Here is a 72,089-nt window from a genome sequence, read left to right as displayed (position 1 = left end):
TTGGGGGATTAAGAGAGCTGACCGTAGAAGAGAGAATTTTAACCATAAAAGTGGTGATTTTACCCTTGCTTTTACTAATCAGTTCTGTTTTCATCCCAGCAAGTAAGTTGCTTTTAGAATTGGACCGAGCCATTTTTTACTTCACCTGGAAATCCAAGTCAGAGGGACTGAAGAGGGACACCATGAAGAAAAAGAAAAAAAAACAGAGGAGAAGGAGTCCCGAACTTAAAACTCTTCCTCGGAAGCAGATATGTTGCCCTGCACCTGCGAAGCGCGCTCGTTACACCAAATGCATCGAAAAGCCAAGCAATGACACGATTCTGGATGGGCTCATACTGTCACGGTCGGGTGGTGGAGCATGGAGCAGGACGACCAAGTGCAGCTCGGACCAGGGTTTATTGAAGCAACTCAAAATACAGACTCGGTAAACTGACATGACTTAAACAATAACTTGACTGACTGACCGGGACGTGGAACAAGAAGACAGCAGGACATGACGGCACCAAGACAGGACGACACACCGAACGACAGGAACCAAAACCAATGACCAAAACCAATGATCCGACAGGGAGAGAGGGGCAGACAGGACTTTTATACACGACAGGTAACGAGAGGCAGGTGGGACCAATCACACTGATCATGGGCACACAGGAGGGGAGGGGCGAGCACACAGACAGAAACCAAGACAGACACATAGTGGAGCAGGGCGAGACGTGACACATACCTCCGGAAACTAAAGCTAATACCCATCGACCAATGAATTCCTGTGTCTTTTAACGCGCCACCTTCTTATTTCTTCACCAAAAAGTTTTTGAAGAACTTTAAATTAGAGCAAGAAAATAGTGACATTTTAACAAGTCACAGATCTATGATCTCTGTCGTACAGCGGGAAGTGGTTTGTCCAGTGCTCGGACCCGCATTCGGCGAGCCCACAACAGTTTGGCACAACGTCAACCACCCCGCCCTCTCGAAACAAACTTGTTGGGACCTGTCGTGGATGGTGGCCCATGATGGCCTCCCAGTCAGGTCCGTTATGCACTCCCGGGGCATATCAGCGCTCTCAACGTGCCCCCGACCTGGCTGTGGCGCCCAGGAGTCAGTGTGGCACCTGCTCAGGTAGTTCATGGCTGCCGTATACCTGTGGGCGACCTGCAGTTCCCGGCAAGGGAAGTGTTGAATGCAGACATCAACATCTCAACAGACCCTTCGCACCCAGGTTGCAGCCTGTTTGAACTACTCCCCTCCGGACGCCGTTATAGAGCTCTGTACACTAAAACCAGCAGACACAGAGACAGCTTCTTCCCCCAGGCTGTCGCTCTGATGAACTCACACCACTCTTAGAGTCTCAGAGTCATTACTGTGCAATAACATCCCGCTTTCCACACCTTTTTTGTTTACACTGTTTGTACTATGTGTCCTCTCTGCATCCATTGCAGCCTGGTCATCCTCGAAGAGGGACCCTCCCATCTGTGGTCTCTTCTCAAGGTTTCTCATTTCCCCTAGCTGGAGTTATGAGTTTTTCCTTGCCCTCTTGGGAGTTTAAGATCAGTTTAAGATCAGGGGATGTTTGAGAATATCTTTCATTTTTCACATGTTGTTGTTAGTCACCTAAATGTTGAACAGAGGCTGTGATTTACCGAAGTCAAATTCCTTGTTTGGCACGCTCAAACATGGCGAATAAAAAACTCTTGAATCTTGAATCTTGAACCTTGTACTCTATGGGGTGAGCCCGTTGAAAATCAAGCAAGAAGACTTTACAAAGCAGTGGCTCACTTTTGCTGCCATCAAAGACGCCATGTGGACTTCCAGAAATTTGCTGGTAAGGAGGCACAGACAGACAAGGAAATGATGGAATTGGGCTAAAATGGTGCACGAAAACAGTGTGTATTCACCTTTATATTTTGCTTCATGTAGCCTTATCAAAATGAATAAAACTTCTCTCTGTATGTGCATTCACGTGTAACATTGAAGGAGGTAGATATTTTGTTTCAATATTTAAATAAATACCATCATTGTCTATTAAGACACTAAAAGTTGATGGAACATTTTTTGTAGGGCTGCTGTGTTTTAACAAGGAAAGACTCATGTGCTTATGGATGAAGACGACTTGTACTTGTGATTGTGCTTGTGAACAGTAAAGAGGAGTGCTTGTGCAATTGACAGGGTTGGTTATTGTTTTTTATTTAAAAACAATATTTTTTGCCAAATTACAATAGACTGGCATGTGCCAATTCAAATGGGTCCCACCAGAAGTTAAACTGCATTGATAAACGAAGCCCCTTCGTTAGTCATCACTTTACCGTGGAGGAGGGGTTTGCACGCCCCAATGATCCTAGCAGCCATCTTGTCTGGGGCTTCATGCCCCTGGTAGGGTCATCCATGGCAAACGGATCCTAGGTGAAGGGCCAGACAAAGCACGGCTCTCACAAGCCCCTTATGAAGAAAAACATAAATGGATTTTGTTTTCCCTCGCCCGGACGCGGGTCACCGGGCCCCACATCTGGAGCCAGGCGTGGAGGTGGGGCTCGAAGGCGAGCGTCTGGTGGCCAGGCCTTCGCCCACGGGGCCCGGCTGGGCACAGCCCGAAAAGGAAACATGGGTCCCCCTTCCCATGGGCTCACCACCTGCCGGAGGGGCCAAAGGGGTCGGGTGCAGTGCAAAATGGGCGGCGGAAAAAGGCAGGGACCTTGGCGGACCGATCCCTGGCTGCAGAAGCTGACTCTTGGGACATGGAATATCGCCTCTCTGACTGAAAAGGAGCCCGAGCTGGGCGTGGGAGGAGTTTGGCGAGGCCATGGAGAATGACTTCCGGATGGCTTCGAGGAAATTCTGGTCCACCATCCGGCGTCTCAGGAGGGGGAACCAGTGCACCGTCAACACTGTTTACACTGGAGATGACGTGCTGCTGACCTCGACACGGGACGTCGTGAGTCGGTGGGGAGAGTACTTTGAAGACCTCCTCAATTCCACCGACACGCCTTCCATTGTGGAAACAGGGCCTGGAGACTCTGAGGTGGACTCTCCAATCTCTGGGGTCGAACTCACTGAGGTAATCAAAAAAGTCCTCTGGGGCATGGCCCCGGGGGTGGATGAGATCCGCCCAGAGTTTTTAAAGGCTCTGGATGTTGTGGGACTATCATGGCTGACACGCCTCTACAGCATTGCGTGGACATCGGGGACGGTGCCTCTGGATTGGCAGACTGGGGTGGTGGTTCCCCTCTTTAAGACGGGAGACCGGAGGTTGTGTTCCAACTATAGGGGAATCACACTCCTCAGCCTCCCTGGTAAGGTCTATTCAGGGGTGCTGGAGATGATGGTCTGTCGGGAGGTCGAACCTCGGATTAAGGAGGAGCAGTGTGGCTTTTGTCCTGGCCATGGAACAGTGGACCAGCTCTACACCCTGGGCAGGATCCTCGAGGGGGCATGGGAGTTCGCCCAACCTGTCCACATGTGTTTTGTGGACTTGGAGAAGGGGTTCAATCGTGTCCTTCGGGAAGTTTTGTGGAGGGTGCTTCGGGAGTACGGGGTGCTGAGCCAACTGATAAGGGCGGTTTGGTCCCTGTATCACCAATACCAGAGTTTGGTCCGCATTTCTGGCAGTAAGTCAGATTCTTTCCCAGTGAGGGCTGGACTCTGCCAAGGCTGCCCTTTGTCACCGATTCTGTTCATAATGGTTATGGACAGAATTTCTACACGCAGCCAAGGCGTTGAGGGGGTCCAGTTCTGGGACCTCAGCATTGCGTCTCTGCTTTTTGCAGATGACGTGGTGCTGTTGGCTTCTTCAAGCCGTGATCTCCAGCTCTCACTGGGGTGGTTCGCAGCCGAGTGTGAAGTGGTCGGGATGAGGGTCAGCACCTCCAAATCCGAGGCCATGGTCCTCGGTCGGAAAAGGGTGGGATGCCCTCTCCGGATCGGGGATGAGATCCTGCCCCAAGTGGAGGAGTTCAAGTATCTTTGGGTCTTGTTCACGAGTGAGAGCAGGATGGAGCGCGAGATCGACAGGCGGTTTGGTGCAGCGTCGGCAGTAATGCGAACTCTGTACTAATCCGTCGTGGTGAAGAGAGAGCTGAGACAAAAGGCAAAGCTCTCAATTTACCGGTCGATCTACGCTCCTACCCTCAACTATGGTCACGAGCTTTGGGTCGTGACCGAAAGAACGAGATCCAGAATACAAGCGGCCGAAATGAGTTTCCTCTGCAGGGTGTCCGGGCTCTCCCTTGAGAAGCTTGGTCATCCGGGAGGGACTCGGAGTAGAGCCGCTGCTCTTCTACGGTGAGAGGAGCCAGATGAGGTGGCTCAGGCATCTCATCAGGATGCCTCCTGGACGCCTCCCTTTGGAAGTGTTCCGGACATGTCCCACCAGTAGGAGACCTCGCGGGCGATCCAGGACGTGCTGGAAAGACTATGTCTCTCGGCTGGCCTGGGAACGCCTTGGGATTCCCCGGGTTGAGTTGGATGAAGTGGCTGGGGAGAGGGAAGCCTGGGAGTCCCTCCTAAAGCTGTCTCCCCCTCGACCCAACCCGGATAAGCGGAATAGGATGGATAAATGGATGGATGATAAACGAGGTTTTAAACGTGATTGTCTGTCTGCACTCGGCATAATTTCTCTGTTTATGTGAACATGTTCACACGTGCCGGTATAAATTATGTGAACGTATGATTGTTGCACGGAGTATGATATAGGCGGCTATCCGTTGCAATATTGATATTCTTTCGCAGAGCATCAACAAATTGAGATATACTCTTATTGTTCCTCTCCACGGAAATGGTATACTCTTTATTGTTCCTCTCCACAGAAATCTTTAGTAAAAGGCGAAAGATTTATTCGATCTGAAGAGAAACGAGTGATCTGAAAATCTGAGTCAAAACGGGCCACCCCACTGCTGGTCTCACTAAATTCACAGGCGGTCTCACACTCAAATTGCAGCAACCATTCCTTCTAATACAAACAATAGAAGTTGATGGATTTACTATACTTACAAGGACTCAAGCAAACTAGAATGTTTAAACGAGTATTTTGTGTTCATTAATGTCTCACTTACTTTAAACATTGTTGGCGCACAGGATTGTAGGTATCTGATCGAACACTGATGGCGCTCGTTCTTTCAATTATATTGGGCGTCTATTTTGATTATTGATGGTAAAAACAGTTGTATGTCTTGGTACGTGTACTTTTGGTCTGAGAGAACGGGAAATGATCCCATCCCTGTGTTTTATTTGAAAATTTGTAATTTCATAACTTTATTCAACACAAATCGGGAAACAAAATACGATTGTAATTTCTCAAATGATTTTTCAAACTTCGGAAATGCTCTATGTCTCCCTTGTGTCGCAAATAATTGAGGCTTTTGACGTTGCTGGCATGGTTTGGAGTGTAATTCACCTCCACTGCGTTGGTGGCGTTTGATATTTGACATTAGAAAATATTTCTGTCATTTTACTTTAGAAAGTAAAAGTTGTTTTCTAGAAATCCATACTTGTGATGTATGAGGAACAACAATCGGGCGCATTCTTAAAAAGACAGACCTACAGCCGACAAAAAGGTTTTGATACGTTCATATCATATGACGAGTCAGGAACGTGGTAATTACATATTGAAATGAAAAGAGACTACCGTTCAAGATGGCGGCGCGTGCACACGCAGCGGCCACTCTCTGTCCCGTTCGGTGTTTTGTGAGTGTTTACTGAGTGTTTGTCTGGCAGTTTTGTGTGTATTCGTCTCGTGTGATACGTCGTGCTACTAGTGCGGCGGGCATGTTCTGCTCAACATCGGCGGACGTGGGTTTTATGGCGTTCTGGACTTTGGTGCGGAGAGATTTGCTGCTGGTGTTAGCGCTCGGACTGCTTCGTCATGGAGCGATGCCGGACTGGCCTGCTCTTCCTCCCCCGGTTGGACTGCGTCCTGAGCTCGGACTGCTCCGTCCTGGAGCATTGTTGGGATGCGTCGGCAGCGGGTCTGCGAGGCAGCGGAAGAGGGGCCAGCGCGGAGACGTCGGGCCAGGCTTGCGGCCAACCCAGCTCGCCCATCCGTGCCTTCCATTCTCCTGGCGTACGTTCGTTCGCGGGACGACAAGATGGGTTGCGTTCGCCTGATAGGATCCACGAACCGGACAGTGCGTGCCTGCTGTGTGCTCGTGTTCACAGTGGCCTGGTTGACTGTCATCTTACCGGACTCTGCTGTGCATCGGGAGCGGCTAGCGTGCTATCACGCTTATTGTTCATTGATGTTGACTTCTTATGTTATTTTTCCTGTGTTGTTTACTTGTATGTGCGTTGTGAACTCTGTCTTGTCACCCTGGGATAGTGAGAAACGTAATTTCGATCTCTTTGTGTGTCTTGACATGCGGAGGAATTGACAATAAAGGAGACTTTGACTTTGACTTTGAATTTTGCATTTGCTAATTTGGTGAATACAGTTTAACGAGCAAATGCACAGTGTTAGAGATTCGCTCAGTCCAACTTGTTTTGCAAGAACCACACGGGAGACGAGTAAGTCCCTTTAGACACCTGCAGGTGGAGAGTCCATTCGTCGCTGTGCGTACAGCGATGTTCGAATGGAGGTCTGACTCTCGCCTCCTGCAAGAGCATTTTTATTAAGAGAAACAGGGTGGGGGTAAGAGTGGACTGAATAGAGAAAGCCCTTGACCTCTAGTCAAAACATAGCAAGGGGTGTTTTACGACTTTGTGTAGGATGGGACACGCTAGGTGATTTATCACAGGTTGCATTCCAACATAAGCATAAAACTAATCTAGCTAGGTTATTTATTACAGGCTGCATTCCAACATAATCATACGATAAGAATAATCTGGAGAACCCTAATACACAGTTCCAGAGTACAGTTAATTACATAATCAAAAGCGTTCAGTGTGTCACAGCATCGCAGACTTAAACTCCATGTGCATACTACTGCGCTTAATTTTTGTTTTCATCAGAAAGACCAGAGGAGAGCGCGAACACAGTCCCCCACTACCAGAAATAATGCAGTCAAGATTCACACAGTAGGGGAATTTGCAGAGGTCAGCACAACCGTAGTGCAATGGCTGAGCCTCACATGGGGTGAACCACCTTCTTGATCATGGGCCGACGTCTTTACCGCACACGCCATTTTCAGTCACGGGCTTAATTGCTAAAAACGTGTGGCACACATACACACTCAGTGGGTGAAACAGGATTCGTAGAACTGTTTAAGTCAAAGTCAAAGTCAAAGTCAGCTTTATTGTCAATTTGTCCACATGCCGAAGACATACAAAGAAACCGAAATTTCGTTCCCCCCTATCCCATGGTGACAAGACATGGCCCACAACAGACAAACAAGTAAACAAGTATAACAAAAGCGTGCTGAATAAATAATGAATAAATAACACAACAAATAAATAAATAAGAGGAGCAAAAAAAGGAGCAAGTGTGCGTACAGCAGACATTCCAGAAAATAGCGCAACAGTGCCGCACGCTACGCAGAAGGGGGTAGCGAGTTCAGGGCCCTAACAGCCTGGAGAAAGAAGCTGTTGGCGAGTCTGGTGGTGCGGGAGCGCAGGCTCCTATACCTCTTCCCAGAGGGCAGAAGGTCAAACAAAGAGTGAGCCGGGTGACTCACATCTCTGGCAATCGAGGTTGCCTTGCGGGCGAGATGGGAGGTGTAAATGTCCTTCAGGGAGGGGAGCGAAGCACCAATAATCTTACCAGCCGTATTCACTATGCGCTGCAGGGCCTTCAAGTTCTGTTCAGTGCAGTTACCACCCCAGACAGCGATGCAACTGGTGAGGACGCTCTCAATGGTGCCACGGTAGAATGTAGACAGGACTGCCTGAGGAGCACATGCACGCCTGAGCTTCCGCAGGAAGTACAGGCGGCGCTGAGCTTTCTTTGCCAGTGACGAGGTGTTTGCGGACCAGGAGAGGTCCTCACTGATGTGCACCCCCAGGAACTTGGTGCAGCTCACCCACTCCACCACAGCACCGTCGATGATCAGCGGCAGGTGTGTTGTGTGACCCTTCCGGAAGTCAACAACGATTTCCTTGGTCTTATTGACGTTCAGCAGGAGGTTGTTGTCCCTGCACCACATGGTCAGAAGGTCAACTTCCGACCTGTACCGAGTCTCGTCGCCCTTCGTGATGAGACCCACCAGAGTCGTGTCGTCAGCAAACTTCACTATGCGGTTGTCGCTGTAGGTCGCAGTGCAGTCATGCGTCAGCAGGGTGAAGAGCAATGGACTAAGCACGCAGCCCTGGGGGCCCCCGTGCATGCATTGCCTTTTTTAACCTGAGAACCCTAAAACTGTATGAATTTGTATTTATTGAAAACGTCCAACATTACCACTGAATAATATTTTTTTTCCTGAACAAGTTTTGAAAATGACAAATATATCAAATAACAATAACATAAACAGTTCACCGCCACACAGCCCCAAGCACCGGCATCGACTTCCAGGCGTGTGGCAGCGTGGACTTCCATCCCTGGAGGTGGCACTTCCAGCCACAGAGGTCGAAGAGAGCTCCATAGAATAGGACCGGGTGTGCGTGAAACATATAATAGTTTTTCAAACCTTCTGTGTCACTCCAAATCATTAAATCCTTCAAACTAGTGGTAGAGTGTCCGCCCTGAGACTGGAAGGTTGTGGGTTCAAACCCCGGCCGGGTCATACCTATAAAAATGGGACCAATTGCCTCCCTGCTTGGCACTCAACATTAAGGGGTGGAATTGGGTGTTAGATCACCAAATGATTCCCGAGCGCGGCACCGCTGCTGCTCACTGCTCCCCTCTCCCCCAGGGGATGGATCAAAATCACACGGGGATGGGTTGAATGCAGAGGACAAATCTCACCACACCCAGATGTGTGTGTGATGATCATTGGGAAAAAAAAAACTCTCCGTCCTCTGTGTCACTTACAAGCAAAGCCACTAAAGATGCCGGTAGTACATGGGGCCCTTCGTCATCTTCGTCATCCCGTGATCGAATCCTTTGTCCTTTAAGTAAACAACCGCCGCGCCGCTGATGTCACTTGCAGTTCAAACTACAGTAATCCCTTGCTACATCACGGTTCGTTTATCCATTTTTCGTTTTTTTTTTTTATTTTGAAAATTTGTGACAAAAAATCACGTATAAGTTGCTCCTCAGTATAAGTCGCCCCCCCACCCAAACTATGAAAAGAAACGTGACTTATAGTCCAGAAAATACGGTAATGACAACACACAATACAACAAAACACAACACAACAATACTTACCGTAATTTCTGGACTATAAGCCGCACCGGACTATAAGCCGCACCAGCTAAAATTCAGGGATATTTTAGTTTTTTTCTTACATAAGCCGCACCGGACTATAAGCCGCACGTGCACATGAGTTTTTTTTACAAAGAAAGACAGTACACAGAAAGCCGTAAAAATCCATAAATACGCCTCGCCGCCATTTAAGCCTCAGGGTTCAAAGTAACCTTCTGAATAAAATGCATTAAAAGTTCACATTCATTACAACTTGTTTTTGGTGAGCAAAATGTCAGAAGAATTGAATTTAAATGCTAATTGATTGGGTTTTAATACAATGCAGATGGTCCAAACAGCGCCACTGCTTTGTGTAATCTCTAAGAGAAAGGGTTTGGAGCCCTTTGACGCAGGTCACCTAGCGTGCATTCCTACTAAAGCTCATAATAGTCACAAGCAACACAGCCAGAATAAGCAGCAGCCATAGTAGTGTTTCAAAATAGTATTTTTGTTGTTGTTTTTTTTTTTTTTTCAAGATACCGCACAACAGTGGTCCACAGCGTTTTTACGAGTGCATAAAAGTGATCAAGTCATCACAAAAATCACGAAAAAAATCTTATATAAGCCGCACCTGACTATAAGCCGCAGGGTTCAAAATTTTGGAAAAAGTCGCGGCTTATAGTCCAGAAATTACGGTACCTTTCCTTTAAAATCTTTTTCTCTACCTAACACAGACAGATAATGGGAGAATGTGTCACAATGTGAAGGAGATGTATTGGGTAATGCAGAAACAAAATAAAAACGATTATTTAATGTTAGACACATTATCCACTAGGCTACTTTCCTCTTGACATTCATTAAATTGACAACGAAGGGACTTGAACCCCTTAATCTTCTGATCCAGTCAGTTAACTCCACTTGAATCTAGGCTGTAGATTTACTGTATATGCTCAAAAATCATTGCACTGCTATCACTTGTCAGAATTTCCTGTATGGCTATCTGGCCTAATGGATAAGATTTCAAATCTAAACAGGTATTCATGTCTAGTGTATCATCAAATTGAAAGAGGAAAATATGTCACGGTCGGGTGTGGAGCATGGAGCAGGACGACCAAGTGCAGCCCGGACCAGGGTCCACCGAAGCAACTCAAAATACAGACTCGGTAAACTGACATGACCTAAACAATAACTTGACTGACCAGGACGTGAAACAAGAAGACAGCAGGACACGACGGCACCAAGACAGCACGCCAACACCGAACGACAGCAACCAAAACCAAAACCAATGATCCGACAGGGAGAGAGGGGCAGACAGGACTTTTATACACGACAGGTAACGAGAGGCAGGTGGGAACAATCACACTGATCATGGGCACACAGGAGGGGAGGGGCGAGCACACAGACAGAAACCAAGACAGACACATAGTGGAGCAGTTGGGGGCGAGACGTGACAGAACCCCCCCCACAAGGGACGTCTCCCGACGTCCCAAAAAAAAAAAAAACTAGGGGAACCGAACCGCGCCGCACTCGGGCGGCGACTTGGGGAACCGAACCGCGCCGCACTCGGGCGGCGACTTGGGGAACCGAACCGCGCCGCACTCGGGCGGCGACTTGGGGAACCGAACCGCGCCCCACTCGGGCGGCGACTTGGGGAACCGAACCGCACCGCACTCGGGCGGCGACTTGGGGAACCGAACCGCACCGCACTCGGGCGGCGACTTGGGGAACCGAACCGCACCGCACTCGGGCGGCGACTTGGGGAACCGAACCGCACCGCACTCGGGCGGCGACTTGGGGAACCGAACCGCACTCGGGCGGTGACTTGGGGGAACCGAACCGCACTCTGGCGGCGACTTCGGGGAACAGATCCGCACTCTGGCGGCGACTGCGGGGACAGATCCGCACTCTGGCGGCAACTGCGGGGACAGATCCGCACTCTGGCGGCGACTGCGGGGACAGATCCGCACTCTGGCGGCGACTGCGGGGACAGATCCGCACTCTGGCGGCGACTGCGGGGACAGATCCGCACTCTGGCGGCGACTGCGGGGACAGATCCGCACTCTGGCGGCGACTGCGGGGACAGAACCGCACTCGGGCGGTGACTGCGGGGACAGATCCGCACTCGGGCGGTGACTGCGGGGACAGATCCGCACTCTGGCGGTGACCTAGGGGACAGAGCCGCACTCTGGCGGTGACCTAGGGGACAGAGCCGCACTCTGGCGGTGACTTCGGGAACAGAACCGCGCTCGGGCGGCGACTTGGGGAACACAACAGCACACGGGCGGCGACTTGGGGAAACAGAACCGCACTCCGCGGAAACTCGGGGAAACACAACCGCACTGGGGCGGCGCCTTGGGAAGTCTGTACCGCGATCGGCGGCCACTCACAAAGTCCGTACAGTGATCGGCGACATTCGGAAGGCGGGGCTGTGCGCGGCGGCAAGAGCCATCACGCGCCGCAGCAGAGGGAGCGGAGCCAGGGACGATCGCGGGTCCGACGCAGCTGGCTTGGATGTCTGGCGATGTTCGCGGGTCCTGCGACGCTGGGGTGGAGCCCGATGGCGGCCGTGAGTCTGATGACGCCGGGGGGGCACTCCGATAGCGGCCGCGGGTCCGGCGTCGCGGCAGCGAAGTCCGACAACGGTCGCAGAGCTGATGGCGCCGGGGGGGAATTCCGATGGCGGCCGTGAGCCCGGCGTCGCTGGAGCAAGATCCGATGGCGGCTGCAAGCCCATGGCGCTGGAACATGCTCGGATGTGGATCGGGCGTCGCAGCGGGAGCTGGTGGTGAAGGGTGGTCCAAGCGCTGGCCGCTGTGATGGTCGGATCATTCTGTCACGGTCGGGTGTGGAGCATGGAGCAGGACGACCAAGTGCAGCCCGGACCAGGGTCCACCGAAGCAACTCAAAATACAGACTCGGTAAACTGACATGACCTAAACAATAACTTGACTGACCGGGACGTGAAACAAGAAGACAGCAGGACACGACGGCACCAAGACAGCACGCCAACACCGAACGACAGCAACCAAAACCAAAACCAATGATCCGACAGGGAGAGAGGGGCAGACAGGACTTTTATACACGACAGGTAACGAGAGGCAGGTGGGAACAATCACACTGATCATGGGCACACAGGAGGGGAGGGGCGAGCACACAGACAGAAACCAAGACAGACACATAGTGGAGCAGTTGGGGGCGAGACGTGACAAAATATAGGTAAACTGTTTTTGTGCTGTTTTGATCTTTGTTGTGGTGACCCCAAATGTCAGTGACAAAAGCCAAAAGAAAGAGGCACATTTTTCATCTGATGTACAATTTTTAATTTGTTTCTCTTGACTCCAGTTGAGCAACCTGTGCTTGCTGATATTCACAATCCCTGCTTACTTTGCTGCCCTACCCCTTAAAAGAAGAAAAAGTTATTTTAGTCTGAGCAACCTGCTCCCTACTGAAAATAGGGTTTTCAACTAAGGTTTCCAACTAGGACTAGGGTTTCCAACTAGGGCTAGAGTTAGGGTTAGGGCTAGTTTGGACTAGGTATATAAAAGGTCTGCCCCACCTGAGGACCGAACTCTTGACCTTTAGATTGTGAGACTGGCATGCTAGCACCTGCATTAATGAGGCTGTGCATTTACAGTTTTACAATTCTTTTTTACTGTAAAATTGATCCAACCACCGGCCATTTCAATCAAACTGAACTTCACAGAAAGATAAAGTGACTTTTAGTCTGAGCATTCTGAAACTAGGGTTTCCAACTCGGGTTAGGGAAGCCAACTAAGGTTTCAAATTGTGGCCAGGGTTTCCAACTGGGGCTTCCAACGAGGATGAGGGTTTCCAATTCGGGCTAGAGTTAGGACTATATAAAAGTGTGCCCTGTGTGAGGGTCGAATTTACGACCTCCAGATTATGAGACTGACACACTACCACTTCCGCAAACGAGGCTATGCATTTGCAATTTGTGCAATTGTTTTTTACTGTAAAATTGATTCAACCACCGCCCATTTTGATCAAACTTAACTAGGCTAGGGCTAGGATTTCCAACTAGGACTAGGGTTTACAGGTAGGGCTAGATTTAGGGTTGGAATATATATAAATCATGCACCGTGTGAGGATCAAACTCTCGACTTTCAGATTACGACACTGACGCGCTACCGCCTGCGCCAACGAGAATTTGTGGCACCTGTCTTAAAATTCTATTTTACTGTAAAATTGATTCAACCACCGGCCATTTCCATCAAACTGAACTTCATCAAAAGAAAAAGGTACTTCTGTCTGACCATTCTCAAAGTTGGGTTTCCAACTGGGGCTAGGGTTTCCAACAAGGGCTCGAGTTAGGGTTAGGACTAAATAAGACATAGCCCCGTGTGAGGGTTGAACTCACGACTTTCAGTTTACTAGACTGACGCGCTACCGCCTGCGCTACCGAGGCCATGAATAGTTGGTTTTACAGAGCTATTTTACTGTAAAATTGATTCAACTACTGGCCATTTCAATTAAACTCAACTTCACAGACAGTAAACCTTATTCTATGTATTATTTATTATTCTTTTCTATACTGTCAGAAAGGTTTTGGTTTCTGATTTCTTTTTTGTTGTGCTGACTCCCCCCCAATCTCCATTTTCAGTGCAACAAAGTGACAAAAACCAAAAGAAAAAATGCTTTCTCTATTGCACACTAGAGCCAGCATTTCCAACTAGGGCTAGGGTTTCCAACTAGGGTTCCAACTCCGGGTAGGGTTTCAAACTAGGAATTCCAACTGGGGCAAGGGTTTCCAATTAGGGTTTCCAACTCGGGCTGGGGTTTCCAACTAGAGACAACATTGGACAGCTGCCACTTGTTGGGAACCTTTAAATGTTTAGTCTTATCAACGAATGTGTTTCAGAGGCCAGATTTAAAACGTGGCTTCTGGTTTTCGTGAACCAAACCCATTAAAAAAAGTGAAAGAATGAAACAGTTCTTAATAGGAGAAGCCTGGTTAGCTCAGGTGGTAGAGCATGCAAGTCTTAATCTCAGGGTTGTGGGTTCTATCCCCATATTGGGCAGCCCACACTTGTCGGGAACCTTTGATTCTTTAGTCTTATCAATAGATGTGTTTCAGAGGCCACACTTAAAACATTTCTCTATTTCCCCTAACCCATTCAAAAAAAATGAAAAAATGAAACAATTCCAAGGTCGAAAAGCCTGGTTAGCTCAGTGGGGAGAACATGCGACTCTTAAACTCAGGGCCGTGGGTTCGGTTCCCACATTGGGCATCCTTGCTTGTTGGGAACCGTTAAACAGTCTTATCAAGGCCACACTGAAAACATGGAGTATTTCACATGGCGATGTGGCCTAATGGATAAGGCACCTGACTTCGGATCAGACGATCCCTTTCATAGTCAATTTAACGTGTCATGCTTTGAAATCAAAAACTTGACTTCAGTCTGAACCAACTCTTGACTGATTGATTGAACTTTATTCATCCCACAGCAGGGAAATTCACTTGTCACAGCAGCGCATATCAGTGCAATAATAATACGAGTGCAAGAATAAAACAAGTGCCAGAATTACAAAAAAGGGTAAATAACAGACAAGGATAAACACAAGTGCTGCTAGTAGAGACGAAACACATTCATTTTATCAGGCGGCATGCATGTTGTAAAGTCTGACAGCAGAGGGAATGAAGGACCTGAGGAACCGTTCCTTCCTACACCGAGGGTGCAAAAGTCTGCCGCTAAAGGAGCTGCTCAGGAACCGCACACTCTCATGGAGGTGGTGAGAGGTGTTGTCCATGATGGATTTAAGCTTAATCAACGTCCTCCTCTCACCCACAACCTCAATGGAGTCCAGGGGACAGCCCAGAACAGAGCTCGCTCTTCTGAGCATCTTATTCAGTCCCCCCCTGTCCCGGTCACTACTGCCCCCACCCCAGCAGACCACAGCGTAGATGATGGCCGAGGCCACCATAGAGTCATAGCAGGTCCGGAGGAGAGCCCTGCACACACCGAAGGACCTCAGTCTCCTCAGCAGATGGAGGCGACTCTGGCCCTTTTTGTACAGGATATGGGTGTGATCAGTCCAGTCCAGTCCAGTTTGTTGTTAAGGCGAACACCCAGGAATTTGTAGTTCTCCACTACCTCACTGTCCGATCCCTGGATGTTCATTGGAGTGAAGATGGGTGCTGTCCTCCCGAAGCTCACAATCAACCCCTTCGTCTTGCTGGTGTTGTTCACCTGATGCTGGTTGAGCTCACACCAGCTGACAAAGTCCTTGATGACCAACCTATATTCCAGATCGTTCCCCTCTGCGACATTTCAAACAATGGCCATGTCGTCGGAGAACTTCTGGATTTGGCAGTGTGCGGTGTCGTGGGTAAAGTCTGACGTGAACAGGGTGAAAAGGAAAGGAGCACCCTACCCTGGGGGACACCAGTGCTGCAGTGCACCACGTCGGACTCACTGCGATGTAACCTCACAAACTGCGGCCGGTCGGTGAGGAAGTCCGTTGTCCATGCAGTCAGGCACTGGTCCACACCCGCCTTCTCCATCTTCACCCTAAGCAGTGACGGCTGGATGGTGTTAAAAGCGCTGAAGAAAACAAAGAACATGATCTTCCCAGTGCTCCTGTTGTCCTCCAGGTGAAGCAGTGTTCTGTGCAGTAAATAAATCAATGCATTGTCCACCCCAACACCAGGCAGGTAAGCAAACTGCAGGGGGTCCAGCTGCGCTCCCACTAGTGAACGCAGGTGACCCAGGATGATCCTCTTCATAGTCTTCATCAGGTGGGAAGTCAAGGCAATAGGCCTGAAGTGGTTAGGCTCCTTGGGGCATGGCACCTTTGGTACAGGGACCACGCAGGAGGTCTTCCACAGCACTGGGACCTTGTTCAGGCTCAGGCTTAGGTTGAACAGGTACCTGACCACACCACTCAGCTGGTCCGCACAATCCCTGAGCAGTCTCGGCCAGATGCCGTCTGGGCCCGGGGTCTTCCCTGCTTTGATCTTTCTGAAGTGAACCTGAAGATCTGTAAAGAAGAGGGGGATGTCGGAAGACCGGGGTGATGGAGTGGAGACAGGAGACAGAAGAGTGACTCCGGGGGAGGGGGTTGGTGAGCTGGCGGGGGGGCTGGAGTGTCGAAGGTGGTAGAAAAAGATGCGGAGCGAGGTGAAGGGGTGGGGGGGAGGCGGAATCAAATCTGTTGAAGAACAGATTGAGTTCATGCACCTGTTGGATTTTGTCCACAATTTAGGGAGCGCACTATCTGCGCCTCACGGCAAAAGTCATTGCCAATCACCAGTTATCCAATTTACTCACTGTGTGCTCGTTTGATTTCTTCAGATTTAGGAAAATGCTAAGACACTGAAGCAGAAATTAGACTTACACAGGTTGGTTGAGTTCAATCACAATTCTTGTTCAGAAAGCTCTGTCTTCAGGAAAGTACAATACAGCGCTGGGCCTTTCAAGAGCGCAAAGTCTCCATTCAGAAAAGGCCACCTTCAAGGTTCTTTGGTCAGCTTATATTCAGTCGGCCAGTGTGGGCCGAGTTTGATGGGTGATGAGTCTTTGGGGTGGGGCAAGTTCACAGGAGAGTTTGATTCCATGGGAGTGGATGCTGGTTCGGTGAGAGCTGGTTCCGTGGGGTTGGGTGCTGATTATGGGAGATTCGATTTGTGGGGGCTGTTGTTGTCCTTTCCGTCTTTCAGCCTTGACGATCGTCTTTGGCTTGGCTGTCTCCCTCTGGCACCTGCTGGTTTTATCTCCAAGTGACCTTCCTGTAAACATTCTTGCACATATACTGTTCCACCTCATCCATTCATCATTCTTTCAATTTTGTCATTTTGTACGAAATTATGTGAGCTTTTGGCTGTGACATCATCTACCTATTTATTAATGTTCCCTGACCATGCAAAGTTTGTACTCACCACTTACCATGTTTTTGTTTGTTTGTTCTTTTGATCTCCATGTACTTGCTTACGTCATCATATTCTTAGTTTAATCATGCTTTCAACCATATCTTTTCTTTGTTAGGCAAAATATTTCCCTCTGTCCAGAACGTTCAGTAGTAATCGAAAACTGGTGTCTAGAATTAGTCAAAACATAAGATACAATCAAGTACTGAACATTTTTAGACGACTTTGGCAGTGTCCGTGATTTAGAAAATCATCAGGCATGCATTGAACAGTTCCTTAAGGGTCATTAAGCTATTCAGGCAATATATCAAAAAACATTTGTTATTTCAAAGTGCTCAGAAATATATATATCAGATCATAAAGTTATAAAAACCTTTCTCATTACCACTTATCAAAAATGTCTAGTTATGTCTTCTTTATTGATTTGGTGTGTAGGTATAATTATATGTTTAAAATGTTTCTTTTATTTATTTAATATGTGAATATACTTGTCTGCTTATGTACTTTATTCAATGAGGTTTGAGCCAGAGCTGTGGACTCGGTCGGATTTTTGCACCGAGTCCGGCCTCTTGACCACCGAGTCCGAGTCCGGGTCCCAGTCCGGCTGTCAATTTTTTCCGTTAATTCATGTGACTGCTTCGTCTTTAGTCAAGGCTAATTTAGATCAAAATCTATCAGAACGAACGCAACTGCTTTCACACTGGCTGGTTCGGCTTATATAGGATCCCTTGCTGAGAGGGCGGACGTAAAAGTGAGGCGACGTTCCAATCGGACGTCGGATCGATAACATTTTCCCTGCCCCACCGGAGTTGTGCTAGTTCATAACGTAGATCACTCGAGGCATAGTCATAAATGTACGGTTGACAATTTAACCGATAGAAGTGGATACATTGGAACATAACCTACACTCTAATATATTATTTGACATGGTATTAAATGCGTGGCTTTACAAAAATGGTCATTGAAGCCCACCCTTAGCCCTGAGTGCCATTGGCATGAGGCAAAACGCTTGAAAACACTCTTGCCCAATTAAATAACCATTCTGAAACACGGGACATGTAAGATAATATTTTTTAATCATTAATTACACCATTATAGCTCAGACATTTATCTAAACACAAATAATTAGTGACGACCCCACAACTATCGAAACACATCAATGATATAAGCTGGGTGACATAATCGTCCTTGACATTGGTACATAATGTAAACATTAGCCTAAGTGCAACTCAACGTGGCCGCATTGATCGTAAGCAGGGCTGTGGACAGTATTCCTACTCGCATTCTGAGCAGCATGATGAAAATAAAATTGAACGTGATTTTTTTATTGTCGGACTCGGTGGACTCGGTCAAAATCAGCACCGAGTCTGAGTCCGAGTCCGGCAAAAATGACAGAGTCCGACCGAGTCCGAGTCCCCGAGTCAGAGTCCAAGTCCAGGAATATAGGTACGTTTTGTGTGCGAAATCTTCATTACAGCCAATAGCAGATTTCTGATTAAAGGTACAAAAAGAAAAGCAATGACTATGTGTGTCCGCTGGTTCTTCTCTGCAACACAGGAAGTTTGCATTCACTACAGTTGTGCCCATCGGCAAAAGGCAGCCCCCTACCACATGAGTAGCCGACAGGCCTGTTCTAAAACAACTCACTGATGAGGACGTATTATTTTCAAGGAATGTTCTAGAAGTAATCGTTGTTAAAAAAAAAAACACATGATGGTGGTTCTTGGAGATCACTGTTTATATATACACACACAAATATATATATTGAGTCTAGGGAGACAAATACACCGCAAACTGTGGGTAGGTGTCAGGTGATGAGCCACAGAAAAAAATCACAGTTGCCACAGAAAGATGACAAGCCTCATTTTGAAGCAGATCTAAACATCAGGGATGAGAACGGCAAATGAAAAAAAACACTGATATATTGATCAAAACCAGAGCACATTTCTTGGCTTGCTTATCCGAGTCGACAGCATAGACATGGAGACTTTCAAGGCAAGTTACCCCAAGTTGCGCAGCGGTCTGGGTTAGCTACAACAAACATACACCATAAAGGTCAAGCCAGGTGCCGTGCCATATTCAGTAAAACCAGGAGGATTCCACTACCACTGGTGGGTGAAGTCAAGAGAGAGCTCCAGCGCATGGAAGCTCTGGGCGTCATTAGTCGGGTGAAGGAGCCAACTGATTGGTGTGCCGGCATGGTGGTCGTGCCCCAAAAGGACAAAAGCAGCATTTGAAGACCTAAAGAAAGCTCTGTCCTCTCCTCCGGTGCTGGCTATGTATGACCCGGGCAGAGACACCAAAGTATCTGCTGATGCATCATCATATGGGTTGGGGGGCGTAATTCTTCAGAAATGAGGGGAAGGATGGAAGCCTGTGTCTTACGCATCACGGTCACTCACTCCAACTGAGCAACGATACACACAGGTGGAGAAGGAAGCTCTGGGCCTCACATGGGCCTCACATGGGCCTGTGAACGGTTTCGGGATTTCCTCATTGGAAAGGAGTTTTGCCTGGAGACCGACCATAAACCCCTTCTCATCCTGCTTGGAGCCCAAGCACTGGATCTTTTGCCACAGAGAATCCAGGGTTTCAGGATGAGGGTGATGCGCTACTCATACTCCATCGTGCACGTACCAGGAAAGTCGCTTTGGACAGCAGACACACTTTCACGTGCAACCTGTAAAATGACGCATGTCCACTGATGACCAGGAGCTGATGGAGAGCACAAACATATTTGTGGACTGTGTCACTGAGAGTCTACCTGTCAGCTCATCATATACAGAAAACCTGAAAGAGCAGTTGAAAGCCGACAGTGTCTGCTCGCGTGTCATGACCATGTGCATGGAAGGATGGCCAGCACATGCAAAACAGGAACCAGCGCTAAAAAATGACTGGCCGGAGCGAGCCACATTAACAGTGAAAGATGCTAAAGGACACACGACTGGTAATACCTTCCGCAATGAGGAACGACGTGCTGTTCAAATTACACGAAGGACACTTAGGTGTCCTGGAATGTAAATCACGTGCACGTCAATCTGTGTGGTGGCCGGGACTCAGCCAGCAAGTGAACAAAATGGTACTGAACTGCAGGACATGCATACAAGAGCGACACAACCCAAAAGAGGCACTCGTGCCATCAGGGTGCCCTGAAAGACCTTGGCAAAAGTTAGGAACAGACCTTTCTACACAAGAGGCAGAATAATCCTCTAAGGCAGTGGTTCTTAACCTTTTTGGAGGTACCGAACCCCATCAGGTCCATATGTGCATTCAACAAACCCCTCTTTGGGGGGCGAGTTAAACGAACCCCATCAGTTTCATGTGCACATTCACCGAACCCCTCTATATAGGGGGGGATGACATACCAGCAAATCAGTGTGACTTCTGCTGTTGCCTTTGCAAGAACAGTTCAGATATGCGTTATCACGAATTTACACGATATTCAGGTGTGTTCAGCCATCCGTGGGCGGGGGGGGGGGGGGGGGGGGGTCGCGGGGCGGGGGCGGGGCAATGACATACCAGCTCTGCCGAACCCCTGAAGCCGACTCAGGTTAAGAACCACTGCTCTAAGGTCTGACGAGACAAAGGCAGTCTACCCTATGATCCCTGGAAAAAGGGAGATGTGGTATTATCGTATGTTGAAACTATAATATTATATAGTTTGTTATTGGAGGTCTCAAATAATGTTGACAGTTGGGGGCTCTGTGGTGCGCCAGGGGCATTGTACTGCTATGTAAGACATGAGTGGGGAGAAAATAAAAAGTTGCTGAATAAAGAAGTTGCATTCGCGTTCATCTCTACTCCGTATAAACACAACAGTCGTGGACTGCGTTCGCGCTCTCCCCTGGTCTTTCTGATTAAAACAAAAATCACACGCAGTCGTACGTACATGGAGTTTAGGTCTGCGGTGCTGTGACACACTGAATGCTTTTGAGCATGTTATTAACTGTACTATGGAACTGTGCATTTGCTTGCTAAACTGTATTAACCAAATTAGTCAATGCAAAATAATATGGAATTACCACGTTCCTGACTCGTCATATGATATGAACGTATCAAAACCTTTTTGTCGGCTGTAGGTCTGTCTTTTTAAGAATACGCCCGATTGTTGTTCCTCATACATCTCAGTATAGATTTCTAGAAAACAACATTTACTTTCTAAAGTAAATTGACAGATTTATATTCAAATGTCAAATATCGAACGCCACCATCACAGTGGAGGTAAATTACACTCCAAACCATGCCAGCAACGAGAAAAGCCTCAATTATTTGCGACACGAGAGATATAGAGCACTTCTGAAATTTGAGAAATCATTTGAGAAATTACGATCGTATTTTGTTTCCCGATTTGAATAAAGTTATGAAATCACACGTTTTCAAATAAAACACAGAGATGGGATCATTTCCCATTCTCTCATACCAAAAGTACACGTACCAAGACATACAACTGTTTTTACCTTCAATACTCATAATAGACGCCCAATCGATAGGTGACGCTGTTTGAAAGAAGGTTTGATCAGGTACCTACAATCCTGTGCGCCAAAGATGTTTAAAGTAAAAAAGACATTAATGAAAACAAAATACTTGTTTAAACCTTCTATTTAGGTTGAGTCCTTGTAAGTATAGTAAATCTATCAACGTCTATTGTTTGTATTAGAAGGACTGGTTGCTACAATTTGAGTGTGAGACCGCCTGTGAATTTGGTGAGACCAGCAGTGACGTGGCCCGTTTTGACCCAGATTATCAGATCTCTCTTTCTTTTCAGATGGAATAAATCTTTCGCCTTTTACTAAAGATTTCCGTGGGGAGGAACAATAAGAGTCTATCTCTACCCATTCTCACCAACGGTTTGTTAGAATAGGCCTCTTTGGCACCACTTTTATGGTTAAAATTCTCTCTTCTATGATCAGCTCTCTTAATCCCTCAAACCCAAGAACCGAGACTACACTTGATTTTAGCCAAAAGGCCGAGAAGCGATGGAGTATGCGAGTGACGGACTCACTTACAGGCTTCCCCGTCTACCCATTCTCAGCAACGGTTTGTTAGAATAGGCCTCTTTGGCACATGTGATTAGCTGGGTAGCTTGAGCTATGCCGTTATATCGCTGCAACCCTTCTCTTGCTTTATTAGCTTTCTCTTCTCTATGACACCCTTTGCACATATGTAGAAGTCGCTCTCAGTTAAGACTACAAGGTCACACGTCATCACACAGGCTAGGCAGAGTCGCCTCCTTGCAGAAAGGCGGCCCAGAGTAGTATAAGAGCAGGAACCTTGGCGCTGGGAGAGGGACCTTCTTTCGCATCTCGCAGAAAGGGCTCCACAGCTGTGCATCGATCATTCTGGCATACATCAAATAGTTAAACTGTGAAGGCTGCCTCTTGGTAATTACTGTTAGCATATCGAGCATTAAAGATAAAGAACTGGGATCAAACCTAACAGGTTACAGTACGGAACAGAGTGCTGCTCTTCTGGGCACTAATAAATCGGCAAACTTGTCTGATGACTCATTTGTTCACTCTTCTTCACCCGCAGTAATAAATATAGTTCACGAGGCATATATGCTTCCCCTTTCAGCAGTCTCTATCCAAATACACAGTGTAGATACCTATTAAAATGGTAGACCCGATGAACATGAAAGGCAAAGATGGATAATTCGCCAAGAACTTTCCAGGGTCATCATATGTACAACGGCTGCACCGAAAGAGTTGGGCCAGAATAGAGCGGAACTCATGCAGAAGTGCATGAACACCACCTTGCTGAAAGAATAAAACCAACACAATGCATGAATTCACGACAAATGACATACCACCAAATCGGTGTGACTTCTGCTATTGCCTTTGCGAGACCAGTTCAGATATGCTTTATCACGAATTTATAAATCTGGTGTGTTCGGACCTCCGCAGTGGAGGCTCTGCTGAACCCCTGAGACCGACTCACCGAACCCCTAGAGTTTGACCAAATCCAGGTTAAGAACCACTGGTTTAGAGGCAGTTATTTCTGCAAAAGGAGGATCTACTAAATATTGCTGTCATTTTTCTGTTGGAGTTTCCAAATGTATGCACCTGCCTACTTTTGTTTAAATAATGATTGCACCCTGTCTGCAAATCCTATAAACTTCATTTCACTTCTCAAATATCTGTGTTGATCACTGCCATCATCCGCCATGCATGGATTCGGGCCATCTGATTGGTTCCTTTGCCCCCCCATACACACAGGAATTGGTTAGGACTTGATTAGTAAATGCTAGGAATCGTTTTGCCTGTCTGTTCAGAGCAAGAAACAAGCCACTAGCCCCACGGGAAGTTGTCATTTTCTGTAAGCTTGTGTGTATGTAAATTTGTCATGGTCCAACGTAAGACTGTTTAGGGTGAATAAAAAATAACTGCAACAAGTTTATTCTGCTATTAACCAGATTCAAACTGGGGTTGCAGCCGCCTCATTGCTATATTATGGCCAATATGCAGTTGCATGTTTAGGGTCTTTTCTCTAGGAACTTCAGCCACGACACCCAGGCAGACCATGAAAGAATGTCGATGTTAAAATGTTGGTTGAACTATCCAATAACTACGCAGATCCGATGATTCCTAAGACTTGAGATCAGACAAAATTGGAAAGACTATTTTTTGATGGTGTCTGTGAGTTACTTCAACCCAAAAGTTCACATAAATTACACATAGCTAATGTTGACCACAAAATGGTATGTGAGCTGGCCAGGAGTCCTGGAATCTTTTGATTTGTAGACAGATGCGTTATCCATTGCTCCACGAGCCCCACGGGAATATGTGGCTTATAAACTTGTGTGTAACACTTTTGCAAAAATGAAAAACAAAAAAAAAAATGGGTGACATTATTTGAATATGCCATGATGCTTTATCCATTGCGCCATTCGCCCTACAAGTTAAGGCTATCGACCGCAAACGTGAGGAAAATCGTCATTGTCCAAAAGATGGCTGTTCAGCAATAGTGAGCAAGGGACAAATTCCACATAGTTATTTGAGTATGCCATGACCCTGATTCGAACCAGGGTTGCTGCAGCCACAACACCGAGTACTAACCACTATATGATCATGGCCAATATGCGCAACTTATTTAACGCTACTGCATACAGGCCATGATCGTGTAGTGGTTAATGGTTGTGTTCCATTCGAATCCGGGTTATGGTATAATCAAATTACTTTGATGAATTGGTCTGCTGGTCACTGTTGCTAAGCAGCCTTCCTTTGGACAATGACAGTTTTCCACACAAGTTTACAGTCGATACAGTCTTGTAGGGTGAGTGGCGCAATGGATGACACATGACGGCAGATTCAAGTGATGAGAATCGAAACAACAGATTCAAGAGACCCAAGGTAAATGAACACAACCCGTTTCGTTTCAATTGACAGCCCATGTGACATGCACCTCAGATGAAATGGGGCTAGTTGATCAACAGCAATGTTTTAACGAAGGGATCATCTGGGAGTTAAACCCCAGACCTCTCACACCCAAAGCAAGATTCATACCCCTAGACCACTGGTGTCAAACTCGAGGCCCGGGGGCCAGTTATGGCTCACCGTATCATTTTCTGTGGCCCGCAACGACAAATTGTGCATTAAATCTATGTCATACTAACATTGCAAATTGTCGGAACTTTTAAGAATCTTCTTAAAATTATTTTTGAAATATGTGAAAAGTTTCCACGAGTCTGATTTGAAAAAGCAATTATTTGTCAGTTTGTTTTGTAGCTTATACTGTATATAATATGAGGCGTTTATTTATTTGGGTTGACAGTCATAATGGCGCATCGAGGGAAACTTTGACTACAATGTGGCCCGCGACAAAAATGAGTTTGACACCCCTGCCCTAGACCAACGAGCCTCAAAGAAAGCTTGCAGACCATGGTACATTCTGTGTAACATTGGCCTGTCATATGAGAAAGGACTCATATGTGAGGTTGCTGTTTGTGGACTTCAGCTCTGCCTTCAACACCATTGTGCCGCAGCGACTCATCTGCAAACTCGATGAGCTGGGCCTCAGTACCTCCCTCTGCAACTGGATACTGGACTTCCTCTGTCAGAGGCCTCAGGTGGTGCGTGTTGGCGACAAAATCTCCGCCAGCATCACGCTGAGCACGGGGGCCCCCCAGGGCTGCGTGCTCAGTCCATTGCTCTTCACCCTGCTGACGCATGACTGCACTGCGACCTACAGCGACAACCACATAGTGAAGTTTGCTGACGACACGACTCTGGTGGGTCTCATCACGAAAGGCGACGAGACTCGGTACAGGTCGGAAGTTGACCTTCTGACCACGTGGTGCAGGGACAACAACCTCCTGCTGAACGTCAATAAGACCAAGGAAATCATTGTTGACTTCCGGAAGGGTCACACAACACACCTGCCGCTGATCATCGACGGTGCTGTGGTGGAGAGGGTGAGCTGCACCAAGTTCCTGGGGGTGCACATCAGTGAGGACCTCTCCTGGTCCGCAAACACCTCGTCACTGGCAAAGAAAGCTCAGCGCCGCCTGTACTTCCTGCGGAAGCTCAGGCGTGCATGTGCTCCTCAGGCAGTCCTGTCTACATTCTACCATGGCACCATTGAGAGCGTCCTCACCAGTTGCATCGCTGTCTGGGGTGGTAACTGCACTGAACAGAACTTGAAGGCCCTGCAGCGCATAGTGAATACGGCTGGTAAGACTATTGGTGCTTCGCTCCCCTCCCTGAAGGACATTTACACCTCCCATCTCGCCCGCAAGGCAACCTCGATTGCCAGAGATGTGAGTCACCCGGCTCACTCTTTGTTTGACCTTCTGCCCTCTGGGAAGAGGTACAGGAGCCTGCGCTCCCGCACCACCAGACTCGCCAACAGCTTCTTTCTCCAGGCTGTTAGGGCCCTGAACTCGCGACCCCCTTCTGCGTAGCGTGCGGCACTGTTGCGCTATTTTCGGGAATGTCTGCTGTACGCGCACTTGCTCCTTTTTTTTCTGCTCCTCTTATTTATTTATTTATTTATTTATTTATTTATTTATTTATTTATTTATTTATTTATTGTTGTGTTATTTATTCATTATTTATTCAGCACGCTTTTGTTATACTTGTTTACTTGTTTGTCTGTTGTGAGCCATGTCTTGTCACCGTGGGATAGGGGGGAACGAAATTTCGGTTTCTTTGTGTGTCTTTGGCATGTGGAGAAATTGACAATAAAGCTGACTTTGACTTTGACTTTGACTCCACACAACGATAGACAACAGTGTTTCAAAGAAGAGCTCGTCCGGGAGTTTAACCCGGGCAATCAAAGAACCCTAGGCGAGAATCATTCCCCTGCACCAATGAGCCCCATAGTAGACCAGCTGACCCCATTACATTCCAGCAGAATTTCAAAGATTCTCCCAGAAGGTAAACTTAAAAACACATGGAAGAACACACACAGGTGAAAAAAATGTTTCCTGCTCAGCTTGTGGCCAAAGATTCTCAGAGAAAGGAAGCTTGAAAAGACACACAACAACCCACACTGGTAAGAACCCTTTTTCCTGCTCAGTTTGTGGCCAAAGATTCTCTCAGAAGGTAAATTTAGAAACACATGCAAGAACACACACAGGTGAAAAGCCTTTTTCTTACTCAGTTTGTGGCCAAAGATTCTCAGAGATGGGAAACTTCAAAAGACACACAAGAACCCACACTGGTGAGAAAAACCTTTTGCCTGCTCAGTTTGTGGTCAAAGATTCTCAGAGAAGCGACAGTTCAAAACACATACACAGGTAAGAACCCTCTTTCCTGTTTAGTTTGCGGCAAATATTCTCTCAAAGCAAGCCTTCGACGAGGATGGGATTTGAACCCATGCGTGCAGAGAACAACGGATTAGCAATCCATCGCCTTAACCTCTCGGCCACCTCGTCTTGTGTTGATAAGTCATGTTACGTATGTTGTGCCAAGATACTTTGGATGTGAATGTGAAACCGACGAGGATGTGATATGAAATGATGAGTGGAGAGCACAATGGAGTAGCAACCCATCGCCTAAATATTTCAGCCATCGCATCTCATGCATGAGTTGAATAGGCGACGTGATATGGTATGTACGGTGTAGTATAAGCCGCAAGGTAAAATGATACGATACTTTAGATGTGTAACGAAGAAAAGGTAAGCCACAAAATAAGTGACACTGTAAACAAAGCAAAACGTTTTTTCAATGTTGTCTCAACCCCAAATCTTTGGGATCATCGGATCTGCACAGTTGGATAGTTCCACCGACATTTTAACATCAACATTCTTTCATGGGTGTCTTGGCTGAAGATCCTAAAGAAAAGACCCTAAACTTATTGTATGCGATTGCATATTGGTCATGATCGTATAGTGTTGTGGCCGTAGCATCACCGGAACGAATCTGGGTCATGGCGTCAGTAAATTACCTTGCTGAATTTGTCCGTTGTTCACTGTTGCCAAACAGCCTTCTGTTGAACGCAGGCTTCCAGACATTACGTCCACCTATGTTTTAACATCAACTTTATTTCATAAAGTTCTTCCAAATTCATCTTGGTGAAACTCCCTCCCTCAGGTGTTCCCATCTTTTTTTAGGCCTGGCTGCCACGAGGCAGCGGTAGAAACAAAATATGACCCTGAAAGGGCACGCCCAAACCGGCTATGATATTAATCAGAATTCGTTCATCACTAAAATGCAGTCCTCAGGTCCATGTCATATTCGCTACCAATCGGAATGTAACGGACAGATTTATATTCAAATGTCAAATCTCGAACGCCACCGTCGCAGTGGAGGTGAATTACACTCCAAATTCACCTCCACTGCAACGACAAAAGCCTCAATTATTTGCGACACGAGAGATATAGAGCACTTCTGAAATTTGAGAAATCATTTGAGAAATTACGATCGTATTTTCTTTCCCGATTTGTGTCGTTATGAAATCACATGTTTTCAAATAAAACACAGAGATGGGATCATTTCCCATTCTCTGATATCAAAAGTACACGTACCAAGACATACAACTGTTTTTACCTTCAATACTCAAAATAGACGCCCAATCGCTGTTTGAAAGAATGTGTTCGATCAGATACCTACAATCCTGTGCGCCAACAATGTTTTAAGTAAAAAAGACATTAATGAACACAAAATACTCGTTCGTTTAAACCTTCTATTTAGGTTGAGGCCTTCTAAGTATAGTAAATCTATGAACGTCTATTGTTTGTATTAGAAGGAATGGTTGCTGCAATTTGAGTGTGAGACCCCCTGTGAATTTGGTGAGACCAGCAGTGGGGTGGCCCGTTTTCACCCAGATTATCAGCTCATTCTTTTTTCTCTTCAGATCGAATAAATCGTTCGCCTTTTACTAAAGATTTCTGTGGGGAGGAACAATAAGAGTCTATCTCTAGCCATTCTCACCAACGGTTTGTTAGAATAGGCCTCTTTGGCACATGTGTTTAGCTGGGTAGCTTGAGCTATGCCGTTATATCGCTGCAACCCTTCTCTTGCTTTATTAGCTTTCTCTTCTCTATGACACCCTTTGCACATATGTAGAATTCGCTCTCAGTTAAGACGACAAGGTCACACGTTATCATACAGATTAGGCAGAGTCGCCTCCTTGCAGGAAGGCGGCCCAGAGTAGTATAAGAGCAGGAACCTTGGCGCTGAGAGAGGGACCTTCTTTCGCATCTGGCAGAAAGGGCTCCACAGCTGTGCATCGATCATTCTGGCATACATTAAAGAGTTAAACTGTGAAGGCTGCCTCTTGGTAATTGCTGTTAGCATATCGAGCATTAAAGATAAAGAACCGGGAACAAACCTAGCAGGTTACAGTACGGAACAGAGTGCTGCTCTTCTGGGCACTAATAAATCGGCAAGCTTGTCTGCTGACTTATTTGTTCACTCTTCTTCACCCGCAGTAATGCATGTAGTTCACGACGCATATATGTGTCCCCTTTCAGCAGTCTCTATCCAAATACACAGTGTAGGTACCTATTAAAAGGGTAGTCCCGATGAACATGAAAGGCAAAGATTGATCATTCGCAAAGAACTTTCCATGGTCATCATATGTACGAAAGAGTTGGGCCAGAAGACTAGAGCGGAACTTATGCAGAAGTGCATGGACACCACCTTGTTGAAAGAATAAAACCAACACAATGCATGAATTCACGACAAATGATATACCAGCAAATCAGTAGTACTTCTGCTGTTGCCTTTGCGAGACCAGTTCAGATATGCGTTATCACGAATTTATAAATCAGGTGTGTTCGGACCTCCGCAGTGGAGGGAGGCTCTGCTAAACCCCTGAGACCGACTCACCGAACCCCTAGAGTTTGACCGAATCCAGGTTAAGAACCACTGGTTCAGAGGCAGTTATTTCTGCAAAAGGAGGAACTACTAAATATTGATGTCATTTTTCTGTTGGGGTTTCCAAATGTATGCGCCTGCCTACTTTTGTTTAAATAATGATTGTACACTGTCTGCAAATCCTATAAACTTCATTTCAATTCTCAAATATCACTGTGTTGATCACTGCCGTCATCGGCCATGCATGGATTCGGGCCATCTGATTGGTTCCTTTGCCCCCCCCCCCCCCCCCCCTCCCCCATACACACACAGGAATTGGTTAGGACTTGATTAGTAAGTGTTAGGAATCGTTTTGGCTGTCCGTTCAGAGCAAGGAACGAGCCACTAGCCCCACGGGAAGTTGTCATTTTCTGTAAGCTTGCGTGTATGTAAATTTGTCATGGTCCAACGTAAGACTGTTGAGGGTGAATAAAAAATAACTGCAACAAGTTCATTCGGCTATTAACCAGATTCAAACTGGGGTTGCAGCCGCCTCAATGCTATATTATGGCCAACATGCAGTTGCATGTTTAGGGTCTTTTCTCTAGGATCTTCAGCCACGACACTCAAGCAGACCATGAAAGATTGTTGATGTTAAAATGTTGGTGGAACTATCCAATAACTACGCAGATCCGATGATCCCTAAGTCTCGAGATGAGACAAAATTGGAAAGACTATTGGTTGACAGTGTCTGTGAGTTACTTCAACCCAATAGTTCACAGAAATTACACATAGCTAATGTTGACCACAAAATGGCATGTGAGCTGGCCAGGAGTCCTGGAATCTTCTGATCTGTAGACAGATGCGTTCGTTATCCATTGCTCCACGAGCCCCACGGGAATATGTGGCTTGTAAGCTTTTGCAAAAATGAAAAAATAAAATAAAAAATGGGTGACATTATTTGAATACGCCATGATGCTTTATCCATTGCACCACTCGCCCTACAAGTTAAGGTTATCGACCGCAAACGTGTGGAAAATCGTCATTGTCCAAAGGATGGCTGTTTAGCAATATTAAGAAAGGGACAAATTCCACACAGTAATTGGAGTGTGCCATGACCCGGATTCGAACCGGGGTTGCTGCGGCCACAACGCAGAGTACTAACCACTATACGATCATGGCCAACATGTGCATCTTATTAACGCTACTGCATACAGGCCATGATCGTGTAGTGGTTAATGTTCGATTCGAATCCGGGTTATGGTATAATCAAATGACCTTGTTGAATTTGTCTGCTGGTCGCTGTTGCTAAACAGCCTTCCTTTGGACAATGACAGTTTTCCACACAAGTTTACAGTCGATAAAGTCTTGTAGGGTGAGTGGCGCAATGGATGACACATGACGGCAGATTCAAGTGATGAGAATCGAAACAACAGATTCAAGAGACCCAAGGTAAATGAACACAACCCGTTTCGTTTCAATTGACAGCCCATGTGACATGCACCTCAGATGAAATGGGGCTAGTTGATCAACAGCAATGTTTTAACGAAGGGATCATCTGGGAGTTAAACCCCAGACCTCTCACACCCAAAGCAAGATTCATACCCCTAGACCACTGGTGTCAAACTCGAGGCCCGGGGGCCAGTTATGGCCCACCGTATCATTTTCTGTGGCCCGCAATGACAAATTGTGCATTAAATCTATGTCATACTAACATTGCAAATTGTCGGAACTTTTAAGAATCTTCTTAAAATTATTTTTGAAATATGTGAAAAGTTTCCACGAGTCTGATTTGAAAAAGCAATTATTTGTCAGTTTGTTTTGTAGCTTATACTGTATATAATATGAGGCGTTTATTTATTTGGGTTGACAGTCATAATGGCCCGTCGAGGGAAACTTTGACTACAATGTGGCCCGCGACAAAAATGAGTTTGACACCCATGCCCTAGACCAACGAGCCTCAAAGAAAGCTTGCAGACCATGTTACATTCTGTGTAACATTGGCCTGTCAAACACTCCACACAACGATAGACAACAGTGTTTCAAAGAAGAGCCCGTCCGGGAGTTTTACCCGGGTAATCAAAGAACCCTAGGCAAGAATCATTCCCCTGCACCAATGAGCCCCATACTAGACCAGCTGACCCCATTATATTCCGATTGGTAGCCCATGTGACATGGACCTGAAGACTGAATGTCAGTGATTTAAGTCAAGTCAACAAGTCCGATGTCAGCGGCGCGTTGCAGTTCAAATTTTGCTACAGGCCCATATAACAATATATAAACTATGTATGAAATAACAAAAATATAAACAACTATTTTATCGAACCATGCATGTCACTCCAAATCAATAAATCCATCAGAATCTTCGTCTTCCGTGTCACTTGAGAAAAAAAAAAAAAGAAAAAAAAATTGACGCCGGAAAGAATACGTGTGCCACGGACGTCAGACTAGATATATCAAATAAATGTAATATAAACATCAATTTTAACAAACCATCCGTGTCACTCCAAATCATTAAATCCACCGGAATATTCATCCTATGTGTAAAAAAAACCCCAAAATAAACAGCTGTCGATTCCGGACCTACGTGTGGCGCTGATGTCAGCCTCATTTTCAGTTGGCGGCTCCAATTATTCCACAGATCTACATATATAACTATATCGTAGCGTTACAGAAGTACCAGGCAAGACGTGGGTTTGGTAACAGGCCGGCTCTTTATTTCACAAATCAAGAGCTCAACATGTGAGCCAACACACGCAAGCGCCCAGGATCGCTCTTTCCGCCCCCCCCACGCCCTGCTGCCTTCACGGCCTCCCTAAAAAATCGGAAACTACTGAAGTCTAACAACATACACGTTGCTACTCTAAATAAACTACATATCAAATAACTATAAAATAAATAACAAGTTTATCGAATAATCTGTATAACTCCAAATCACTAAATCTCCCGACTTCGGAAGTCAGTAAATGGAACTCATTGTCAGTGAGGCTCCAATTATTCCACAGCCATAGTGCCCCCTCATGCGGTTAAAAAGTGAAAATAACATGTGAAGTGATCAACTATACTAGTAAATAAGTAAAGTGTTAATGATAAAGTAAAAATTTGTGAAAAAATTCACATATAAGTCGCTCCTGAGTAAAAGTCGCCCTCCCACCCAAAGTATGAAAAAAAACCTCGACTTATAGTCTGAAACATACGGTGTATAAATGTGTTATTTATTTATATAAAGGCCGGTCCACGAAAATATTTCTGACACGTAACCGGTCCGGCGGCTTGGTGGCGCACTGGGTAGCACGTCCGCCTCACAGCTAGGAGGGTGCGGGTTCGATTCCACCTCCGGCCCTCCCTGTGTGGAGTTTGCATGTTCTCCCCGGGCCCGCGTGGGTTTTCTCCGGGCACTCCGGTTTCCTCCCACATTCCAAAAACATGCTTGGTAGGCCGATTGAAGACTCCAAATTGTCCCTACGTGTGAGTGTGAGTGCGATTGGTTGTCTGTCTCTGTGTGCCCTGCGATTGGCTGGCAACCAGTTCAGGGTGTCCCCCGCCTACTGCCCGATGACGGCTGGGATAGGCTCCAGCACGCCCGCGACCCCCGTGGGGACTAAGCGGTTCAGAAAATGGATGGATGGATGGACGTAACCGGTCCGTGGCACAAAAGAGGTTGGGGACCACTGATTTAGTAGAAGGTGGCTACAGATGAAAGTTTCAGTTCAATTTGAAAAACTTACAGGTCACTCAAGTTCAGACGCACGCACAACCAATGCAGCTATATAATAACTCTGCTGCAAACATAGGTTAACGCACTTGGGTTGAAAAGCGAACCCCGGTCTTTCACGCAACAAGCAGAGATACTATTCACGATACTAACGAGGAACATGCCCTGTGTTGGGGCAAGATGCACTGCTTGGCGGAAGAAAGGAAAGGGAGGGGACAGAAAGGAGAACGCTCACGGAACACATGCGCATATACCTATTATGTGGATTTTAACCATCTGTAAAGGTTTCTAAAACAGTACTGAAATGGGACAATCTGCTGGTCTGGTTCATATATGCCTGCCTTCAAGTTTAGAGGGCACTACCTTTAGGGGGAGCATTGAAGGTTAGGGTTAAATGTGAGGGGGTTACCGTTAGCGAGTTAGCAGGTTAGGGGTTAATTATTAGGGTTTGGTTATTATTAGGGTTTTAGAGTTAGCGTTAGGGCTTGAAGTTAGGGAATTAGGAGCATTAGGCCAACCAGATTCCATTTATTCCATTAATCACTGACATTCAGTCTTCAGGTCCATGTCACATGGGCTACCAATCGGAATGTAACGGGGTCAGCTGGTCGACTATGGGGCTCATTGGTACAGGGGAATGATTCTTGCATGATTCTTGCTTTGGGTGCATGATTGCCTGGGTTTAGCTCCCGGACAAGCTCCTCTTGCAAACACTGTTGTCTATCATTATGTGGAGCGTTTGACAGGCCAACGTTACACGGAATGTAACATGGTCCGCAAGCCCTCATTCTTGTTCGTTGGTCTAAGGGTATGATTCTCGCTTTGGGTGTGGGAGGTCCTGGGTTCAACTCCCAGACGAACCCTTCTTTAAAACATTGCTGTTGATCAACTAGCCCAATTTAATCTTGGGGGCTAGCCCGAATCCATACACGGTGGATGGCGACAGTGATATTTGAGAAGTGAAAAGAAGTTTATTGGATTTGCAGACAGTGTGCAATCATTATTTCAACAAAGGTAGGCAGGTACATAAATTTAGTAGATCCTCCTTTTGCAGAAATAACAGCCTCTAGACCAGTGGTTCTTAACCTGGGTTCGGTCAAACCCTGGGGGTTCGGTGAGTGGTTTTCAGGGGTTCGACAGAGCCTCCACTGCAGAGGTCCGAACACACTTGATTTATATATCCACATATCTGAACTGGTCTCGCAAAGGCAAAAGCAGAAGTCACACTGATTTGCTGGTATGTCATTTGTTGTGAATTCATGCATTGTGTTTGTTTTATTCTTTGAACAAGGTGATGTTTATGCACGGCTCATTTTGTGCACCAGTAAAAACATCTCTGTCTTGAAAAAAAAAAAAAATCACTAAAGAGGGGTTTGGTGAATGCGCATATGAAACTGCTGGGGTTTGGTACCGCCAACAAGGTTAAGAAACACTGCTCTAGATACTTCCTAAAGCTTCTATAGCTGCTTCTAATGTGAGTGTGGATTCTGGTTGAAGGTATATTGGACCATTCTTCTTGACAAATCTGTAACTCCCATGAACTTCATTTCACTTTTCAAATATCTTTGTCTCTGTCCGTTATATGATATATTTAACTGATATTGCTGATCTGAACAGCCAATGATTTATAAAGGAAAATCTTGAAATTGATTTTGCATACGAATGAAACTTTTGCATATGACCGTGTATGACCAAAGGGTTGAGGTCCAACCGAGACTTGAGCTGGGATCACTGGTTTCAGAGTTGAGTGTTCAAGGAACCCTCAGGTGTATAGAAGCATAGGCTTTCATGGGGCAGCACACAAGCAACCATTTCACAATTTCTACCCAGCTATATGACAATATATTTGAGGTCCCACCAAGACTTGAACTCAGAATGCTGGATTCAGTGTCCAGAGTACTTACCATTACACTATGGAACCCTGGCAGTGACAGAAGGAGGGGCATCATTTTTCTAAGCACAATGCACTCTCTAAGGCGCTCATTTTACTAAACTGACAAAATTAGTGGAAGCAGTGATTACACACTCATAGTGCTGTACACAATGTACTGGATTGGAATTTCCAAATTTTTGTTCCAGACAAATGACTACAAATTGTAAGTTCCACCAAGACCTGAGCTTGTATTGCTAGATTCAGAGTGCTCACAATCACACCATGCCAACATTATACGGTAATCTAGAAGAGCATTAGCTTTCGAACCATCCAAGATCTAAAGTAAGTTCCACCAGTTGACATTGTAACTCGGAGAACATGTGATTACTTTATCAAATACTATTTGACCAATTATTTGAGGTACCACTGAAACTTAAAACTCGGATCACTGGATTCAGAGTCCAGAGTGCTAACCATTACACCATGGAATAGACACACACACACGTACTCACACTTACACACACGCGTGCACGCACGCGCGCGCGCGCACACGCACACACACACACACACACACACACACACACACACACACACACACACACACACACACACACACACACACACACAGGACAGTGACTCTCATAAACATAGATACAAAATAGTCAGGTGACGCTTTCCCGCCTTTTCCGGACAGTATAATAGCTTGACCTGGAGATGGGGGATGTTGTTACATCTGCTGAAGTGCCGTGTGCATTGACCGCCATTAAACAATTCCAAGATCTTGCCAATAAAGAACAAACCGTTACTCCACATCTTAGTTTTCCTGACCCAGCAACAGACATCATCAACAACATGCAACAGCTGTTGGTGGAATCGAACCCGCACTTTCCTAACTGTGAAGTGGACGTGCTAACCAGTGTACCACCAAGCCGCCAAAGAGCATATAAATATTACTATGTAGAGTCAAATACAAGCCAGATTCCAGATTCAAAACCACCCTTCGACGAGGATGGGAATCCATGCGTGCAGAGCACAGCGGATTATCAATCCATCACCTTAAACTCTCGGCCGCCTCTTCTTGGACAATTTGTGTTGACACATCACATTATGTACGTTGTGCCAAGATACTTTTGATGTGAAGATATTGAAAATCCGGCGAGGATGTGATATGAAATGATGAGTGGAGACCACAATCGGGTAGCAACACATCGCCTGAATATCTCAGCCACTGCATCTCATGCATGAGTTGTATGGGCGACATGATATGGTATGTACGGTGTGGTATAACCCGCAAGGTAATATGATACGATACTTTAGATGTGAAATGATGAAGAGGTAAGCCACAAAAGAAGTGACACTGTCAACAAAGAAAAACGTTTTTTCAATGTTGTCTCACCCCAAATCTTTGGGATTATCGGATCTGCGCAGTTGGATAATTCCACCAACATTTTGACATCAACATTCTTTCATGGTCTGCCTAGGTGTCCTGGTTGAAGATCCTAAAGGTTTTGAACTCATTTTATGCTTCCACATATAAGCCATGATCGTATAGTGATAAGTACTCTGCGTTGCGGCCCCAGCAACTCCGGTTGAATCATGTTTGCAAAAGTATTACACACAAGCTTGGAAGGTACAACCTATTCCTGGGCAATGGACACAATGGATAATGCATCTGACTACGGAACAGAAGATTCTAGTTTCAATTCCTCGCTACCTTATATGGCACATTTTGGTCAACATTAGCTATGTGCACTTGAAACTTATGCATTGAAGTGACTTAAGGACACTGTCAAGTTTTTCCAATGTTGTCTCATCTCAAGTCTTTGGAAGTCTGATAGTTCCACCAACATTTTAACATCAACATTCTTTCATTGTATGCCTGGGTGTCCTGGCTGCAGATCCTAAAAAAAAGACCCTAAACTCATTGTATGCTATTGCATGATCGTGTAGCGTTGTGGCCGCAGCATCCCCGGAACAAATCTGGGTCACGGCCTAATTAAATTACCTTGCTGAATTTGTCCATTGTTCATTGTTGCCAAACAGTCTTCTGTTAAACACAAGCTTCCAGACATTACGTCCACCTATGTTTTAATATCCACTTTATTTCATCTTTTTTTAGGCCTGGCTGCCACGAGGCAGCGGTAGACATACAATTATGACCCTGAAAGAATACGCGCAAACTGGCCATGATCCATCCATCCATTTTCTGAACCGCTTAGTCCCCACGGGGGTCGCGGGCGTGCTGGAGCCTATCCCAGCCGTCATCAGGCAGTAGGCGGGGGACACCCTGAACTGGTTGCCAGCCAATCGCAGGGCACACAGAGACAGACAACCAATCGCACTCACACTCACACCTAGGGACAATTTGGAGTCTTCAATCGGCCTACCAAGCATGTTTTTGGAATGTGGGAGGAAACCGGAGTGCCCGGAGAAAACCCACGCCATGATATTTATCAAAATTCGTTAATCACCGAAATGCAGTCCTCAGGTCAATGTCATATTCGCTACCAATCGGAATGTAACGGCGTCAGCTAATTTGATACAGGGCTCGTTGGTCGAGGGGCATGATTCTCGCTTAGGGTAGGAGAGGTCTCGGATTCAACTATCGAATGAGGCCTACTTTGAAACACAGCTGTCTCCCGTTCTCTGCCATTTTCGACAGGCCAATGTCACATGCGCATCATTTACAGGCTGCATTTGTGTGACACGTGATGTTTCGGGTGGTAGCTACACTGAATACAACATGAAGGCCCTGCAGCGCATAGTGAACACGGCTGGTAAGATTAATGGTGCTTCATTCCCCTCCCTGAAGGACATTTACACCTCCCATCTCACCCGCAAGGCAACCACGATTGTGAGTGGTGTGAGTCACCCCGTTCACTCATTGTTTGATCTTCTGCCCTCTGGGAAGAGGTACAGGAGCCTGCGCTCCCGCACCACCAGACTCACCAACAGCTTCATACTTCAGGCCGTTAGGATCCTGAACTCTCTCCCCCCTTCTGCGTAGCGTCCTGTATTTTTGCGCTATATTCTGACTGTCTGCTGTATGCACACTTGCTCCAATTTTGCTCCTCGTATTTATTATATTATTTGCTTATTTATTATTTATTCATCTGTCAGGCGCGGAGCAGGGAGAGGACTCGAATGCAGAGTTTCCAAAGTCCAAAGATGTGTTTATTTTCTCCAATGGCAGTAGTAACAAAAAGCGCCTCAATATGAGGGAAAAAAGGGGGAAACTAAGGCGCCTCGAACCGAGAGAGAAAAAGGGGAAATCAAAGCGCCTCGAACCGAGGGAAAGACTATAACGAAGATAACTATGTAACCAAGTTAACATAGGTGATCAAAGTCGTTCAAAGAAGGCTTCTACGTGGAACTCGAGGGTTTCGTGATCGCTAGTGTTCTGAGCAAGGCAAGACGCACTGGCACTGGACACAGGGAAAGGCGCGGGTTATATGGACACAGGAGGGGAACACAAGTGAAGACATTTGGTCATTGGCGCAGGTGCACACACTTGGAATCAGGGAGTCACGTGACCGGACGCACAGGGGAAGGACACACCGACTGGAACGAGAGGAAAATTACACAATAAAACAGGAAGTGACCAGGACGACACATGACAGCATGACATCATCACTCTTATTTATTCATTGTTTACTTGTATGTATATTGTGTACTATGTCTTGTCACCGTGGGATAGTGGGAACGTAATTTAGATCTCTTTGTGTGTCTTGACATGTGAAGAAATTGACAATAAAGCAGACTTTGACTTTTGACTTTGAATTTAGACACGGCTAAGAACTACCAAATGGAATGTATCAGACTCAGCATGGTTCCATCTGAATTAGTGAAAGAAGCCAATTTTCACCCAGTCTCAAATCAGGTACCACAACATAATTGCAGCACAAAATCGTTTTAATGTGTCATGGACTTTGCATAGGAACCAACAATGACAAGAAATAGTAGAAGAAGCTTTTTCCACCCAGTCTCAAACTGGGGATCGTTCACGTGTTAGGCCAGTGGTCGGCAACCCAAAATGTTCAAAAAGCCATGTTGACCCACCCCCCCCAAAAAAAACATACCTGTCTAGAGCGGCAAAAATCTAAAAACTTTTTATAAGGCAATATAGACTGTCAATACATGACCTGTATGCCTACTATTAAAATAATTAAGTAGGCTACAAATACAAAGCAACAAAGCGACGCAAGACGTTGCCTCTGGATACCCAGCAGACTTTGTTGAGCAGCAGGAGATCGGCATATTCGCTCTCAACTTCATCTAGCAATTCACGGAACTGGTGGTGGTTTAATGCTTTTGCGATTGTTTTCTTCACAATTTGGATGACAAGGTTCATTACCTCCATACAATCTGGTGGGAATGTTTACGCACACAGCGCCTCTTGGTGCACTATGCAATGGAATGCAAACAAATTTCGATCCAATGCTTTCTGTCGTAAGGTCACAAACTTTTGCGACCCTCTCAAACTTGGTGTGCCGTCTGTAGGGTCTGAAATCAGATGGCCAGTGTGTATCGCTGTCATTTAAACACTGCAGCACAGCCTCGCAGATGTCCTCCCCCCGTGTTTGGCCTTTTAGTGGTATCAATTTCTTCTTCAAGATTCAAGATTCAAGAGTTTTTTATTCGCCATGTTTGAGCGTGCCAAACAAGGAATTTGACTTCGGTAAATCACAGCCTCTGTTCAACATTTAGGTGACTAACAACAACACTCAGGACATGTGAAAAATGAAAGATATTCTCAAACATCCCCTGATCCTAAACTGATCTTAAACTCCCAAGAGGGCAAGGAAAAACTCAAAACTCCAGCTAGGGGAAATGAGAAACCTTGAGAAGAGACCACAGATGGGAGGGTCCCTCTTCTAGGATGACCAGGCTGCAATGGATGCAGAGAGGACACATAGTACAAACAGTGTAGACAAAAAGGTGTGGAAAGCGGGATGTTATTGCACAGTAATGACTCTGAGACTCTAAGAGTGGTGTGAGTTCATCAGAGCGACAGCCTGGGGGAAGAAGCTGTCTCTGTGTCTGCTGGTTTTAGTGTACAGAGCTCTATAACGGCATCCGGAGGGGAGTAGTTCAAACAGGCTGCAACCTGGGTGCGAAGGGTCTGTTGAGATGTTACTTGCACGTTTCCTGGTCCTGGACAGGTACAAGTCTCGGATAGATGGGAGGTTGATTCCAATTATCTTTTCTGCAGTCCTTATTGTCCGTTGCAGTCTGTGCTTGTCTTGTTTGTAGGCCGATCCAAACCAGACAGTGATGGAGGTGCAGAGGACAGACTGGATGATGGCAGTGTAGGCGTCACACTCGGGCAAGACAAAAAGAGCTAGGGAGAACAAGGCACTAACAAAAAGCGTCGCTCTGTGGCGAGACAGAAAAGAGGAATCTTACTAGGACTTAGGACGGCAAGGAATCGCTGGTGGTCGGGACGAGGCAAGACACACTGGCACAAGACAAGGGGAAGACACGGACTAAATACACACAAAAGGGCTGGGACACAGGTGCTGACAATTAGCGTCAACCACACAGGTGCACACAATTGGGATCAGGGAATACAAGACAACAGAAACAGAGGAAGGGACCACGAACAGAAACTGAAGGGATGACAAAATAAAACAGGAAGTGAAGTTACGACACCGACAAGACAGAAATCCGGAAAATAAACGTGACCGCATGACATTCCGCGCTTTATTATCTACCGGGCTGCAACAAAACTTGCAGCAGTAGTAGAGTTTGGAGATGCAATCCTCTTCTTGAAACAGTTTTTTCGTTCCTCAAATTGCACCTTTCCTCTCAGTTCCAACTGGGTGATCAGAAGCAAATTTAGCATGCTTTAGCTGAAAATGTCACTCCAAATTGCTCTTTTTGTCATATTTTACAACTTCTCATTGCAAATCAAATATTCAGGCAATCCTTCAGCATTGGCAATGAAAGCAAATGGTTGAGTCCATTCTTTCTTAAACCCTCTGTTCTTATCAGCAATCTTTCTCTTTTTGCCTTTAGAATCCATGGCCCGTCACTCAAACACCTGTTTGTTTACAACTCGCCTGTGCTGTGTCGCTTGGTATGACGCAATTTTGCGCCATTCTGATATTCAGTATTTTTAATATATTCACAACTACATACATTTTCTACAGAATAAGAATGTTTGTGTCATGATTACCATCTAAAAACCATATTTAAAAAACACAAAAAACAAAAAAAACCCATATTTTTCCATTTTCATGCATTTTTGCAAAAGCTCCAGGTAGCAGCTAGGATTGTGCTAAAGCGCTGCATGAGGCTCTGATAAGATGCACTCACTGAATGTCTTCTTGGTTGGATTAACTGGAGGCAGCTCTGGAGTGGGTCTGCAATCAGCTAGCCAAGCCAAGAAGTAAAGAGTTGGCTTGACAGTTGAAGGAAAAAAAAAATGCAAACACAGATTAGAGGCTGGTTCGTCCGACATGTGGTCAGGTGACCATTGTAGCGGAGTGTCGCACACCTGGCTGTTGCTGACTCAGAGACCTTCTGGCTCCTGCTTGCCGAAGTGTCCCTGGCACACTTTGCAAAGCAGACAGCACTGACAAATATATTTAGAAAATGTTGTTTCCACTCAGTCTCAAAGAGGGGGTGTTTCCAGCTGAGAAGAACACGATGACTACTACGCTATGGAAACTGCTGTGACGTCTAAAGCATTTTGAGAAGCCCGGCAAAAGTTCAACAAAAGTGAGTGAAGAAAAAAGCAGGCACTTGTGAACTTTTTGATTTGCTTTTCAAAAGTGTGCCAGCAAAAACTATTTTTTCATACAAAGAAATAAACTCCGCGTCGGGGAGATGAAGCCCGATTTGCCAAGCCGATATTGAATACCGTAATTTCCGGTGTATAAGCTACACCGGTGAATAAGCCGCACCAGCTAAAATTCGGGGATAATTTATTTTTTTTCTTACATAAGCCGCACGTGCACACGAGTTTTTTACAAAGAAAGACAGTACACAGAAATCCTTTTTGAAGTTTCAATAACATGCTTTAACATGTCTTTCTAAACATTGCCTGTGACGCAGCAGTAGTATCGCAGCAACACGGAAGTGTGCACCTGAGTTATCAACAAAGAAATACTGGACACAGAAAGCTTTTTTAAAGTTTTAATAACATACCTTAACATTTCTTTCCAAACACTGCCTGTGACGCAGCAGTAATACCGCAGCAACACGGAAGTAACACAGCACTAATAGGGTTTGATTAAATAAAACATACCGGTAAAAGTCACTGAGACGCGGCGGTAACACAGCAGCAACACGGTAGCAGAGCACTAACAGGGCTGGTTAAAGTAAAAGTAAAAAAAAGAGCTTCATCGTCTTCATCTTCCTCCTGTGCACTGAAACCGTCGAAGTCTTCCTCCTCAATTTCCGATTGGAATAGCGTTAGATATCCTTCGCCACACACTTTCTCAATATCTCTTTCATCGTCGTTTTTATCCATTTCTTCTGGCATTTTCCATGATGAGGGTCTGTTCATGCTCATCTTATTCATGCACGAAGCGCTAAATTACATTAAACTTGCGAGCGACACGAGTAGACGGGACCACGAAATAAAGAAAAGGGTGCCGCAACACAATGTCATCAACATCGACTGCCTTTAGCTTAAAAGCGGCATCATATGCATTTCTTTTTCCCCCCATAATGACGGTTTGTGTATAAAAGCTTCCTTTCAGTAATGTCCGTCTTGATCGCGTTCTGCGTGATGCGCGAAATGTTGTGAACACAAACCAGCACGTCTTCTTCGGCGCATTATCTCTTCTTCGCCCGTCTCGCTCTTGCTTCCTGCGAGAGCGCCCCCTGGAGGCCGGAGGCCGTAACAATCCATAAGTACGCTGCGCCGCCATTTAAGCCTCAGGGTTCAAAGTAACCTTCTGAATAAAATGCATTAAAAGTTCACATTCATTACAACTTGTTTTTGGTGAGCATAATTGAATTTAAATGCTGATTGATTGGGTTTTAATACAATGCAGATGGTCCAAACAGCGCCACTGCTTTGTGTAATCTCTGAGTCACATGGCAGAGTAAGAGAAAGGGTTTAGAGCACAGGTGTCAAACTCAAGGCCCGGGGGGCAGGTACGGCCCGCCACATCATTCTATGTGGCCCACGAAGACAAATTGTGCATCAAATTCGTGTGTCATTACTAGAATTGCAAATTGTCTTCACTTTTAATAATATCTTTTTTTTTAAATTTGACCAGTTTTTACTAATCTGATTTGAAAACGAGTCATCTGTCAGTTTGTTTTGTAGCTTTTACTATATATAATAGTGTTAAGAGTAAAAGTGATCAAGTCGTCACAAAAATCACGAATTTTTTTTTATATAGGCCGCACCTGACTATAAGCCGCAGGGTTCAACATTTTGGAAAAAAGTCGCAGCTTATACACCGGAAATTACGGTAGTTTCGCTAAAGGGTACCTGATTTGAGACTGGGTGAAAACCATTCGCACTTTTGTTGAAATTTTGCCAAGCTCTTCAAAAGGCTATACATGTAGTGTAGTTTCCATGGTGTAGTGGTTGTCATGCGGTCGCGTTTATTTTTCCGGTTTTCTGTCTCGTCTGTGTCGTAACTTTACTTCCTGTTTTATTTTGTTATCCCTTCCGTTTCAGTTCGTGTTTCCTTCCTCGGTGTTTGGTTGTCTTGTCTTCCCTGATCCCGATTGTGTGCACCTGAGTAGTTGACACTAATTGTCAGCACCTGTGTGCCCGCCCTTTTGTGTGTATTTAGTCCGTGTCTTCCCCTTGTCTTGTGCCAGTGTGTCTTGCCTCGTCCCGACCACCAGCGATTCTTTGACGTCCGAGCTCTCAGTAAGACTCCTCCTTTTTGTCTCGCCACAGAGTGACGCTTTTTGTTAGTGCCTTGATCCCCATAGCCTTTTTGTCTCGCCACCGAGCGACGCTTTTTGTTAGTGCCGTGATCCCCATAGCCTTTTTGTCTCGCCCCAGTGCGACGCTTTTGTTTGTACTTTTTGCCACGTGTTTTCCCTCGCAAGAGGCGTTTTGAGTTGTACTTTTGATCAGTGTGTGTGCTGGAATAAATCAGAGAAAGAAACGACTCTGCATCCGAGTCCTCCGCCTTGTTCCCAGCCTGACAGTACACACTGGCCAGACATGGACTCGGCAGAGTCGGAGCACCTGTGCGCCGCAGTGCGCTCCCATGCCTCACAGCTCGCCCAGCACCAGAGGCAAGTGGGCGACTTGGGTGAAGAAATCCGAGGACTCGCTAAGAGTCAAGAAGACTTCAGAGGAGCGGTCGCCACCCAAGTAGCAAAGCTGGGTCAGCAAATGCAGGACGTGCTCTCGCTCTTAAACGCGGGACCAGCAGCGACCTCCAGTACACCCGCTGCTTCCCCAGTTACTCCCCTTGCAATAGCTCCCATGACCGGCGGTGCCAGACTGGCTCCTCCAGAGCGCTACTCCGGTGAACCCGGCCTTAGCCGGGCCTTTATTACTCAATGCGAGATGCACTTTGAGAGGTCCCCAGCAGATTTCCCCACCGAGCGCTCCAAGGTGGCCTACATGGTATCATACCTGACGGGAAGGGCCCGCACGTGGGCCACCGCGGAATGGGCCAGGGATTCCATCTCCTGTCGCTCTCGTCCCGCTTTTATCGAGGCTCTGCGAACGGTGTTCGACCCAATCTCCGCTGACCGAGAAAAGGCTCGCCAACTCTGTCAGATAGTCCAGGGACAAGAGACCGTCGGAGACTACGCCATCCGTTTCCGCACGCTGGCCGCGGAGTGCGGTTGGAACGCGACGGCACTGTATGACATCTTCCTCCGGGGCCTCTCTGGATCCATACAGGATCAGCTAATCCCCCTAGATCTTCCCACCGACCTCGACGCCCTCATCACTCTGGCTATCCGCACCGACAACCGGCTGCAAGAGTGGAGGAAGCACCGAAGCAGGAACGCCCCCGCCTTCGTCCCAGTAGCCGGTCCTTCCGTCCTAGACGCTAACCACTCCAGGCCGGACGGGGATCGGCAGCGCCAGGAGCCAGAACCGATGCAGTTGGGCAGAGCTAAGTTAACAGAGGAGGAGAAGTTACGGCGACGCCGGGAAGGAAGATGCTACTACTGCGGTGAGCTCGGACACCTCCTTCTCTCTTGTCCGGTGAGGAGGACCCTGAAGGTAAGCGCCTTCTCTGCGGCTCTGTCCCCGGGGCAAGTGCTCCCCAAGGGCAGGATTACACAGCTGGGAAAATAAATAGAACTTGAAGTGCTAATAGACTCAGGAGCGGATGAAAGCTTGATAGACTGGGCATTTGCTCGCCGATGGGGGGGTAAAGACTGACCTGCTGAACACTCCCGTGAAAGCTAAGGCACTCAATGGACAGGCACTTTTTGAGGTAACTCACATAACAGAACCTGTTTCGCTGTCGATTGGGCCCCACCAGGAGAATATACGGCTACATGTCGTGACCTCTCCAATGAACCCTCTCATTCTCGGGTATCCATGGCTTCAACGCCACAACCCCGCTATAGACTGGGGATCAGGGGAAATAATGGGATGGGGGCCCGACTGTCATGATTCCTGTATCAAGTCTAACCCGCGCGCTGTGCCTCCTGCTCTAGACGCGCAAACCCCAGACTTAACCGGGGTCCCTGCGTGTTACCACCAATGGGCCGAGGTATTCAGCAAGGCCAAGGCTACCTCCCTACCTCCCCACCGTCCGTATGATTGCGCCATTGAACTCCTGCCGGGTTCAACTATACCCAAGGGGAGGCTTTATTCTCTTTCGGGACCTGAAAAGCAAGCCTTGAACGAATATATAGACTCCTCCCTGCAAGCAGGACTGATTCGACCATCATCGTCGCCTGCGGGGGCGGGGTTCTTTTTCGTGGGCAAGAAGGACGGCACCCTACGTCCCTGTATTGACTATAGTCCCCTCAATCAGATCACAATCAAGAACCGGTATCCGCTCCCACTGATGTCGACCGTGTTCGACCAATTACAGCAAGCCCGGGTGTTCACAAAGTTAGATCTGCGCAACGCATACCATCTAGTGCACATCCGGGAAGGGGACGAATGGAAGACAGGGTTCAACACCCATCGAGGACACTTTGAATACCTAGTCATGCCATTTGGCCTCACCAATGCTCCCGCTGTGTTTCAGGCCATGATAAATGATGTTTTGAGAGACTGTTTGGACCGTTTTGTGTACGTATATTTGGATGATATTTTGATTTATTCCCCGGATCTGAAGACCCATAGGTTTCACGTCGAGACGGTGCTGCGACGACTCCTTGCACAACAACTGTACGTAAAGGCCGAGAAAAGTGAATTCCACAAGAACACCGTATCTTTTCTCGGTTTCATCGTAGCCCCGGGCAAAGTTGAGATGGACCCGGCGAAAGTTAGCGCGGTAACGGAATGGCCTACCCCTGACTCACGCAGAAAGGTGCAGCAATTCCTGGGCTTTGCCAATTTTTATCGGCGGTTCATCAAGGGCTTCAGTGCCACGGCGGCTCCCTTGCACGCGCTCACGTCTCCTAAGGTTCCCTTCCGCTGGTCGGCGGAGGCGGAGGCGGCCTTCCAGGAGCTGAAGAACCGCTTCAGCACCGCTCCCATCCTCACGCTTCCCGACCCGTCACGACAGTTTGTGGTGGAGGTGGACGCCTCCAATCGAGGAGTAGGAGTAAGAGCGAGAACAAGCTCCATCCGTGCGCGTTCCTGTCTCGACGGCTGACGCCCGCCGAACAGAATTACGATGTGGGAGATCGCGAACTGTTGGCAGTAAAACTGGCATTGGAAGAATGGAGACATTGGTTGGAGGGAGCACAGCAGCCTTTTTTGGTCTGGACAGACCATAAGAATTTAGAATACATAAAGTCAGCTAAGAGATTGAATTCCCGCCAAGCCCGCTGGTCACTATTTTTCAATCGTTTTAACTTTTCTCTGTCTTACAGACCGGGAACCAAAAACACCAAGCCTGACGCCCTCTCCCGTGTCTACAACTCAGATCCAGAAATTAAGAAGCCCGAATCCATTCTGCCTCCTCATTGCCTGGTGAGAGCAGTGACCTGGCCAATCGAAGGCCGGGTACAGCGGGCCAATGGTAACAAGCCACCCACTAGTGGTTGCCCGGAGAACAGACTTTTTGTCCCCGATCAATTACGATCCCAAGTCGTCCATTGGGCTCACACCTCCAGACTCTCCTGTCATCCGGGCATGCGCAGAACCCTGTTTGTCATCCAGCAGCGATTCTGGTGGCCCTCCATGAGGGCAGACGTCAAAGAATACGTTGTAGCCTGTCCCGTCTGCGCCCGGAATAAGAACTCCCACGGCGCCCGTATGGGGTTGCTGCATCCCCTACCCATTCCTTCGCGTCCGTGGGCAGAGATATCCATGGACTTCGTCACCGGGCTTCCGGCCTCGCATGGGCGAACCACCATACTCACGGTGGTAGACAGATTCTCAAAGATGGCTCACTTTATCGCCTTGCCCAAGCTCCCGTCCGCTAAACGAACGGCCACAGTGATGATGGACCACATATTCCGGGTTCATGGGTTCCCGAAAGACATTGTTTCCGATAGGGGGCCCCAATTCATATCCAGGTTTTGGAGGGAGTTTTGCAGGCTCATAGGGGCAACCGTGAGTCTCACGTCAGGCTATCATCCGGAGGCAAATGGGCAGACGGAACGCATCAACCAGCAGTTGGAGACAAGTCTCCGCTGCCTGGTCTCCCAGAACCCCTCCTCGTGGAGCAAGAACCTCACCTGGGTGGAGTATGCCCACAACTCCCTGCCCACCACGGCTACAGGTATGTCCCCATTCAAGTGTGTGTATGGCTACCAGCCCCCAGTCTTCCCTGACAGTGAGCCGGAGGTGACGGTGACCTCGGCCCACGCCTTGGTGCGCCGCTGTCGTCGCGTCTGGTCGGCGGCACGGGCCACGCTGGTCCGACAGGGGGACCGGGTCAAGCGGATGGCTGACCGGAGGAGACGTCCGACGCCCGTGTACCAGCGAGGTCAACGTGTCTGGCTGTCCGCCAAGGATCTTCCCCACCGGGGGGACTCCAGGAAACTGGCGCCTCGCTTCGTGGGTCCGTTCCCCATCGCCAAGGTCGTGCACCCGGCCGCAGTGCGTCTCCGCTTGCCCAGGTCCCTTGCAGTCCACCCCACCTTTCACGTTGGGAAGGTCAAGCCGGTTGTGGACAGTCCATTGGTGCCAGATCCTGCGCCGCCTCCGCCTCCGCGGACTGTGGGAGGTGGGACGGCCTACACCGTGAAAGAACTATTGGACGTGCGCAGAAGAGGCCGGGGCTGGCAGTACCTGGTAGACTGGGAGGGTTATGGGCCGGAGGAGCGGCAATGGGTGCCGCCTAGTTATATTTTGGACCCGGGACTGTTTGAGGACTTTTATGCAGCTCACCCTGAGGCTCCTGGGCCGTTTGGGATCCGGCCCTAGGGGGGGCGGGGGTTATGTCATGCGGTCACGTTTATTTTCCCGGTTTTCTTTCTCGTCGGTGTCGTAAATTTACTTCCTGTTTTATTTTGTCATCCCTTCCGTTTCAGTTCGTGTTTCCTTCCTCGGTGTTTGGTTGTCTTGTCTTCCCTGATCCCGATTGTGTGCACCTGTGTAGTTGACACTAATTGTCAGCACCTGTGTCCCCGCCCTTTTGTGTGTATTTAGTCCGTGTCTTCCCCTTGTCTTGTGCCAGTGTATCTTGCCTCGTCCCGACCACCAGCGATTCTTTGACGTCCGAGCTCTCAGTAAGACTCCTCCTTGTTGTCTCGCCACAGAGCGACACTTTTTGTTAGTGCCTTGATCCCCATAGCCTTTTTGTCTCGCCACCGAGCGACGCTTTTTGTTAGTGCCGTGATCCCCATAGCCTTTTTGTCTCGCCCCAGTGCGACGCTTTTGTTTGCACTTTTTGCCACGTGTTTTCCCTCGCAAGAGGCGTTTTGAATTGTACTTTTGATCAGTGTGTGTGCTGGAATAAATCAGAGAAAGAAACGACTCTGCATCCGAGTCCTCCGCCTTGTTCCCAGCCTGACAGTGGTTGTCACATTCGCCTCACACCCTGAAGGTCCCTGGATTGAAACTGGATGGAAACAAGTCTGATGATCCTTTTGATTTGCTCTTCAAAACTGTGCAACAAAAGAAATTTTCAAACACAAAGAAATAGACTCCGCGTCAGGGAATTGAACCTCAGTTTGCCGAGCCGAGCCCGTGAATACTGTTAGAGATTCGCTCACTCCAACTTATTTTGCAAGAACCACACGGGAGACAAGTAAGTCCTTTTAGACACCTGCAGGTGGAGAGTCCATTCGTCGCTGTGCGTGCAGCGATGTTCGAATGGAGGTCTTAACTCTCCACCCTGCAAGGGCATATTTATTAAGAGAAACAGAGTGGGGGTATGAGTAGGCTGAATAGAAAGCCCTTGTCCTCTAGTCAAAACATATCAGGGGATGTTTTACGACCTTGTGGAGGATGGGACGAGATAGGCTATTTATTACCGGTTGCATTCCAACATAATCATACGATAACGATAATCTGAAAAACCCTAACATCTCCCTACTGTTTTATCATATGATTATGCCACCCCAAACAACAAAGACAAGTAAAAAAACATATATACATGTATAATGAAGAAAGAAGAATAGTAAAAATAAAAAAAACAACAAACAATGATAGCAACACTTTCCAGTGAAGATTAGGTATTACCTTAATACCCCAGATCAAACTTATTGTGTAAGCGAAAAACCTGCTGGCCAGATGTTATTAGCAGGAAAAATTCTCACACGGTCCCTCTGCCTTAGGCGACCAGAATGCTATCAATAAAAAAATTAAATAAAAAGAAAAACACAGAAACAGTACATCATTGTATCCATTACTTGCAAAGCAATTTTGATGGTCAAATCAACAAGTTTCCGTAAAACATGCTCAACAGAACAGCATCTACGCAATCCACGTCTCGTTATTATTATCACATCTGTCACGTCAAAGAAGTTGTATATGTGCTCGCGTTGTCGTCAGCTGATGATGTTCTAGTCTGTAGGTGTGGTCTGTCACTCACACTGGCGCACACACTCACGTCCAGTTGGCAGGCAGCATCGGACAACTCTGGTGACCACAAAACCACGATCCGTTCTGAACAGGCACGTGCACTCACAGGATGCAGGTGAGGCAGTGCTTCTGAACTTCTGGATGAAGTAGGTCCCGTCCGATGGTGCAGCCATGTTGGTAGTAGAGCCCTTACACCTTGAAAACGGCTCTCTCATCCTGGCACACAGCGGTGGTGTCCAAAACTCCCATCCAGTTTCCTCCTGGAGAGCAGTCGTCGTTAATGCATTTGTGGGTCCTGTTACCTTGGATGTAACATGTGTAATTCACTCCAGCTGGTCTCTCTGTGTAGGCCACTTGTGGTATTGTTCATCCTCTAACAGTCACATTGAGATTTGCCCAGAAGTGTTCATCATAGTCTGCAAGTCCATTGTGGGATGGGTCGGCATCAGTGATTGTGACAGCTCGGTGTTGATATCCATCTCCTCCCATGGATGCCATACGTTTCGCTTCAGTGACATTCATTGGTCTGGCCTCCAAGTGACCTTGTGTGGAGGAAGAGGGGAGTTTCGAATACACATAATACCCGTCCCATGTGTGAGCTCTCACAGTGACCTTTACATACTGGTACCAAGTGTTGGTTTTGTATGGCTTCAAAATTCTCATCGTGTGACCATCGTTTTCCATGGTCAATATTGTCACTTGGTCTGTTCAGATGAGTCCATAGACCATAGCACGCTCCAACCACAACGCAGCAGAGGATCGATCTGGCATATGGCTCCCCATTGCTACTGGTTAGCAGAGACACCGGGACATCCCCTCGCCTAGCGGAGTGGGGATCGTTGTTCGCTTCACCATCATTGAGACGCCCCACTACTCCGAATTAGGGGTCCAGCACTCTCTGCAACTTGCAGTGGCTGAGGTGAATCCAACTGGGCCGTACAGCGATCGTCACTGCTGTAGTCAGCAAGACTTGGAATGGTCCCCCCCCCCGCCGTGGCTGGCCCAGTTCTTTCTTTTGATGACCTTGATGTAGACCCAGTCTCCTGGATTGATGGGGTTGTCGACCTGTGAGGAGTAAAGATCAAGCGGCAGTAAATTTGTCTTTGACACAGTTTGAGCATCCTGATCATATAATCTGCCAAGAACTGCTCTTCATCTGTTGTTTGCAACTCTCGTAGTCAATTGCAGTGCCCATTTAACTGGCAAATAGGAGTGTTTGCGGGAAGAGTTTGAACACCTCCTAATGATTCCCTTTAACCAAAGACTACTTATGACAGGGGCGTTCCCATTTATTGCCTCCTGGTTTAAAAGAGATTGTCTTACCCATGTCTTCTTTCTCCTCACACGCCCGCACCCACACAGGGTGTGCGCGCACACACACACACACACACACACACACACACACATCTGCACGCACACATACAAAAAACGGCATACAAAGTTCAGACGAACGACAAAAGACTCACAATTTTACAGAGATTACGCACAAACACAGAGCACACAGACAAAGGGATTCTAATCCATCTCTCATGTAGCTTCTTTTGATAGAATCTCCTATCGGTAACTGTATAGCAGACGTTTTAGCATGTAATCCCATACTCTGCTCTCTCGCTTCTACTTTTTCATGTCGGTGCAGTCGTAGGTGGCCCCTATTGCAGTCATTGTCTTGTTAACTGTCACCTTGTGACTCCTATGCATGATTGTGTGAATGTCAAAATTGAACATACCTAACTTTCTGACCATTCAACCTCCACTGTGGTACAAAAAACCTTACTATTGTATTGGGTAGGTACATTGAGCAACCTAGCTTCCTCCTGACTGCCAAATGTCCTGTTCTAAAATTTATATAACTCGACCTCTACGTCATAAGCTTGATGAGCCAAAATATCAGATCTTGCTCTTGTTTCCCACCGTTTTAGCCTATTTGTTTTATCCAAATCCGTTCAATCTCTGATAATAATGTTTTTCTCTGTAGCCCTACGTATTTTTCATTTTTTTTTTATTTATTTATCAAATCTCCTCAGTTCTGTCAAACTCAGTGCACAATGAACCTCCCTTCCACTTTGAACCAAGCTTCACCAAATTTGGTAACACCGTAGCAAGGAGTGCGATTTGGTCGTCGGACACTCCAAGTCCATATCTTTTTGCCGCACTTCACCCTCTCAAGTTGGTGTTCTTTTGTTGTTGCTTCAGAGCGACCCCATCCATCACTCTTGAATGAGTCCATTGTTCAAATGAGTCAATTTTCATCATTGTGAGTTCCTCCACTTTTCACTGTCTTTTCCGTCCCCGAGGATGTTGTCTGTCCTCCGGAGTGTACTTGTCCCCCGCCAAGCACAACAGCAGTCTTTTCTTGTCCTTAGCCAAAGGTCAAAGGTGGTTCAGAGCCAGGCACCATTTTGTAGTTGTTCACGGCTGCAGGCGAAGTCTCGGATTGGGTTTCAGGGACCCTGACACTGAGAATGACAGGCTGGGACATCAAACTTGTAAGACTATCTCCAAATGTAGCTGCTTCCATCAATTTGCTGGTAACGTTTGTTTACCAAACTTCAAATTCTTCTAATAACAGCGGTCTCGTTTTTATATCGTGAATCCTGCAACTCATCCTATTTTTGAGCTACATTTTATCTATAGTTCCAATTTAATCGGACAGTATGTTCTCTTCAGTATCATTATTGAAAATCAACTCATCGAGGTCTGCGTTCCACATCAAGCCCTGATCTGTATGTCTTGACCTCTCGCATGTTATTGTCATGCTTGCTCAAAAATGGGACTTAGAGTATGGTGCTGTGAATTCTCAATCACCCCAATGAAATTGTATCCCACCTCGTAGTTCTTATCGTTCTGATGTTCCTGTTAGCCTGCAATTGTCCAAATCAAAAATGTTTTCTTTTAACTGTCTTTCTTTTGAACCTCTAAATCTCTCGTGTTGCGAACCTATCAACACCAGAACAAAAAAATTACCACAGTATAACACCAAATGTATTCGAAAATTCATTGTCATAAAGTCTTGTATTATTACTATCTTCCACTATCTGTCCTACTCACTCCCTCCTTTTGAGGCTTGGCAACGCCCATGCCTCACACCTTGACAAACTTTTTGGGAGAATGCGTTCTTTCCTACATACGATTCCATCATCATTTAATTTGACTTTCTATCCGAAACGCTTCTCAATTTCTCAGTTCACACATCTTCTACATGTGTTACTGGTTCTCCAGTTTTTTTTCTAGTTAATTATCAATCCAAAAGCTTCTGTTTCTTTCTAACATTCAACCGGCTCAAAATCACTCTTTCATCAAAGTCGCTCTACTAATTTTCCATAGTAGTCGCCAACGACTTCAACCATTCAACCTTTCATTCAGGCAATCATTAATCAATGCTCATCATATGCATCTCACACAGTCTCCAAAAAGGAGTCTTCCTATCACATTGGTCCCAATTCATCCAAGCTCACCACACAACATTCATATATCATTTTCAACTCAGGTTTCCTGGTAGAACAATCCACCAATTCTGTAATTGTAAGTAATCAGAATTTTTCCTTTGTTTTTAAATTTGAAGAACTCAAACTCTCAGATTTAGCTTGCATTTAGAATTATGTATAATCTTATAACACAACTAATCAATTATTCCTATTAAATGTAGCATTGCAAAATCTTAAATTCACAATTTAGCTTCTTCCAACTCCTGAAAGCATGTTCTGTCATTTTTTTTTTCTTTTTCGAATTCCTCATGTGGGTTCGACACTTAACATGCACTAGCGTGGATTGGTTTCTGCTCGCAAACAGATTTCTCTCTTTTCCTCTCATTTTTATCTGTCAAAATTGTTTCTGTTCTGCGGTGTAAATTGAATAGACAACAGTCTAGCAAATTTCTTTATACTAAAAGTTTAGCCAATCTTCATCAATTTGGGACTTTAACTTTAACTTTAACACATACGCACACACATGCACAGCTCTCGCGTGCGGAAGGTAGGTCTCAGCAACAATGATTCATCACAGGCTGGCCATTTCCTGTGGTCGATCATGAGCTGGTCCCTCCCATGCACACGAGGACAGCACATTCTAATTTTATTCATTTATCTTCTAGAAGCAAGTTGCATTTCTTTACCACTTGATTTGCATATTTTAACTTTAGTGTAACACAAATTGATCTCTAGTCATTTGTAATTTGCCACCTTACTATTATTATTATTATTATTATTATTATTATTATTATTATTATTATTATTATTATTATTATTAAACTCCTCTTGCCCCTCGCTTGAGCCGCGGCTTGAGCTGCGGCCTTGCACCTGCTCACAGGGGCCTTATTGTCTTGGTCTGACAAACACTTATGACCTCATCAGTTTTCATCTTTCTAGCTTTTGTCTCTTGAATTCGTTCTCATCTCTTTGTGAAGATCTCACCCACACTCTAGCACTTCTACCACTTCAGCATGTATTGCATACAATTAAGAAATCTACTTGCCATGAACTTCTCATCTCAAAGAAGAGCAGAGCAAGAGATTTACCGTTCTTATTTCCCATCTTAATTTTAGTAGTTTAAGGTTTTACAATTTTTTTTCAAATTTTTTTTCTTTGAGGATCCTCAATGCAGGTTTAAATTGACCTTTCAACAGATTACTAGCCTGTTTTATTGCCGTGGATCAACGCTAGAACTGCTTTTTAGTCAATTTATCCTACCAGTCACACACTCAATCACACAAACTCCAGCGCTTTTTTTTTAGGCCTCATAGCTCGGACAAACCAAAGCCGTACCTCATAGCTCGGACAAACCAAAGCCGTATCTCATAGCTGGGACAAACCAAAGCCGTATCTCATAGCTCGGACAAACCAAAGCCGTATCTCTCGTGCACCTTTTTTACGCGTTTAACAAACAACAACACAATCACACAACTTCAGGCCTTTAACTTACTTGCCCCCTTGGTTCGTTGCACTGCCGGGTCCCGTCAATCCACCTCTGTCAGACGAAGGCAGACCTAAGATGCTGGCCCAGCGAAGAATTCTCTTCCCAGGACTTTCTTCTCCAGGTCCTCCTAATGGACGCTGGCTTGTCGACAATGCAGCACGTCCTCCTTTGTCAGCCAGATAGCGGGTATGATGGATCCCGGGTTTCAGCACCAAAATGTTAGATATTTGCTCACTCCAACTTATTTTGCAAGAACCACACGGGAGACAAGTAAGTCCTTTTAGACACCTGCAGGTGGAGAGTCCATTCGTCGCTGTGCGTACAGCGATGTTCGAATAGAGCTCTGAACTCTCCTTCCTGCAAGAGGATATATATTAAGAGAAACAGAGTGTGGGTATGAGTGGGCTGAATAGAAAGCCCTTGTCCTCTAGTCTAAATGTCTCAGGGGATGTTTTACGATCTTGTGATAAGGAGGACAAGGTAAGGTATTTATTACTTGTTGCATTCCAACATAATCCTATGATAAGGATACTCTGTAAAACCCTAACAGGGACCCTGACACTGAGAATGACAGGCTGGGACATCAAACTTGTAAGACTATCTCCAAATGTAGCTGCTTCCATCAATTTGCTGGTAACGTTTGTTTACCAAACTTCAAATTCTTCTAATAACAGCGGTCTCGTTTTTATATTGTAAATCCTGCAACTCATCCTATTTTTGAGCTACATTTTATCAAGAGTTCCAATTTAATCGGACAGTATGTTGTCTTCAGTATCATTATTGAAAATCAACTCATCGAGGTCTGCGTTCCACATCAAGCCCTGATATATGTCTTTACCTCTTAAATGTTATTACCTGTGTCATGCTTGCTCAAAAATGTGACTTAGAATATGGTGCTGTAAGTTCTCAATCTCCCCAATGAAATTGGATCCCACCTCGTAGTTCTTATCGTTCTCATGTTCCTGTTAGCCTGCAATTGTCCAAATCAAAAATGTTTTCTTTTAACTGTCTTTCTTTTGAACCTCTAAATCTCTCGTGTTGCTAACCTATCTACACCAGAAAACCATTTAAAAAAGGGTCTTAAAGAAAGGACCAACAGATTACTCCCAATACGGATCTCCTCATTATTTACGAGAAAGCACTCCTTTCCTCACTTGGGTGGGCGCACACGGGGCTGCTGGACAATCTATGACCCCACAGTCAGCCTCCCCAACTCTACACGGTGCATATCTTGTCAGTTGTTAATGGAAACCAGATGTGTCTCGTGCCAATTAGTCTACGTTCATGGACCAAGGCCCAAACAATTCCTCACGAACCTGACCCAAAACATGACCTGGTCACACTTACGCTTACTAGTGAGATATACATTGCATGATACCAGAACAAAAAACTTACCACAGTATAACACCAAATGTATTCGAAAATTCATTGTCATAAAGTGTTGTAATATTACTATCTTCCACTATCTGTCCTACTCACTCCCTCCTTCTGATGCTTGGCAACGCCCATGCCTCACACCTTGACAAACTTTCTGGGAGAATGTGTTCTTTACTACATACGATTCCATCATCATTTAATTTGACTTTCTTTCCAAAACGCTTCTTAATTTCTCAGTTCACACATCTTCTACATGTGTTACTGGGTCTCCAGTTTTTTCTCTAGTTAATTATCAATCCAAAAGCTACGTTTTCTTTTTAGCATTCAACCTGCTCAAAATCACTCTGTCATCAAAGTCGCTCTACTAATTTCCCATAGTAATCGCCAACGACTTCAACCATTCAACTTTTCATTCAGGCAATCATTCATCAATGCTCATCATATGCATCTCACACAGTCTCCAAAAAGGACTTATACTATCACATTGGTCCCAATTCATCCAAGCTCACCACACAACATTCATATATCATTTTCAACTCAAGTTTCCTGGTAGAACAATCCACCAATTCAAAAAAACTTAACTAAAACAAACAACTGGCAAATTAATCTGAATTTTTTCTTTGTTTTTAAATTTGAAGAACTCAATCTCTCAGATTTAGCTTGCATTTAGAATTTTGTATAATCTTATAACACAACCAATCAATTATTCCTATTAAATGAAGCATTGCAAAATCTTAAATTCACGATTTAGCTTCTTCTAATTCCTGAAAGCATGTTCTGTCGTTTTTTTTTTTGTTTGTTTTTTTTCCTTTGAGGATCCTCAATGCAGGTTTAAATTGACCTTTCAACAAATTACTAGCCTGTTTTATTGCCGTGGATCAATGCTAGAACTGCCATTTAGTCAGTTTATCCTACCAGTCACACACTCAATCACACAAACTCCAGCGCTTTTTTAGGCCTATCCAGGGATGGGTGTAAAACCCTCCCAAACAGCTTTGGAAAAACGGACAAAAGAAAAAATCTACGCCCTTCTTCAATTAAGAAAAAGAAGCTGTTTTTCTTAGTCCGTTTCTTCCACTGGGACTTGAACCCAAGCTGTTCTTTGGCTTGGAAAAACATACAAAGAAAAATCTACGCCCTTCTTTGATTAACAAAAAAGAAGCTCTGTGTTTCTTAGCATGTTCCTTCCACTGGGACTCTAACCCAAGCCAGATCCCTCAGCTCGGAAGAACAGACAAAGAAGAATCTACGCACCTCTTCGATGAACAAAAAAGAAGCTCTGCTTTTCTTAGCCTGTTCATTCCACTGGGACTTGAACCCAAGATGGCTCTCGTGCACCTCTACATTTTACGCGTTTCACAACAACACAATCACACAACTTCAGGCCTTTAACTTACTTATCCCCTGGTTCGTTGCACTGCCGGGTCCCGTCAATCCACCTCTGTCAGACGAAGGCAGACCTAAGATGCTGGCCCAGCGAAGAATTCTCTTCCCAGGACTTTCTTCTCCAGGTCCTCCTAATGGACGCTGGCTTGTCGACAATGCAGCACGTCCTTCTTCATCAGACAGATAGCGGGTATGAGGGATCCCGGGTTTCGGCACCAAAATGTTAAAGATTCGCTCACTGCAGGTGGAGAGTCCATTCGTCGCTGTGCGTACAGCGATGTTCGAATGGAGGTCTGAACTCTCCACCCTGCAAGGGCATATTTATTAAGAGAAACAGAGTGGGGGTATGAGTAGGCTGAATAGAAAGCCCTTGTCCTCTAGTCAAAACATATCAGGGGATGTTTTACGACCTTGTGGAGGATGGGACAAGGTAGGTTATTTATTACCGGTTGCATTCCAACATAATCATACGATAAGGATAATCTGAAAAACCCTAACAAATACTATAGCTAAAACGGCCTGTTGCGTTTTGTTCAAGATGTCCATCGTTAAGCAAGGAAAACAAAAATGTGCAGTAACAGTTTTTGTAACAGATGTTAGGTTGTTTAATGGCAGTCAGTGCACAAGGCACTTCAGCAGATGAAACAACGTCACACTCCAGATCAGAAGGCTTTATACTGACCAAAAGCAGGAACTTGGAAGGGAATGGGAGGGAAGGATAAGGTGTGTTCTGTTATCACCTGAATGTCCTGTTATTTACTGAATGTTTTGTGACAATGTGTCATGGAACTTAACTGAGCTCTGTGTGCCGTGCCTGTGCTCACTGCCTATGTGTAAGTGAAAGTCACAAAGCTCTGTGTGCTGTGTCTGTGCTCTGATTGAGCAACTATGTTTGGGTAAATTATTTACACATTGATTGATATGATGAAGTATATATGTTTTGTCAAACGCACCTCTTTCTATAAGGTGCCCCCGGCTACCCGGTAACGGGTTTGTCTTAGCCGGGTTCGGAGAAAGTAATGCGTGGTCAAAGCGGAAACATCTGCTGAAGGACAGCAGGTGTACGAGCGGGGGAAAATTGTCCAAACCCTATACAGCGTGGGAAAACTGACCAAATTCTATAGGGCGTGGGAAACTAGGCGGTCTTACCCTATAGAGAGGATATAGGTACCAGACAAGTCTATAAAAAGTCCTGCAGAGGCAGCTACGAGGCTTTTCCCCCCAAAGAGCGCTCATACGTGAAGAAGCCCGAAGGAGTTTCAAGATTTTTTCCAGAGTCCCGGGATCTTTGTGTGAGACGCAGGATCGCTGGTCTGAAATTAACTTGGATTTACTCCAAAGAATTGAACTGGACAACTTTACAGGAGAAACTAGGTGAGAGAAAACGACTTTTATGTATTTTAGCGAGAGTGGGGAATAGTCATCGGGCCACCGGCTCCCTCGAGGCCAGCCTGTTTCTCTAATTTGGATTTTAGAAGTAAGATCGGATTGATCACTCGACTTTGCTTCCACCAAAAATAGCACGCAGCTGGTGTCTACCTTTTCCCTCTTTCATGAACTGTGTTTTGCAATCGAATTGTTCTGGGATTGAATTATTTTATTAACACGGGTATCAGTGAGTGAAATTGTTCGGTTTCTGGAGTAATTGAGATTTGTAATTCTATTTCATGTTTCTTCAATAAATGTGTTTTGTATATTATTTACTTCGTTGTGCGCTGATTTGTACTGAATGTGCAATCGATGGTTTGGGGTTGATTTGACGATTTGATTAATGTACGGGGGTTTATTATGGTATAACATAGGACCGTAATAAATAAAAGTAACATCAGACAATTTTAGAGAATTGAATAACTTTCGTAGTTATTTGAGACACGAGTGAATTTCAATCCGTTTGAAAGTTTGCTTCGTCTGAATAAATTAACGGAAGTGTTTAAATCGGATTATTGGGTTGGTGTAGAACTGAAAGTAATTTAATTATTTGAAGGGCGCAGGCCCGTTTCCCCTTTTGACGGGCCGCGTAAAAAGTAACTCCGAACATATTAGAGAATTAAATAACTTTCGTAGATATTTAAGGGAAGAGTGAATTTCGTTAAAAGTGAATTCGTTTGAAAATTTACTTCCTCTAAATAAAATAACGACGATGGTTAAAATGGATTATTAGAGTTGGTGAAGGATAAAAGTATTTTGATTGCCCGTCGGGCGCGGCCCAGTTCCTAAATTTGTCGGGCCGCGTCAAAAGTTAAACAGGACACGATTGAAAAATAGACTTGCCTTCCAAATTAATTACGGGGCAAATCTAAATACAGTAAGACATTTTTATTCGTTTTAAGAAAGTTGTTACTCTATTTAAAGCAATCAAGTGGGGTGAAGCACTCCGACAGTTAAGTGCAAAATCTACATATAAGGAGTTAGAATTAATAATATAAAGTGCATTAATTTTCTTCTTAAATGCTATTATTGTCACACTTTTATTAATTTGATTCTCTTTCGAATAAAAAAGTTGGTCGGCTCGCTGCTTGAGCGACCAAGTGGAACGGACCCATATCAACATTTACTTCGGCAAAACTAGTGCTTGGGTGCGCTATACAAACGAATCCCTGAGGTCTTAACAAAGACATCTAAAAATATCCGTAACATAATAAGAACTTCAAACATTAGCGGGGAGCCATCAATACGATGCGGTCACTTCGAAGTCTTGCCTCGAATTGAGTTACTCGGCTCGAGCTTCGGGTGACTTGAGAGGGATTGGCGTCGTACAGAAATTAGATTGATTCCGGTGGAGTTAATTTAACTCGGGTGGTTAGATTACGGACGAATCTCCGAACCCGGCTAAGACAAACCCGTGACCGGGTAGCCGGGGGCACCTTATGGAAAGAGGTGCATTTGACACATCTTATCAGCGTGATTGGGGTGCAATGACTTCATAAGTGCCACCTTAATTTATTTGGCTTCATACTGTCCGCTTCATACATTGTAAGGTACAGTAAACACACCGGTGTCTTTCCTCGTCTCCCATCGTAGTCACACTGAAGCCGAGCGCTACGTACGCTTCGTCATAGTATTGCCTTGCCTTAGCTTTCGTGTGACTCTCAATTCTCGTATCTCCGTCTCTTTCTGCCGTTTTTTTCAACCCTCTTAAATATTTTTCCATGGTGTTCCACTGCACTTTTTATCACCTGCTTTGTGCTGTGAGTGCTTATGTTCCAAGCACTCTACGTGCGCTCTACACTGTCGAGCAGTGGTCACCAACATGGTGCCCACGGGCACCAGGTCGCCCGTGAGGACTGCATGAGTCGCCCGCAGGACTGCTCTAAAATGATCTCAAATAGCAACACTTGTCAGTGAACTGCATCTATTTATTTTACAATCAAACCTCGGTTTTCGAACGTCCCGGTTCTCGAACAAATCGGAATTCGAAAAAAAAAAAATTGAGATTCTTTTGCTTCGGTTGTCGAAAAAAATTCGGAGGTCGAACCTCGCGAGATGAGCCGGGAGGACCCGAGAAAACTCGACCGTGTGGCCCGGATGCCGACTGACTTCGTTGTTATTGTATTTTCGTTACTTTGAGTAATATATAACCCCTAATCATGCGTCCAAAGAAAGCAAGTGGGAGCGGTAAAGCCATCCTAAAACACAAAGACGCTCTTAAAGCAACGCGACAGCGAGCGCCTGGCGCGCTGCGGTTGCGCGATTGGACCAAATTAAGCTCCCTGCGCACTGAGGTCCACTTAAATTTTGGAAAGTCCATCAGAACTTCAAAAATATTTTCTAAATTTCAGCGACGGCTCTGTCACATTATTGCAACAAGCGCGGTGCAGTTGCGCGGTGGGCGACGCTCTGCGGTTGCGCCTTCGGCGGTGCGTTGCAGTTGCGCGATCAGACAAATATGCGCAAATGAAAAAATGCTTTAAACAAAGGCGTGGGTTTTTGTCTTGAAACGAAATTTATTTTTTTCCATTATTTTTAATGGGAAAAATAGATTCGGAATTTGACCGATTCGCTATTCGAACCGCCTTCTGGAACGGATTGTTGTCAAAAACCAAGGTTTGACTGTATTTTTGCTATTCTTGTTAAAATCACACTTACATGTGAACTGGAAATGACAATAATAACACATGGTGAAAGCCAAATTGAACAAATTGGCTATTTCAGAAGTGTGCTTCAAACTGGTAGCCCTTTGCCATAATCTGTACCCAGGAAGTAGCTCTCGGTTTAAGAAAGGCTGGTGACCCCTGCGCTAGGCCAACGAGCCACGTAGTAAATTAGCTGACTCCGTTACATTCCGATTGGTAGCGAATATGACATGGACCTGAGGACTGCATTTTAGTGATTAATGAATTCAGATTGATATAGCCAGTTTGGGCGTGTCCTTTCAGGATCATAATTTTGTGTCTACCGCTGCCTCGTGGAAGACAGGCCTAAAAAAAGATGGGAACACTTGCGGGAGTTTCACCAAGATGAATTTGGACGAACTTTATGAAATAATGTTGATGTTAAAACATAGGTGGACGTGTCTGGAAGTCTGTGTTCAACAGAAGGCTGTTTGGCAACAGTGAACAACGGACAAATTCAGCAAGGTAATTTACTTACGCCATGACCCAGATTCGTTCCGGTGATGCTACGGCCACAACGCTATACGATCATGACCAATATGCAATCGCATACAATAAGTTTAGGGTCTTTTCTTTAGGATCTTCAGCCAAGACACCCAGGCAGACCATGAAAGAATGTTGATGTTAAAATGTTGGTGGAACTATTCAACTGTGCAGATCCGATGATCCCAAAGATTTGGGGTGAGACAACATTGAAAAAACGTTTTTCTTTGTTTACAGTGTCACTTATTTTGTGGCTTACCTTTTCTTCATTACACAGCCAAAGTATCGTATCATTTTACCTTGCGGCATATACTACACCGTACATACCATATCATGTCGCCTATTCAACTCATGCATGAGATGCGATGGCTGAGATATTTAGGCGATGGGTTGCTACTCCATTGTGCTCTCCACTCATCATTTCATATCACATCCTCGTCGGATTTTCACAAGCTTCACATCCAAAGTATCTTGGCACAACGTACGTAACATGACTTGTCAACACAAGATGAGGTGGCTGAGAGGTTAAGGTGATGGATTGCTAATCCATTGTGCTCTGCACGCATGGGTTCAAATCCCATTCTCATCGAAGGTTTGCTTTAAATTGTTTTGGAGTGGTACAACTGTTTTCCAACATCCCGGTTCTCGAACAAATCGTTATTTGAACAAAAAATTCCGGAATTTTTTGCTTCGGATGTGGGACAAAATTCGGTTGTCGAACCTCGCGAGATGAACCGAGAGGACCCGCATGCCAAGATTCAAGATTCAAGAGTTTTTTATTCGCCATGTTTGAGCGTGCCAAACAAGGAATTTGACTTCGGTAAATCACAGCCTCTGTTCAACATTTGGATGACTAACAACAACACTCAGGACATGTGAAGAACGAAAGATATTCTCAAACACCAACTGATCTTAAACTCCCAAGAGGGCAAGGAAAAACTCAAAACTCCAGCTAGGGGAAATGAGAAACCTTGAGAAGAGACCACCGATGGGAGGGTCCCTCATCTAGGATGACCAGGCTGCAATGGATGCAGAGAGGACACATAGTACAAACAGTGTAGACAAAAAAAGTGTGGCAAGCGGGATGTTATTGCACAGTAATGACTCTGAGACTCTAAGAGTGGTGTGAGTTCATCAGAGCGACAGCCTGGGGGAAGAAGCTGTCTCTGTGTCTGCTGGTTTTAGTGTAAAGAGCTCTATAACGGCGTCCGGAGGGGAGTAGTTCAAACAGGCTGCAACCTGGGTGCGAAGGGTCTGTTGAGATGTTACTTGCACGTTTCCTGGTCCTGGACAGGTACAAGTCTTGGATAGATGGGAGGTTGATTCCAATTATCTTTTCTGCAGAATTGACTCAGTTTGTTATTAACGTATTTGCTGGTGTATAAGTCGACTCGGTGAATAAGTCGACCCCCTAAAATTCGACGGAAATTTACGATTTTATGATATATCCTTTGTATAAGTCGAGCTCAATTGTTGCATTATATTAAACTTCAAAATTCAATCAGAAATATGCGAAATTTATTGACGAAATGTGTTCAAATTTGCGAGTTTGTAGCGAGCGATCTATACGCCATTTTAAATTTACTTCATGACCCTGTGATTTTACGCGCCGAGAGAGACTAACAACAATGAACACTCTTAGAAACTGGTTTATTTTTAGTTAAGAAACAACAAATTATAATTATAAAGTGATTGCCGGTACATCGAGTTCAAAATTCGTCTTCATCGTCGCTATTTCCGAAAAGCTCGTTCCATTCGTTTTCGTTTAGTTTGTCGTCATAAAGGGCATCTTCTTGGTCTTCTCTATCCTCAGTTTCCTCCTCCTCCTCCCAGATAAGGTCGTCTTCTGTCCCATCGAGAGCGTTTGGCGAATATTTTCTAAGTGCCAACGGCTCTTGCGCCATAAAGAGTTCGCCTCGGCTGGTTCCCCATGTCGGCCAGAACAAGTGAAAATTTGGCCTCTTCCCCTGGAAGTCTGGCCAAGTTTGGCAAATATTTTCAAAGTGCGAACGACTCAACCGCCTTAAAGTGTCCGCCTCGGCTGGTTCCCCGTGTCGGCCACCACAAGTGAAAATTTGGCCTCTTCCCCTGCAAGTCCGGCCAAGTTTGGCGAATATTTTCAAAGTGCGAACGACTCAACCGCCGTAAAGTGTCCGTCTCGGCTGGTCCCCCGTGTCGGCCACCACAAGTGAAAATTCGGCCTCTTCCCCTGGAAGTCCGGCCAAGTTTGGCGAATATTTTCTAAGTGCCAACGACTCAACCGCCGTAAAGTGTCCGCCTCGGCTGGTTCCCCATGTCGGCCACCACAAGTGAAAATTCGGCCTCTTCCCCTGGAAGTCTGGCCAAGTTTGGCAAATATTTTCAAAGTGCGAACGACTCAACCGCCGTAAAGTGTCCGCCTCGGCTGGTTCCCTGTGTCGGCCACCACAAGTGAAAATTCGGCCTCTTCCCCTGCAAGTCCGGCCAAGTTTGGCGAATATTTTCTAAGTGCCAACGACTCAACCGCCGTAATGTGTCCGCCTCGGCTGGTTCCTCCGGTCGGCCAGAACAAGTGAAAATTCGGTCTCTTCCCCTGGAAGTCTGGCCAAGTTTGCCGAATATTTTCAAAGTGCCAATGACATTCATTTAGACATGGCGATTGAATGTTTACGTACCGGTAGTTATTGTCGTTGCTTGACGCGCGATGACTCGCACATTCGCTCAATACCCAGTACTTCCCCCTAGCAGTCATCGTCGCTGCCTGGCTTTCGATGTCCATTATTGAGGTGAGAATATTTGAAATTGTTGCTGAGGATGCGTGTTAATGCAACAAACGCTTTATAATGATTCAGTTTCTCGCTGTTTGATGAGCCTGACGGACGCACACCCACGCACAATGAGATGCATGAGAAACGGCCTTGGTTACCATCACATTTGAAGTGATGAATACGAAGTTAAATTTTATGACTCGGTGTATAAGTCGAGGTCGATTTTTTTCAGTCGATTTTGGATCGAAAAAGGTCGACTAATACACCGGCAAATACGGTACATTCTCGTTACTCTGAGGATTGCATCAACTCTAATCATGCCTCCAAAGGAAGCAAGTGGGAGCAGTAAAAACATCCCAAAACACAAAGACGCTCCTAAAGCAATGCGACAGTGAGCGCCCGGTGAGTTGCAGTTGCGCGATCCGACCAAATTAAGCTCCCTGCGCACTGAGGTCCACTTAAATTTTGGAAAGTACATCAGGACTTTCAAACTATATTCTAAATTTTAGTGACAGCTCTGTCACAATAATGCGACCATCAGTTGTGCAGTCGGCGACACGCTGCAGTTACGTGATCGGACAAAAATGTGCGAATGAAAAAATGCTTAAAAAGGGCGTTTTTTTTTTTTTTCTTGGAATGGATTTTTGTTTTTTTCATTATTTGTAATGAGAGAACATGATTCGGAATTCGAACGATTCACTTCTCGAACAGCCTTCTGGAACGGATTGTGCTCGAAAACCAAGGCTCCCCTGTATCTGTAATCTGGTTTGTATTTGACTCAATATAGTAATATTTATATTCTTTGGCGGCTCGTTGGTGAATTGGTTAGCATATCCGCTTCACAGTTAAGAAAGTGCGGGTTCGATTCCACCAACGGCTGTTGCGTGTTGATGATGTCCGTTGTTGGGTCAGGAAAACTAAGATGTGGGGTAACGGTTGGTTCTTTATTGGCAAATCTTGGGTTGTTTAATGGCGGTCAGTACACATGGAACTTCAGCAGATGTAACTCACCCCCATCTCCAGGTCAGAAGGTTTTATACTGTCCGGAAAAGGCGGGAAAGCGTCACCTGATCATTTGGTATCGATGTGTATTGGAGAGTCACTGCTGTGTGTGTGTGTGTGTGTGTGTGTGTGTGTGTGTGTGTGTGTGTGTGTGTGTGTGTGTGTGTTTGTGTGTGTATTTGTGTGCGTGTATGCGTGTACGTGTGTGTACGTGTGTGTACGTGTGTGTATGTGTATGCGTATGTGTGTGTCGTTGTAAGGCGGACGTAGTTGAGAGCGTGGGCGTGGATTGTATATATAAAACACGCGCCCTATGATGCGGTGCGCCCTATGTGTGTTAAACCCAGTCATGGCACACATAACTGAGACTGCGCCTTTCATTACGGTGCACGTTTTAATCGTGAAAATGCGGTAACTCGTCAGCGTTGGTTTACTGCAATTTGACGACAAACCGCAAAACTATTGGGCATGGAAAGTATCATTTATTGGCGCAACTAAAGACTTAAATTTATCAGAAACAGAGGAGTTCGACCTACTAACAAGGTGGCTAGGTCCAAGATCTGCAGAACAGACAAAAAGGGTTCATGCACTACCCGCTGGAGGCGTAAAGATGATTTGGGAACGGTTTGAAGAGTGTCACCGTTTCTCAGAAGCAATTGAGGACACACTGCTAAACAAAATAGAGGAGTTTCCAAGGCTAACAAACAAAGATACGAGCCAGCTAAGAGACATCTTGTAGGAGCTATTGTGGGAGCTAAGTCAGATGATTGATTGATTGATTGATTGATTGATTGATTCTTTCGTTCATTGGTTGATTCATTGATTGATTCATTGATTGATTCATTGATTGATTGATTCATTCATTGATTCATTGAAACTATAGATCCCGGGGGTGGGGATATTCAGGCCCCAGCAATATTCATACCACAGAGCGGGTATATAAAAAACACAAAGATGACATGAGCGCAACTCAATAGGCTCCTATAAGGCTGCCACACAACGGCGCCACAAAGAAAGCCAGTAAGTGCGAAAGTTAAAAGCCATCAAAGCAAAGCAACAAGACAAAGGAAAAAAATAACAGCGGCTGTTAGGTTCAGATTCAGCAAAAGGATCAGCAGACAAAACCAGTGAGACAGAATGTTGAGTCTTTTCTCGCGAGGAGTGCATCCAGACTTACAGCAATCCAAAATACACTAAAGGTCTTGTTTACACTCCTCTCTTTTTATTTAGGAATGCCCTACCTACAATGTGAGACTAGCCCCTGATAGGTGGGGGGGAAAGCGTGGGCTTTGTCTCATGAGAGAAGAAACGAGATTCTATGTGAAACTAGAAGTCGCAGACAGGATCCCATGAGAAACGAAAAGTGTGCAAGGACAAAATACAATGGGAAACAAAGTAGTCATGTGAAAAGAGTGCATAGACAAAATGACATGTGCAGACATCAACAACTTTCTTGGAGAAGGTCAGGAAGCTCCAGACAGCATCGTTTGACTTGTTGTGGACTGGGTGATGTCTGCAAGAAGAAACAGCAAGCATTCTGCGCAATAACTTTATTAATAAGTACTCATTAGGGAACGCATGATAACATATATAGTGAAGTTTGCTGACGACACGACTCTGGTGGGTCTCATCACGAAGCGCGACGAGACTCGGTACAGGTCGGAAGTTGACCTTCTGACCACGTGGTGCAGGGACAACAACCTCCTGCTGAACGTCGATAAGACCAAGGAAATGATTGTTGACTTCCGGAAGGGTCACACAACACACCTGCCGCTGATCATCGACGGTGCTGTGGTGGAGAGGGTGAGCTGCACCAAGTTCCTGGGGGTGCACATCAGTGAGGACCTCTCCTGGTCCGAAAACACCTCGTCACTGGCAAAGAAAGCTCAGCGCCGCTTGTACTTCCTGCGGAAGCTCAGGCGTGCATGTGCTCCTCAGGCAGTCCTGTCTACATTTTACCGTGGCACCATTGAGAGCGTCCTCACCAGTTGCATCGCTGTCTGGGGTGGTAACTGCACTGAACAGAACTTGAAGGCCCTGCAGCGCATAGTGAATACGGCTGGTAAGATTATTGGTGCTTCGCTCCCCTCCCTGAAGGACATTTACACCTCCCATGTCGCCCGCAAGGCAACCTCGATTGCCAGAGATGTGAGTCACCCGGCTCACTCTTTGTTTGACCTTCTGCCCTCTGGGAAGAGGTACAGGAGCCTGCGCTCCCGCACCACCAGACTCGCAAACAGCTTCTTTCTCCAGGCTGTTAGGGCCCTGAACTCGCTACCCCCTTCTGCGTAGCGTGCGGCACTGTTGCGCTACTTTCGGGAATGTCTGCTGTACGCGCACTTGCTCCTTTTTTTTTTTTTTCTGCTCCTCCTATTTATTTATTTATTTATTTATTTATTTATTTATTTATTTATTTATTGTTGTTTATTATTGTTGTTGTTGTGTTATTTATTCATTATTTATTCAGCACGCTTTTGTTATACTTGTTTACTTGTTTGTCTGTTGTGAGCCATGTCTTGTCACCGTGGGATAGGGGGGAACGAAATTTCGGTTTCTTTGTGTGTCTTTGGCATGTGGAGAAATTGACAATAAAGCTGACTTTGACTTTGACTTTGACTATAGGCGTGAGAAAGCTTGCCAGTCCCTTCTATAGGCGTGGGAAAACTGGGCAGTCTTACCCTATAGGGAAAGTACAGGAGAAAAGAAAGGGGAGGGGGGGGACGGAGAGGTCTATAAAAGGTCCTGCAGGAGCAGCTTCAGGGCTTTTTCCCCCAAAAGAGCGCTCATACGTGAAGAGGCCCGGAGGAGTTTCAAGATTTTTTTTTCCAAAGTCCCAAAGATCTTTGTGTGAGACGCAGGATCGCTGGACTGAAATTAACTTGGATTTACTCCCAAAAATTGGACTGGACAACTTTAAACGAGGAATTAGGTGAGGATGACCGTTTTTATGTATTTTAGCGAGAGGGGGGAATAGTCATCGGGCCGCCGGCTTCCTCGTGGCCAGCCTGTTTCTCTAATTTGGATTTTAGAAGCAAGATCGAACTGATCACTCGACTTTGCTTCCACCAAAAATAGCACGCAGCTGGTATTTACCTCTTCCCTTTTTTATGAACTGTGTTTTGCAATCGAATTGTTCTGGGATTGAATGATTTTATTAACACGGGTATCAGTGAGTGAAATTGTTCAGTTTCTGGAGTAATTGAGATTTGTAATTCTATTCCATGTTTCTACAATAAATGTGTTTTGTATATTACTTACTTCGTTGTGCGCGGATTTGTACTGAATATGCAACCGAAGGCTCAGGCCCGCTTCCCCTTTTAGACGGGCCGCGTAAAAAGGAACTCCGAACAAGTTAGAGACTTAAATAACTTCCGTAGTTATCTGAGCCACAAGTGAATTTCGATCCGTTCGAAAGTTGTTTCGTCTGAATAAATTAAAGGAAGTGTTTAAATCAGATTATTGGTTTTGTGTAGAACGGAAAGTTATTTAACTATTTGAAAGGCTCAGGCCCGCTTCCCCTTTTAGACGGGCCGCGTAAAAAGTAACTCCGAGCAAGTTAGAGGATTAAATAACTTTCGGAAGAGTGGATTTCGTTAAAAGTAAATTCGGTTGAAAATTCATTTTTTTTTTTTAAATAACATAACGACGACGGTTAAAATAAATCATTGGAGTTGGAGGAGGATAAAAGTATTTGGATTGTCCGTCGGGCGCGGCCCAGTTCCTAAATTTGTCGGACCGCGTCAAAAAGTTAAACGGGACACGATCAAAAAATAGACTTGCCTTCTAAAGTAATTATTGGGCAAATCTAAATAGAGCACGACATTTTTATCCGGTTTAAGAAAGTTGTTATTCTTTTTAAAGCAATTAAGAGGGGTGAAGAACTCCGACGGTTAAGTGCTAGATCTACGTGTACGAAGTTAGAATTAATCATATAAAGTGCATTAATTTTCTTCTTAAATGCTATTATTGTCACACTTTTATTAATTCGATTCTCTTTCGAATAAAAAAGTTGGTCGGCTCGCTGCATGAGCGACCAAGTGGAACGGACCCGTATCAACATTTACTTCGGCAAAACTAGTGCTTGGGTGCGCTATACAAACGAATCCCTGAGGTCTTAACAAAGACATCTAAAAAATATCCGTAACGAATAAGAACTTCAAACATTAGCGGGGAGCCATCAATACGATGCGGTCACTTCGAAGTCCTGCCTCGAATTGAGTTACTCGGCACGAGCTTCGGGTGACTTGAGAGGGATTGGCGTCGTACAGAAATTAGATTGATTCCGGTGGAGTTAATTTAACTCGGGTGGTTAGATTACGGACGACTCTTGAACCCGGCTAAAACAAACCCGTTACCGGGAAGCCGGGGGCACCTTAATCCGAGAGGTGCGTTTGACATTTTGGCGCCCAACGAGTAGGAGGGGGGTTGTGATTAAAAGTTTAGAAAAAAAATAAAAATAAGACAATAGAAGAACATTTATTTTTTTGTTTTGCTCACAGCTCCAAAACGAACCTGTGTGGAGTTTTTCAGTTTTTTCTTCCCAGAAACTGTCTTAATTCCGCTCACTGATACAAATAAATGTCAGAACGGCCTTGAGTGACATAAGTACAGTCTCTTTAAGGAATAGAGTTTCCTAGAAAAGAACCTTGATAGCACGGGAGGATTAGAACTGTATTGTGTCATGGTAAACGGTGACCGTCACCCCTCAGCACATTACTTTAAGCATGAGTAAGGAGGAGATCCTTCACAGCTTGTACTTGTATGGGGTGCTGAAAGTAATGTTTGTAGTATACGCAGAGTATGCGGCAGAACTTGCAAAAGAAAGAGGGGCCGGTACATGGGCACGGATATTGGGTATAAATAAAGAAGATGAACCAGTCGACGAGGAGCCTGCAAATGTTTTAGATTTCATGCCAAAACCAAGGCCAAAGAGAAGGCAACCAATTAGGAGACCGACTGAAGAGAGGCCTTTTTATTTTGAAAGATAAAAAGAGAAGACTTGTCTCCCCTCTTCCTTTTCCTTTTTCTTTCTCAATTTAACTTTATAATAAACCTTCATTTCTCCCTTGCAAGATTTCGTTGTTCCTGGACACATTGTGTGGATTACAATTTTTTTTTGTTGTTGTTCCCGGACACCTGTGTGGATTACAAATTTTTTGTTCCCGAACACCTGTGTGGATTACAATTTTTTTGTTCCCGGACACTTGTGTGGATTACAAATTTTTTGTTCCCGGACACCTGTGTGGATTACAAATTTTTTGTTCCCGGACACCTGTGTGGATTACAATTTTTTTTCCCGGACACCTGTGTGGATTACAAATTCTCTTGTTCCCGGACACCTGTGTGGATTACAAATTTTTTGTTCCCGGACACTTGTGTGGATTACAAATTTTTTGTTCCCGGACACCTGTGTGGATTACAATTTTTTTTTTTTTTTGTTGTTCCCGGACACCTGTGTGGATTACAAATTTTTTGTTCCCGGACACCTGTGTGGATTACAAATTTTTTTCCCGGACACCTGTGTGGATTACAAATTCTCTTGTTCCCGGACACCTGTGTGGATTACAATTTTTTTGTTCCCGGATGTTAGAGATTTGCTCACTCCAACTTATTTTGCAAGAACCAAACAGGAGACAAGCAAGTTCTTTTAGACACCTGCAGGTGGAGAGTCCATTCGTCGCTGTCTGAACAGCGATTATCGAATGAAGTCTGAAAAGTCTCCTTCCTGCAAGGGCATATTTATTAGGAGGAATAGAGTGGGGGTGAGAGTGGACAGGTTTGGTGAACCCCCGGCCTCTGGTAAGATCAGAGCAGGGGGTGTTTTACGATGTTGTGGGAAACAGAACAACTTTGATTGCTTCCTCTGCAGCTGGTCACTCAAGCAGAGGAAGCAACCACTTTACTTTACTACGTTGTGAGAGCAAGACAAGATTGGTTAATCATTATAGTCTACATTCCAACATAATCCTACGATAAAGATAACCTGGAAAACCCTAACACCGGACACCTGTGTGGATTACAAATTTTTTGTTCCCGGACACCTGTGTGGATTACAAATTTTTTGTTCCCGAACACCTGTGTGGATTACAATTTTTTTGTTCCCAGACACTTGTG

General features: G+C 45.7%; 6 non-coding genes and 2 pseudogenes across 6 annotated transcripts; 3 read left to right on the top strand and 5 right to left on the bottom strand.

The window, feature by feature from the left end:
* LOC125993995 (U2 spliceosomal RNA) overlaps window positions 1-157 on the top strand; it is a 208-nt pseudogene extending 51 nt beyond the window's left edge.
* Window positions 158-4,763: 4,606 nt separating this feature from the next.
* On the bottom strand, window positions 4,764-4,848 carry LOC125994020 (U5 spliceosomal RNA; annotated as a pseudogene).
* A 2,091-nt stretch (window positions 4,849-6,939) lies between these two features.
* LOC125993989 (U1 spliceosomal RNA) lies at window positions 6,940-7,105 on the bottom strand. The gene has a single exon (XR_007490462.1). It is a non-coding gene; the product is annotated as a U1 spliceosomal RNA (small nuclear RNA).
* Window positions 7,106-13,552: 6,447 nt separating this feature from the next.
* Window positions 13,553-13,625, bottom strand: trnat-agu (transfer RNA threonine (anticodon AGU)). The gene has a single exon. It is a non-coding gene; the product is annotated as a tRNA-Thr (tRNA).
* Window positions 13,626-21,831: 8,206 nt separating this feature from the next.
* Window positions 21,832-21,941, top strand: LOC125994034 (U5 spliceosomal RNA). Its single transcript, XR_007490476.1, has one exon. It is a non-coding gene; the product is annotated as a U5 spliceosomal RNA (small nuclear RNA).
* A 4,935-nt stretch (window positions 21,942-26,876) lies between these two features.
* trnas-gcu (transfer RNA serine (anticodon GCU)) lies at window positions 26,877-26,958 on the bottom strand. The gene has a single exon. It is a non-coding gene; the product is annotated as a tRNA-Ser (tRNA).
* Window positions 26,959-28,359: 1,401 nt separating this feature from the next.
* Window positions 28,360-28,471, top strand: LOC125994050 (U5 spliceosomal RNA). The gene has a single exon (XR_007490481.1). It is a non-coding gene; the product is annotated as a U5 spliceosomal RNA (small nuclear RNA).
* Window positions 28,472-30,433: 1,962 nt separating this feature from the next.
* On the bottom strand, window positions 30,434-30,505 carry trnah-gug (transfer RNA histidin (anticodon GUG)). Its single transcript has one exon. It is a non-coding gene; the product is annotated as a tRNA-His (tRNA).
* Window positions 30,506-72,089: the final 41,584 nt, after the last annotated feature.

The sequence above is a fragment of the Syngnathus scovelli genome, chromosome 1 (assembly GCF_024217435.2).
Source record: "Syngnathus scovelli strain Florida chromosome 1, RoL_Ssco_1.2, whole genome shotgun sequence".
Classification (NCBI taxonomy): domain Eukaryota; kingdom Metazoa; phylum Chordata; class Actinopteri; order Syngnathiformes; family Syngnathidae; genus Syngnathus; species Syngnathus scovelli.
The sequence above is the reverse complement of the archived record's forward strand: the minus strand, read 5'-3'. Positions and strand labels throughout refer to the sequence as shown.